Source organism: Ochotona curzoniae, unplaced genomic scaffold (genome assembly GCF_017591425.1).
Source record: "Ochotona curzoniae isolate NIBS_2020 unplaced genomic scaffold, NIBS_Ocur_1.0 contig_1274, whole genome shotgun sequence".
Taxonomy (NCBI): Eukaryota; Metazoa; Chordata; class Mammalia; order Lagomorpha; family Ochotonidae; genus Ochotona; species Ochotona curzoniae.
Genome location: NW_024465023.1, coordinates 35,682,792 through 35,753,859, shown reverse-complemented (window position 1 = coordinate 35,753,859; position 71,068 = coordinate 35,682,792). Strand labels below are relative to the sequence as shown.

Below are 71,068 nucleotides of genomic sequence, written 5' to 3'. Positions count from 1 at the left end.
CAGACACAGCTGTGTGGTGTTCCAGTGACTGATACTCCAGCGGCATTCAGCTAACAGCAATCTGAACTCCACCAGCAACCAGGTGGGAAGGGACTTTCACTGGGAGCTTGGGAGGTGAACCCAGACAAAGAACTGTCCGTCCTGCTGGACAGGAGGATTTGATTTGACCAGGAGCAGAGACAGAACAGCAAATCTCAGATGGGCAGTGGGAGAACAGGGTCGATTTCATAGCCCAGTCAGCCCCCTAGAGCTGAATTGGACGCCATTTTACGTAAGGAGAAAAGGGCAAAGGAAAGGACTGAGCATGTGCTGAGCTGGGAGTGAGCTCATTTCTGACTCAGTGAACTGCAACAACATGGCATTCTACAGGTTCCACCTGGGGCAGGTCTGTGTAGCCCTAGGACCTGAAGGTCAGCAGATCAAAAACTGTAGTGGTGGTATGTCAGGCGCCGTTTGGTACATTGTGGCAATAGCTTTGGTACTGCAGGGACAATAGTAAACTGCACGTGTGCTGAGCTCGTGAGAACTCACTGAGTTCACTGGATTGCACTGGTCCCGCAGGAAAATAATGCCAAATGTGGCATCATACGGGTCAAAATAGGTCCCTGTGGCACTCAGACCTAACGTCCAACAGGTTCCGTCAAGATCAGCGCCACTAACAACCTAATTATATAGGACTCCCGGTGTCTCTCTAATCCTGGGACCTGCTCCAACTGGAAGGGGGAGAAAGGTTGCAGAGACAACGGTGCAGCATCAGCACAGTAACACAGGAGGAGTAGAGTAGTGAGCCAAGAGCTGGGGCTGTGGAGACCACGGTGGAAATCTAAAATAAGAACCCAGACCTGGAACTCTCTGGAGGGGGTGGACAAGTGGCTGCAAGCAAAAAGTTGTGTACCAACTGCAGTAAGTAAAATCGCATTGTAGACCTGTGGGTGACACAGCTTAAAAACCTGCACCAAGGAGAAGACTTTGCTAACCAGAAGTACAATGATCAAGAGCAAAAGAAGAGACAAAGCCACAATGAGTATTACTGAAAACTCCCCTGCAAAGGAGCAAAACCCTATGCCAACCTGATAACTGAGGAAGACATCAAGAAAATCAGGGACACAGAATCCATAAGACTCATTTTAAAGATTCTGATAAAAAATGAGAAGCTCATGCAAGTGTTCAAAGAATTTAATGAAACAATGAAGCAAATCAAGACTGATATATCAGAAATTAAGAACACAGTAGAGCAAATTAAAAGTACAGTGGAGAGTCTCCAAAACAGAATGAAGCAAGCAGAAGAAAGAATCTCAGAATTAGAAGATATCTCCTGTCACCAGGGGGAAGCAAACAAAAATCTGGGAGCAGAGCTGGATCAGGCAAAAAAAGTATTCAAGAATTGAAAGACATTATTAAGAGGCCAAATATAAGAGTTATGGGAGTCCCAGAAGGTGCAGAAAGAGAACCTGAGTTTAAAAATGTATGTAATGAAATAATCAAGGAAAATTTCCCTAATCTAGAGAAAGAATTGGGAAACACTATCCAGGAGGGGCACAGAACTCCCAACAGGCTTGATCAAAAGCGATCTTCGCCACAACACACGATCATCAAGCTCTCTTCAATCGAACATAAGGAAAAGATCCTTAAATGTGCACGGGAAAAAAATCAATTGACATATAAAGACATGCCAATTAAACTCACAGGAGATCTCTCACAGGAAACTCTACAGTCAAGAAGAGAATGGAGTGACATATTCCAGATTCTAAAAGGAAAAAATTGTCGGCCTAGGATAACATACCCAGCAAAGCTTTCTTTCATCTTTGAAAATGAAATAAAATTCTTCCAGAGTAAAGAAAAGCTAAAAGAATTTGCCTCTTTCAAACCTGCCCTACCAATGATACTTAAAGATGTTCTCTTGACAGAGAAGAGGAATAGCGCCCACCAAAACCAAACGCAAATGGGAAGAACACCCCAGTAAAATGACAACAGAAGACTAAACCCATTCCTAAAATGACAGGACCAAAGTACCACCCATACATATTAAACTCTGAATGTAAATGGCTTAAATTCAATCAAACGTCATAGATTAGTAGACTGGATTAAAAAATAAAATCCATCTGTTTATTGTCTGGAGGAGACACACTTCAACAAAGATCAGCAGAAACTAGATCACATGGGTTTTATTGTTTTCTGTTGATTTCATCTCTTCAAAACACTTTCTTCTGATTGAATCATTCAATGACTCATAGATCATGCAGTGGCATCATTTTCTGCAAGAAGGTTCTTGATTTTCATTTCTTCAGCTACATGTTAGTCATTTAATAGCATGTTATTTAACTTCTTGGTGTCGTTAATTTCTTTTTTCTCCCGGATGTTGAGTTCTTTTGTGACTTTTCGTTTAAGGGGATGTAATGTAGACTGTCATATCTAGTAACATGTTGTTTAACTTCATGGCATTGTAAATTTCTATTTTTCTTCCTATTGTTGATTTTGTATCATAACTTTTCATTTAAGGCAATGTATAGTAGCTGTGAAATGGAGACTACCATCCAGATGTGAGGATGCAGTGTAGCATGCATTTCTGCTTCCAGACAAAGATGGACTTACAATGAAACTATTTACTATATCTTGACAATAGGATGCTGGACTCTGCCATTGTCCGTGCCTGCAATGATGGACATATGACTGTGTATGAAGAACTATACGTTAGTAATGATTAGAGAAACTAGGTGTGGGGAGGTGTAGGAGGACATTGTGACCCTGGGAAGGTCAGTGAGCACAGGATTGCAGTTCATTGGACAGTATTTGCATGAGAACAACCAAATGGCTACCTTTGTATAAACAGCATGTAAATGAGAACACCTGGTGTAATATACAAAACAAAAGGAATTCCAATCAAGAGTAGGAAAACAGTACGAACTCTCAGTGTATAAAGTCTGATGCCCCTAATAAACTTCAGCTTTGACCATCAGTCAGGGTCCACGCATGTTATTATCCGTGCACCAAGTCCATCACTGCGGGAGAGCGACAGGGAGGGAATTAGGGAGAGGATAAAGGAATATGGAACTGTATCAAAATGATAATAATAATAAAATGTTAAAAAATCTTAAAACAAAAAGAGAAAATGAAGAATTAGGAGTTTTGATGCCCAACTCCAGCTCAGCCTTAGATGATGTGGGGGCCTTGTGGGGGCCTCTTTCATTCCAAGGATTGTCCTCTGCTACAAATGTTAGATTGAACATTATGAAATTATGAGTGCAGTTAGCTCTCCATATCTATAGGCTCTATACTCACAGATTCATCCAACTCAGACAGAAACTATTTAAAAAGTTGCATATGTACTGGAAATACACAGACGCATTTCTTGCCAGTCCCCATACAATGCAGTGTAACTATTTCCATAGAATTTACACTGCATTAGGTATTACAAACAATATAGAGATGATTTATACAGGAAAATGTTTATGGGTTGTATTCAAATATTATATTATTTTATGAAGCATATTTTATATGCATCCTAATAATTTAGTGTTTGTAGGAATTTTGGAAACAATATCTTAGGGATACTGAAGGTCGACTATACTAGGCTAGCTTTCACTAGCACAAAAATCAATATCATATGGTTTGATGTAATATTGTGTCTTATTCTTGCTAAGTTACTGCTGATACGTGCAGTGGCCAATGTGACTTTGACCAGGATTGAAGAGGGGATGACTTGTAAATGACAAAGACAAGACAGATGCAAGAGGTAGCTTTTGAAAGAGGGGGCCAGAGGATTCCTTTCCAAAAAGGAAGACTCATTGTCTGTTTTGGCGGTTTTTATTCACTTGAGGAATCATATTTTATTTGACTTGATTCGCCTGTGGGTCTTTTGTTTACAGACTAATCATTATCCCTGCCAGGAAGTCCCCAGGTGGATCACCACACGCCCAAAGGGAGGAAGAAAGAACATTTGGCTGATTCCTTAGAAATGTGTGGTGACTGACCTTGTCAACTGCAAATCTAGTTAATGCAGCTTCCATTCCCAGACACCTGGTTTGGCTCTTTGCTTCTCTGGCTGCTGATGCCTCTCCTTAATGAACTCTGATACCTGAACTCATTATCTTTAGAACAACACCTGCCTCTGATGGCTTCTGCTTTTGGCTGACTTCTGCCTTCCATGCAGAACGCACTAGTGGAATCTGTTCCTAAGACACTCAATTCTTGTCTGTGGCAGTTATATATATGCATCTTGGTGCATGTGTGTGTGTGCGCACACACACACACACACACACACACACACACACACACACCACTGCTAGATTGACAGCTCCGTTGTAGTGACACAAGTATGGGACCCAGAGCGAGAGAGAGAAAAGAGAGAGAGAGGAAGAAAGCAACACCTGATTTATAGTCTATGCTGACTTCTGTGATGTAAGTTACTTTTTCTTTTTTTGATTTTATTTTTGATAATGTTTATATAGTTGGTTACGGTGAGAAGGGTAAGTGGGCGAGACCATTGTTGCCAATTTTTTTTTCTTCTTCCAATATCTGGGGAAAGGGGAGGAGGGATAAGGGGAGAAGCCACACCCAGCCTCCCAATTGCCTCAGTAACCAGGGATGGGGAAAGGTCATCTGATGTCATTCTAGGGTTCCCGATGTGGAAGATGCCCCAAAAATTCTTCTCAAGTGGTTTCGATAGTTCTGAAATGCTGTTGATCTTGCCCATCCAAGGATGAGGAAATCCTCCTAAGGTCCATTGGCTGACATAGTCCACCTTAGAGTCTCCGTTTGCCCAGATATTTGCTGTCAATGCTTGGCTGAGGTAGTTAATTTTGTTCTGCCCTCCTTCCTCTGCTGTGGTACCAGATGACCTCTGCAAGCCCTAATAAGCTGCAGTATTCTTCATGTGCATCTGGGTATGCCATCCACTGCTCCATCTAAGCCACTAAGGAGGCGTAGTTCTGACTCCACTGTCAGACCACAGATCCTGCAATGGTTGGAGTTCTGAGTTCTGAGTTCAACCATTCAGTTGGGGTGATTTTCATAGGAAGTGATCCCAGACGTGACTCTTGTCTGTGAATTCCAATACAGGGCCTGGCTCACTCTGTCACCCACATCAGCCAACACACACATATTAGTTGTTGCAATTACTGGGTTGGTTCTGCCTCAAACCCCATCTCCTACATAAACCAGTGGGTGCTGTGGCTCAGCTCAACAATGCCCACAGTACATTCAACTCTCATGCACATCGGCGGGAGCTTCAGCCTAGTTGGAGCAACCCTCAATAACCCAAGCTAAGCCCACCCCAACTCCTGTTTCCTATGCTTGCCAATGTATGCAGCAGACTGCTCCAGTCAGTCCCATACCCCATTCAACTCTAATAGATGTCAATGGCCATTGAAGCCTATCACAGTTCAACCAACCCCACTATCCAGCCTACGCTCGTACCAGTGGGTACCACTCTCTGTCTAGCCAGGCCTGCCCACAACCCAAACACATTAGGTTCCACTCCCAGACCCAGATCTCACATGCTTGTCTCGCATGCTGTTTAGTGTCATGGCCCAGTCTAATGTGACCCGTACCCTGTTCTGACTCTCACTGGTGGGTACCGTGATCTAGCCCTGACAGGTAGGCCTCCAACCCCAGCTTTAGTGTGCACCGGTGGGTGGTGGTTGGTGGTGGTCAATGCTAACTTGCCCAGCTCTGGTCTCCAACTGGGTCAGGTGCATCAGTCTGACCCAAAATGGTCCTTTGGCTTTCTCCCTTCAAACCACTCAATCTTAGCCCCCTCAATTACCTGCAAGTACGATTGCCTTGTTGGTACAAATCCCTAAGAAGTAATTTCTCACCTGCAGGACCTCAGTGGTCCTGCTTCCCTCACATCCCCATACCCTCCTCCCTGAGCAATCCATGATGTCTGTGCCCAGAAACACCTGGGTTCCCGAGCCCAGTCTTCCCTAGCCCAGTCTTCTGGTGGCCTGGAGCTCACCAGGGACCCAAGATCATAGATGGGTTCCCAGACCCACATGTGCAAGTCTGGCAACTTACCTTTTCACTAGCCTGGGACACAAGTGCATGTGCAAGACCCCAGGCATGTCCCACAGATACACTAACCACACCACCCGGGGGCCTTTCCCTCTCTCCTCACCATCTATTCTTAGGACCAAAACACATGCACAATCTCAGGTCCACTCCAACAACCGCCAGGGAGTCTTCAGATGCCAGAGCTTATGGAAGAGAGTGAAAGGAAGCCATAGGTGGCTCTGGCTCCACAAAGGTGGAAAGAAGGCGATGCAAGTTACTTTCACCATAGCTAGCTTCAGTCTACCAATGTGATTTCACTGAGTGTAGAGCTGAGAAGAGGTGTCCACCGTTGGCTTCTGAGAGTGTGCCCAAACTGGTTCTGGAACACTACTGCTGATCTTTCTGACATCTATGACCTGGGGATCTCAGATTTAACATGTGGATGGTAAAAGTTTGTCACTTTGAAAGTGGACACTTCTCTTTGAGGACTGAAATCACAGATTATGTTGGCAGTAATGAGAAACTTTCTGGTACCTCATTTGCAGTTCTCCAAATTCTATTTATCTTCGTCGCACTGAATATAGACAGCAGAAATCCAGATACTCACATGATGATTGGGGAAGCTGAGGCCTGAAGAAGTAAGGGCAGTGATACTCAGCTGACACAGATGGGCAAGCCAGATCCAGAAAGGGAAATCTGTGATTTAACTCTTCGAAAGAATTAAATCCCCTAGCTGGAAGTTAGACGATTGCAGACCATTTCTACTAGTTACTCACACTTGCCTTGAATGTTGGCTGCCATAAATACAGTCACCCAAGAAGAAGATGACACGAGGCCATCTATAATTTGTATGGTCCTCTAGCCAAACCAAAAACATATTAAGCCTTAGAGGAACAGTAAGGGAGGGAGAAATAGTAAATGACTGAGATATAAAGACAGACAAACTGAGACTGGTGGACTGTGAACATTTAGAAAAGAAGTTCCTGCAAGTATGGCAGTTTCACAAAATCTTAATGAAAATCCACAAGTCAAAATGTAAAACTCTGAACTCACCATGTCCAGTGACTGGGCCATCATACCGTAGCATCTGGCTGCTGCACAAAGGTCATTTTACAGGTCCCCATGCTGAGTTCACACAGGGCAGATGCCTAGTGACAAAGATCTAGAAAGCTAATAATATATCCAGTGTAGTCTTTGCATTGCACTGTGAGAAAAATGGAGATGGTTACCACTGGAACACAGGGTTCATTGGAGGGAAGCTAAGTAGACATTACTTGTCTTATTTTGCAGGTAAGAAATCATGTTCAAAGCTGGGGACAGATCTGTTGGTATGGTTGTTCCTAGCACATGCTGGTCCAAAGCCATTATTTCAATTTGAAATACGCAAAGTTCCTCTTCAGACTGGCATACCACTAAGTCCAGCCACAGAGGTGGAACTGAAGATATCCTACAGATGTTTGCTTTTAGGTCTAGACTACTCTGATAGTACTCCCCCAAGGCGGCACTCTGAAGAAAACTTCCTGGTGAGTCCCCTGTTTAAATCCATGCCTAAATTTTTCATTACACACTTTTCTGTGAACTTCATGAAGACTTCCGATATACATGGTTTCCTTTGTTCACACCAACCTACACTTATATTTTAATTGCATTTCCCATGAACTTTTGGAAGCATTCTCATAGATATGGCCCAGTCACCCACAGCAAAAGCCCAGCCATGGCACCTGACAGCATCAGCCATTGTCATCTCCTTCCCACGCACCTTTTTGTTCCCAGTTTTCTACACTCACCTCCTCCCTTGACAGTAGGCTTCCAATATGTATTTCCTTTCATTTTGAGAAAGAGGCACTTGGCTTCTGATGCCCCCTTTAGGCTCCTTATTTGGATGCTAATTAATAAACCTGACTAATCATGAAGCTCAGAATTTAGCCTATTTTTACAAATATACAAATTCATACATTTTTTTATTTGTAAAATTTGTGTATTGTACAAATATACAAATGTCTCCTTGAGCAAGCAGCTTTCAATTTGTTTGTAAAAACAAACAAACAAAAAAAAACCTTCTGGAGCCAGGGCAATGACTCGAATAGCTACTCCTCTACCTGATAGCATCAGCATCCTATATAGGCACCAGTTTGTGTCTCAGCTGCTCCACTACCCATCCAGCTCTCTGCCTGAGGTTTGGGAAAACAGAAGTGAATGGCCCAAAGCCCTGGCACCCCACACCAATGTGGGGACCAGAAGCTCCTGCCTTCTGGCTTCAGATTGTCTCAGCTCTGGCCACCACAGCTATTTGGGGGAGTAAACCAGCAGATGGAAGACCTTCTCTCTCTATAAATCTGCCTTTCCAATAAGAATAAATAAATCTTTTAAAAAAATTTTCCGGGCCTGGTGGCATGCCTTAGCGGCTAAAGTCCTCGCTTTGAACGCCAGGGATCCCATACGGGCTCCTGTTCTAATCCCGGCAGCTGCACTTCCCATCCAGCTCCCTGCTTGTGGCCTGGGAAAGCAGTAGAGGATGGCCCAAAGCTTTGGGAACCTGCACCCATGTGGGAGACCCAGAAGAAGTTCCTGGCTCCTGGCTTCGGATCGGCACAGCATCGGCCGTTGCGCTCACTTGGGGAGTGAATCATCAGACAGAAGATCTTCCTCTCTCTCTGACTCTCCTCCTCTCTGTATATCTGACTTTCCAATAAATAAATAAATCTTTAAAAAAATTTTTCCACTGACTCTCTTTGAAGTCCCCATTAAAACATCTTTTGGGGTAAGAGCATCAGATTTTAAACCTGAATGCTAACAGCCCTCCCTCTTTTGTTACACTCAGACCAAGACAACAAGAGATATTTACAGTGCTCAGCAGCAGAAGAACAAGGTCCTCATATTCTTACTGCCTTAACTGTTGAGGCCAGCACAGAGGTGGCCAGCTTGGCTACACCTTCTTGCTTGGCAAACTACACCTATAAAAGATCCACTGGGAGCCTCAGTGACAGATAGGATGAGCCACTATTGGACAGAATCTAGTCAAGGAGGCTTTCTATACATAATGGCTAAGGCACACAAATCATTTCTGCCAATTTTGCAGATGCGGACACTGAGGCTTACACGTTAAATTTATCCAAGTCCATGCAGCCATGGAGCCAGGTATAAGAATCCAGATTTGCTTAACTTTCAATCTCAAAATACCACCTAACCTTTTAAGGATTTTCAAAAATAATGAAAAATAGCCTCAGTGAATTTGTCCAGAGTGTTCAAACTCAGCATGTTTGAATGAAGAATACTACATTCTCTGAGTTGGCAACTTTTCAAACACTCTTTTTCCTAAAAGACTGTCAGTTAAAATTGTGTTAAGAGTATCAAAGGAAGTGATGGTTGTGTATCTTTCTATCTAGGCGAGATTGTCTTTCAGATATTATGCCCTGTTCTGGGATCCTACTTGAAAGAGACCACAGCACAATGAAGTGTGTCCAGGAGGGACTAGAAAGCTAAGATCCAGAATGTATTGGGAAGAGCTTGCTATGTTGTCAATATTCATGTACTCCTAAAATCCACATGAGGGAATATCAAAATATTAGTGGGAAATGGTAAGTTTCTTTGATATGAAATGTTTTAAATTCACGTGTATAAGGGGGACTTCAAAAAGTTTATGAAAACGTATGCTATCAAAAAAGTATGCATGGATTTCAAAATGCCTTTGAAATAAACACTTTTTCTTTCCATTTTCATGAACTTTTTGAAGTTCCCTGTTGTATATTAGTTTTTGATACTATAATGAACTACCTGAGACAAGCTGCTTATGAAGGTAGAAATTTTATTTTGGTTCAGAGTTTTGAAGGCTCACAGTTCAAGAATGGGCACCCCATTGGTTAAGCATCTGGTGATTCCTTTTTTCAGAGTTGTGAGACTATGTGGAGCCACCACATGGCAAGAGAGAGCATGTCTTTCTTTCCTTTTTTCTTCTTTCCTTTTTTCTTCTTTCCTTCCTTCCTTCTTTCCTTCCTTCCTTCTTTCCTTCCTTCCTTCCCTTCCTTCCTTCCTTCTTTCCTTCCTTCCTTCCTTTCCTTCCTTCCTTCCTTCCTTTTCTTCCTTTCTTCCTTCCTTCTTTCTATCTAAAACTTTATTTTATCTTTTAAAGATCTATTTATTCCCATCAGAAAGGCAGAATTACAGAGAGGAGGAAGGGCAGAGAGAAAGATCTTACATTCGCTGGTTCACTTCCAAAGAAACCTCAATGGCTGAAGCTGTGCCAATCCAAAGTAAGAAGCCAGGAGCCTCCTCCACGTCTCCCATGTGGATACAGGGTCCCAAGTCCCTGGGTCATGCTCCACTGGATTCCCAGGCCACAAGCAGGGAGCCAGATGGGAAGTGAAGCTGCTCAAACATGAACCAGCACTCATATGGGATACTAGCCTTGCAGTGTGAGGATTTAGCCACTGAGCCATCATGCTGGGCCGGAGTACATGCTTCTATGTGCTTCTTTATAAAGTCATGATGGGTGTTCCACTCTAAAGACCTAATGCAATCCAATCATTTCCCTAAAGGTCCACTTCTTTTTTTTTTAATGATTTATTTAATTTTATTGGAAAGTCAAATATACAGGGAGGAAGAGAAACAGAGAGGAAGATCCTCTGTCTGATGATTCACTCCCAAGTGACCGCAACAGCTGGAGCTGAGCCGATCCAAAGTCAGGAGCCAGGAACTTCCTCCAGATCTCCCATGCAGGTGCAGGGTCCCAAAGCTTTGGGCCATTATCAACTGCCTTCCCAGGCCACAAGCAAGGAACTGGATGGGAATCAGGGCAGCCGGGATCAGAACCAGTGCCGACATGGGATCCCAGTGTGTGCAAGGTGAGGGCTTTAGCTGCTAGGCCACTGTGCCAAGTCTAAAGGCCCACTTCTAAACACTAAAACTGAAGTTAGTTTCCACCCTCTAAGTGTATTGACATAAGACATTAGGGACCCAGAGTAGAGCAGGTGGAAAGGAGGAGGCCTGTATCCCAACCCTGAAGACTCAAGGATCCTCACCAAGGACTATCAGTACGGGCACCAAGGACTACATCCCAACTTCCAAGGATACCACAGGGAGTTGGAGTGCCTTCGGAGGCCAAGAACTCTGAGGTCATCCACCCCCATTTGGATTTACCATATGGGATGGAAGAAGCCCAAATCCTTCCTCACAGGATTCAAGGCCATCGGAACAACAGCCAGGAGCCCTGAGTGGTCTGCAGAAACAGAAGAATAGTAAACTTCCTTTGGGACTAGGGAGAGGAGCTTTCTCTGGTCCTTACTTAGTTCCAACTTTGGATCCCCACCCTCTCTTACATTGACCATCAGGGTCGCTCCGGAGTTTCCCCACCCCCCAAAAAACCAAAAAATTAGAATAGATAGAGAACAAGGAAAGCTTAGAACCAGACAGGAAACAGCGTGGATTCACACATACCTTACTAGGCAGGACACAAAGATTAGTTACTCCTCACTAAGGTATTGATGATTTCTCTGCACACCCCTCCTAAAACTGTTCTGCACCTCAACTGTTGACATATACCTTGTTAGAGTTATAAGCCAGTTTAGACTATCCTAAAATCTGCCAAGTTCAGCAAAATTATGCTTCAAAACTATAAACTGCTAAATACAAAAATGAAAATAGACACGAGACAGCTGAATAGTAGCCTATAGCCATTTTAAAGTGTATAGCAGCTGGTTGTGTATAAACTAAAATTGAAATGTCAATGAAGTAGTCACAGGATGTGGTTTAAGAACTTGCATTTTTTAACATATTGGTTACTCAATATCATGTCAATTAATTCCATAATGTCGTAAATTGTTGTTGATGTTATGTTGGGGCTTTTAATTGGTCGGGATGATATTCTGCCAGCTCTACCTTCAGACCAGAGATGGTCTCCCCAAGAAATCACTGAATTTATCTGGACAATAAGATCCTGGACTCTATACTTGGTATATGCTTGTAATGAAAGAATCTTGACTGAATTTGAATTGTAATACTGCACCAAGGTGGAGGAATCCACCATGGGGGAGGATTCAGGGAGGGGTTGGGGGAATCCCAGAGCCTATGAAACTGTGTCACATAATGCAATGTAATTAATAATAAAAAAGAGATTAGGGACCAAATCTTTACACATGGAACCTTGGGAGAAATCCAAACTCACATTCAAACCATAGTGCCTGTGTTTTAAAACCTAATCCACAATACAATAGTATTAAGAGGTGGTGCCTTTAAGAGGTGATTTGGTCAACAAGGGCTTCACTCTCAGTATTGAGACTCCGTCAATTAAGGCTTCACTCTCATGAATGGAATTTGTGCCCTTATAAAAATGCCCAAGGGAGCTTGATTACACCTTTACTGCATAAGATGAAGCAAGAAGGTGCCACCTATGAGAAGGTTGCTTTTACCAAACACTGAATGAGCTGACACTTTGGTTTTGGGCTACCTAGAGTCCAGAACTGTGAGAAATCAATCTGTTATTTATAAGCTGCTCACACTAAATGGACTAAACAATTCCAACCAATAGCAGCTTTAAGGGACTTTAGTTAGCCTGGGAAAGAGGCAATTGCAGGAAACCCAAGTCAGTTCACTGCTCCCACCTAACTTAGGACAAGAGCCAATATTTTCATAATGGTCTACAAGGCCTTCTTTCATCTCACCTCCGGCATCATCTCTACGGCTTCGTCTCACATCAAGCCCTACTCACATCTGCTTTAGACACACTGTCCTTCTGGTTGTTTGTGAAATCCATTATCTGCTCTCACATCAAAACTTTTTTTTTTACCCCTCTCAAATGCAACCTCAGTGAATCATCTCTGACGACTCTATTTTAAATGAAATATTCACCTTTCTTCCCCTACTTGATTTTTCTCCATTGCACCTATTTCCATCTAGGTACTATATCTGCTATTTGTTGCCTACTTTTCCTCCACTTCCCTTCAAATTGTAACACAAAACTGACCCATGGAAATAAGCCCTATTCCCTCCTCCATCCAGGTTAATGGTATGATAGGTTTTAACTAAAAGTCGAGTACTGAAAATGAGGGAGGTAGTAGAGAACCTCTTTAACACACCACCTGCTTAGCTGAATGATTGTATTATTAAACAAAACCCAATTCCAAAAAAAGGTTTTTTTCTCTCTCTAGTTCAGTGCTGCAGCTTCCATACTCAGAACAGGGCCTAGCACATAGTACCTACTAAAAAACAATATTTGTTGACGCAACGAATACCATCTTTGCCTCCAACTCTGGAAGGGCTGTCACAGAGCAAAGGGAATAGAAGACAGGAAGTGTGTGGCTGCCAAAGACTAAACTATCTCAGTATAAGGGAGGACATCTGAGGCAGGCATCTTTCTGGAACTGTATGTCAATGGAGATAAGCTGGCAAAAGATAGAAAGGGGGTGTGTGTAGGGGGTGTGAGGGAGGGAATGTGTGTGAAATATTAAAAGAAGCAGAATAAGGAAAGGGTTGTGGCTTCAGATGCGATATTCTACACATTCATGTACTGATGAGGAAGCCGGGACTAACATCTCGAAGGGAAATCAAATTTTTTCTCTTTGTGACAATGCACATTTTGGACATATTCATGTGCATTTATGTTTTTTGTCTCTCTGCATCCCTGCTCTCCATGCAGGTAACCGGACCCGTGTAAGAGGGATGTTTACAAATAGCAGGAGCTGGACAAAATCATTGACTCTATTATTATTTTGTAAAAGCACAGAAACCTTATTAAGAACATATATTCTCTTCTTCCTTTTTTTTTTTTTGGAGATTTTCATTTTATTTGAAAGAGAGATAAAAAAAAAAAAAAGTGACAGAGCAGTATCATTCACTCACTGGTTGACTCTCAAATGCCTGAAACATCCTGAACTGGGCCAGGCCAAAGCCAGGAACCTAGAACTCAATCTAGGTCTTCTTTGCAGGTGGAAGTATTTAACCCATCATTGCTGCCTTCAAGAATGTGAAGCAGCAGGAAGATGGAATCAGAAGTGGTGCTGGGACTTGAATCCAGATACTACAAAATGGGATATGGGCATCCCAAAGTAACATATGCTGTGCCAAATGCTCACCCTAATTACTTTCCGGGGATGTGTCTAGGTTTCAAGGCTTTTGCTCCTGAAAACACATATTCTTAAAGGCAGAATGAAGAGGCAGAGACAAGGGGCTTTGGAAAGCCCAGAGAGAAAAAAAAATGAAAAGTTCCTACCACTCTGAGCCCCAGCTGGGAAGAGAGTCTTGAGTCTGGGGCCATGGCAACGCTTAGCAGTGCCGCAAGAAGGGTGAGAAGATTGACCTAAAGCACTCAGAGGCAGAACCTAAGTCCCCAGGCCCTTCAGCTTCCCCTACCTCATTGCTGGTGTGGGAAATGGCAGTATCAGTGGAGACTGCAATCAGCTAGAGATTAGTTGCCCTTGCTCTAATCTGAGGGCACCACAAGTGCCTCCCGGGTTCCAATATCACCCTTGAGCGGGGGTGGGAGTAGGGATGGGCATTCCTGACTGACATGGAATTTCCCTCTTCTGTTAGGACAGGGTGCTTGGAGACAGAATTAAGTTACTTTAAGGAAAACAGAAAAACGAACTCTCTCCCTACACCTGGGTTTGTGGATGGAACCAGAAGCCTGTTGGGTCTTTTGACATACCGAAGGACACAATTGGATTTGAATCACAGTGCATGAGGCCAGGCAGCACAGCTATTCGCGTTTGCAATGGGTGCTCCACAGAAACCCTTGGGAAGCTGCATGAGACAACGTTCAGCCTGGGAGGACCACCAAAAAAAAAAAAATGTGCTCTGGCATCTGAAGGCGGGAAGTGGGAATACAGGAGAAAAATGAAGGGAGAAGAGGAGAGCAACCTTCAAGAACCCATCCGACAGCAATTATTCTCCAAGAGAAGGAGACTCTTGCCCGCTGTGGCTATTAAATGATTTACAATTAAGTAATTCTTCATGAGGAGATGTTCCAATTGATGGTGCAGATCTGAGTGGCAGGAGGCCTGTTCTCTAGGCATCTAAGTGCTCCTGTCTATTGACTCACTCTGCTATTCATCCTCTTTCCCAGGCCACTTATTAGCAGGTTTAAGTGGGAGGAGGGTTGGGCCCACCTGACTGGGAACAATTCCCAGAGACCCAAGGCTAAGAGTGGGAGGGGGGAAGGGCAGCTCACACTGGGTTCATAAGGGCCTCAGCCCCTAGTATGCTAGCTCAGGCTGAGATCTGAGAGGCTGGGCTGGGGCCAGTGGGATAAAGAGGCAGCCAGAGGTTCCTTTTAACTTCCAATGCGGACACGAGGCCAGCTGTTGGCAGAACTGCTGGAATTCACCCCTAATGAGCAGCAACCTCACTGCAAGTGCAACAGGAAAAGCACAAGAGTTCAGTCTCGCAGTGTGAGTTTTGGCAAACATCTGAACCTCTCTGAGCCTGTTTCCTTCTCTGGAAATAGGGATAACATCAATGTCAATCTTGGGTGGTTGAGGTAAGGCTTATATAAGCTAAGGTAGTTTGTGTCAAGTGCCTGGCTTGTATCAATGACAGTATTCCCTCTGCGCTTGCAGAATTATTAGTGATACATTTTCTTTGTACATTCTAACCTATCCTACCCTCTTTCCACTTCGACTTGCAGTCTGTGTTCTGTGTCTCCATGGCTGTATCCACTTCAATGCTCCATGCCTCATCTGTAAAGTAACAATGAAACCGCCTACACTGTCTACCTGTTTCGTAGGACCTTCTAGCAGGTAACAGAGACAGGGGGAGTATCGGGTGGCTTGCTCTCGCTGCTTAGGTCTGGCTCCCAGAAGCCATGCAGCCCAGTTAAGCCTAGGAATTATTCAGAGATAACACTACCGTCTGTAAGGGTCATATCCCAGTCAGCCTCTTTGAATGTGTGGTGTTGGGGAGCTAGCAGATTGCTCACAGTGGTCTTCAAAGGGGTTGTGCAAAACTACCTTATCTATTGGGCTTGTATCTGTTTTCAAACGTAGGAAGGTAGTTCACTCACTAGATCCAAATTCAGCCTTCAGTAGGGCCAGAGAACAGTGTTGAAACTGACCAAAGTACTTTTGTGTACAATTTATTTATCCGGAAAGCAAAGAGAGATCCTCCATCTCCTGCTTCACTCCCCAAGTAGATACAATAGCCAAGACTGAGCCAGGCTGAAGCCAGGAGGCCTGAGTCCATCTGGATCGCCAACATTTGTGGCTGTGGCCCAAGCACCTGGACAATCTTATGCTGTCTTCTCAGACACATTAATAGAGAGATCAGAAACAGAGCAACTGGGACTCAAAGGTAGGATGTTGGTGTCTCAGGCATACACAAGTGCTGGAACCCAAAATTCATTTATTTAAAAAAAAAACGGATTTATGTATTTGAAAGTCGGTGTCATGGACAGAAAGAGAGAGATCTTCCATTGTTTCTCTCCTTACATGGGTGAACAGACAAGTGCTGGGCCAGGCCAAAAATAGAAGCCAGGTGCTTCCTCTAAGTCTTCCACTTGAATGGCAGGGATTATCTTCCACTGCCTTTTCCAGGCCATTAGTAGATGGTTGGATCAGAAATGGAGCAGCCACGATTTGAAGCAACACACATATAGAATGCCAGTATCCTGGGCAGCAGCTTTATCAGCTATGCCATGATACTAGTCCTGAAGTACATTTCTCAATGGTTTAAAAAAAAAAAAAAGTTTTCAGAGGTTCTCTCTAGGGTTCTCTCTAGCAATTTTCCGTTCCAACACTCAAAATGCTCACCTGGGGGTCACAGCAAGGGAAACCATCTGTCACACATGTTGTCCAGATCCGATGTACCGGAGTCATGTGAGTTTTACATAAATGCTGATAGAACTTCACCACAGGCCAACTGAATCAGGATCAGGAAGGGGAGGGGAGGGCAAGACTTAGGGGGTTGGAAAAGTCCTATGGGTGACTCTTAAGAAACCCAGTTTACTGACTTTCGTATAGGAAACAGCTGATCAAATATATGCTCACAGAGGAGGAATTGGTAAAACCCAGCTGATAAATGCAGAGCAAAAATTAGGGCAGAGACCCAGGCCTCCATGACTTCCTGACAAATGGGTTAATAGATGTAAGGAGGCTTGGGAGATCTTCTCAGAAGTACGTGTTCCCCAAGTTTCCTCAGGAACCACACTTACCTCTTTCCTCTCTGGACAATCCAGGACACAGAGTTCAGCAAGTATGAAACATCAACCCCTTTCCCATCAGTTCTTTCTCTTTTTTTTTTTTTTTTTTTGCCAAATTTGCTTTTAATTGGCTATACTTTATTCATTAGGTCCGGGAGCCCACAGGTTTGTTTATCCATCAGGCAGGGGTCCCAAGGATCTTTCCAGTTGCTACCAGTAGCAGCACTGTCCACAGCACTTTCAGGCCACTGTTCTTCCATGCCTCTGACTTGCTTGGAAACTGCAGCAGATGCCACATCCATTGGCTTGCCAAAAGCCAAGAGCAAGAGTCTGAATTAGACAAACCAAATCTATGAGCATAATCACCTTCTCCTGCTTGGTGGCCCAAGTAGGCACTTAAATGGGTAATGGAAAAGGGTAAGCAATTCCTTACAAGGCTAGGACAAGCCTGGAAATCAGTACATGACCCCAAGGTGACTGAGTTGCTACTATGGTGTAGTGCTTTGGTGCCAAATAGGTGAGATCCCTTGTAAGAGTGGCAGAAGCCATACCCACAACTCAAACCCACAGCCAGATATGTGGAGCCAGCACTTCTGTTCCAAGCCCCAGGTGAAGGAAGCTATTTCTGTACCTTGGCCTGGTAGTGCCACATCATTTGATAGAAGCATCAGCAAAAGTTTGTCCCTCTGTCCTTTGGCTGGTGAGAAGGCCAGCACACTTGCACGAACTGAGGCCTATGTCAGAAGTGCTTATTAACACTGGCAGGCAACAGGGACTCAAGGGTGTGCAAGCTGTGATAGCATTTACTGACTCAGTATCCAATTGAGATGCAAGGCGTGAAGGACAACTTGGTGATGAACTTCAGTTTCCTCTACTTTGAGTGTCAGCTCTTGCTTCTGCTTCCCCTGCTGAGTACCCTCGCTTCCTGCAGCTCTCCTTGACCTGGAGAAAAACTGGTTTCTCAGTTTTCCTTCCGGGGCAAACCTAACACCAATGGATCACAGGGCATGTTGTTAGGGAACAAACCACAGTAATGCACTTTAGTGACTGGGGGGTCCCTCTTGAACCCAGAAGTTTATTTAGCATTCAGCAAGAAACAGATGCTGTAACAAACAGGAAGTGCATCAAGATATCCAGACATTTAGTGAGAGCCAGAGTGGAGATATCACAACCCAGGTGATTCTGTGGTGCCTCGTGGATAGGGAAGGGGAAGCTGAGGCCCAGCCAAGGGGCCGTGCTCCTCTTCCTGCACTGGAAGAGAAAGCTACACCTGCAGTGACGATGCCCTATGGTTCCTCTTTTCTTCTTTCCTTCCCCCAGCCATTTCATTTAACATGACCTAAATATACATTCCTGTTTTCTTTCCCCCCACCCCCACTCCATATACAGCAAGGAAATAAGCACCAATAGTAACAAGAATTGAAGCCCCGCCTCTCAAAAGACCCAACCCTACAGATATACATGCCCGTGTGGATTTTCTTTTTCGAAGTGACTAACCATAGAATGGAAAAGTGGTGGATGAGGCCAGCGAGCCATCACCCTGACAGTCATGGCTCCCCAAAGTATCATCCACGTGTGAGCTGGAGCAGGGTTGGGGAGGGGTAATGGTTGCAGGGCAGAGATTCTCCCAAAGCAGCAAGAAGGGTCAAGAAGTTCCCCAAAGTCTCTTCTGGGAAAATGTCACAATCAATTGCGCTCCTAAAAAGTCTCACGTAAGGATTTCCTCAACGGAATGGTCGATTTCTGATATTTTGAGCATCATCACCATACGTTTCCTCCAGCTTCTTGAGAAAAAGGGGCATGGTTGAAACCCCCTGCCTTCCCAACTGGGTGGAGAATATCCCCAAAATGCTTCTTTGGAGAAACTCAACACAACAAATAGCACAACATGGGCACTCTGCTTTCAAAACAAAAAGCGTAAGATGTGAGGAAGGGTAAAGAAAAAAGCAAGAGACAAGTATTCTCAGAAGGTCTACACACAGGGAAGGTGGGGTCCAAAAGAAAAACACCAAATAAAGCCATTATATGACACGCTGGCTACCAGGTTCCACACGCCTGCTTCACCCGGCATTTGTCTTCAGTACCTGGGCCTCTTCTGCTGTCTCTATCTTGGGGCAGGGTTGGGGGCGGGGAGAGCGGACAGAGAAATACAGCAGAGGTAGGGAGAGGGAAAGAGGGAGGGCCCTAGGCAGTTGAGATGCCAGCCCTCTGCGCAAGCAGCAGCGTATTTTGTGTCATCTTTGTTTTGTTTTAAAACTGTAAACAGCACCGCTTAAAAATAAAATATATCAGAAAAGAACAATTGATAAACATTGTTTTCCATGAATATAAAATGCAAATAATACAAAAATAGATAATTGACTTTTGATATATATATATTAAAAACAACTTGGATGCAACATACACATGGGTAAACTTGAAGTCTCCCTGCTAAGTCGTCGTCCCCCCCCACCCCCCCCGCCAAGCTTCCCTCTAGCAACTGGGCCTGGGAGCTGAGGGCAGATAGGGTGGTGGCACTGGCACAGGTGGGAAAGCCACTGGCAGCAGGACAAGGGGTATACGCCCAGCCTCCTGGGTGTGAGAAGTTATCCCCTTCTAAGTACGGCACTGAGGAGGGAGGGAGACTGGAGTTTATTGAAGCCTTTATCCCAGGAGGCTTATAGCCTGGTACCCAAGCTGAGGCCAGTTGGCAGGACTGGCTCTAACTGGGCCCCAAAGCAGGGCTTCTTTTGAGACTCTAAAGCACCAAGAAACTGGCATCCTGGCCCTGGGAGAGGCCTGCTAGGTTGCCTTCTCTATCCACATTCACTGGTCCCCCAAGGACTGGTCTCATCTGGGAATTTTCAGGATCAGAGATGTCTGGCACTAAATAGGGCTACTGGGTATTCACATACAAAAGCATTACCCCAGAACTTTGCCATGGAGACATAATATTCAGTTGGTCACAGCCCAGGAGAGGTGCACACGGCATCAACAGCTTTGGTCATCTGGGGCATATTTGGTGTCAACCAAGCAAACACTGGCCCATGTTGGGGTCAGTCTGGAGCTTGGCTGATTCTCCCAGTGTCACCTTGTGCTGCCGCCACCACATGTCTCCAGCCAGGTCTTCCTTCCTTCTTTAGGTTACAGCTGGGGTTCAACCATGAACTTCTTGGCTCTGTACACTCAAAGCAGCCTGTTTCTGTAGAGTATCCCGACTCCTCCCTTCTTATGGCAAAAATTCTGTCAGGGCAGCAAAGGGACATGCAGGCAGCAACGCTGTCCAAACTTTGAACTCCCACTCAGCCCCAAGCATTCCTCTGCAGCGTGTGACCTTCCATGGCTCAGTATGCCGGGGCATTAAAAGCTCTCCTCACAAGCAGAGCCTCTGACTGCCCTCCTAACCGCAAGGGCAGCTCTCAGTCCTTGGTCAAACACTGACCACCTCATTTTCCTCTTCCCAGGTAGGCTGGTTGCCCTTCTCCAATGGGCTCTGGAGGCTGGTGATGGCTCTACTGCCTGCTGCAGCTGGTACAGTTCACACGCAGGTAGGAGCTTGAGCTGCCCTGAAGGAAGAGGCCAGAGGTGGGTTTTCCCCTGTGGTAAAGGCATTTGGTGAATATTTACTTCCTGCCAAACAGCCAGGCCAATTACAGCCCCATTTTTCCAAAACAACTTTGGTAAGTGGCCAGATGGTTGGGATTTGGGCACTTCTCTCCTGGAATTGTGTGCTCAGAGCGAGAGGGTCTTCCACACCCTCTTTGATTTTTCAGCTCTGTGACAGATGCATTTCTCCATGATGCAGCCACCAAAGTCAGCTTACAGGACCGGGGTTGGTACTTGAAGGGGTCACGTTGATACCGTGTGAACTCATGTGGTGCCTTCAGGAGTGCAGATTCTATTTTCCAGGTCTACTCTTTGTACAGGGTCAGCTCCAAACTGATAGATGGCGCCAAAGACAGGCATGGAACAGTTTTCCCACAATATCATCTTGACCCAGAGGGCTAACAGCATCTGTTCCCAAACTAAATTGCTGTGTCTCAGGAATGGCAAAAGCCCTGTTGACTTCTATTAACAGGCAGGAAGAGGGGTGTAGCCCAGGAGTAGGGCAGGGGACAAGAATCATAATTTGTGTCAACATATCCAGGCCAAAAAAAAAAAAAAAGTTTTATGTGCCATTTCCGAGAAACAAATTGAAAAGGAACCCTCTTGTGTGGGTGATTAACAAGTGGTCACGCCTGGTAAGATCAGACTGTCTGTGATGTTTCCGGACAGCAAATTCTTGTCCTCCAGTATTCCCAGCATGAAATTTGCATGGATGCTTCTAGAAGGGAGGATGCCATTCATTCCACAAAGGGCTGTTGACTTCCATGCCAATCACAGTCCTGGAGCTTGGCAGAGTGAGGACAGGTCTTTCCTCTCAAGAAGCCCAGTCCTTTGATTAGCCAAGCTAAGGGCTTGGCTAATCAGAATATGAAAGCTCTTTCCAGAGCCCAGAAAAGCAGCGGAGACACCTTTGGTATCCTTTTTCAGGACTGCAAGGCTGGAGCCTCTTTACAGGGTTCAAATGAAGGGCTGGTCAAGGCTTAAGGAACTTCCTCTGTTGGGTTGCAGAGATGGGGAGTAGTTTTCCCCTGCAAAAAAAGGCTGCCTTGAACACCACAAGGGCTGAAAGCCCCTCTTTCACTGGCTGGAATAAACTGGCCTTGTTTCTCTATGCTTCCCCAGCATCCTAGAAACAAAACAAAACAAAACAACAACAACAACAACAAAACCCCTCCCAACCCCTACAGTCAAGCCTAATTGAGGTTGCTAATCTTTCCTTATCTCAATTCAAAGACCTGGCTTCTTGTGATGAGATTATGAGAACTCCCTTCAGAGGAAAAAAGAACAAAAATGATGCAAACGCATCTGCAACTCAGGCAGTTACAGGCTTAAGACGGGAAGAAGGGGAAAAAAAAAATCTATTCTTCCAGAGCTCAAGACTCTATGGCAGGTCCTAGACAGACACAAGTTTATTTTGTCTTCTCTTTGCAACAGGACAAAGTCAATGACTCCATTAAGGGGATTAGTGTTTTTGTCTTCAACGCAAGCTATGGCAGGCCAGGTTAAAAGGCCCCCAGCTGGTTATGATACCAAAGTCCACAGCAGTAGGCAGTGAGCCACAAGCTACTTGATCCTCTCTAAGGACAGCTAGCTGGGACATATAGCTTCTAGTCACCAGGTGTAATGATGGCAGCTCTGCCAAGGCTAAAAGGAACGGGAGTGGGTTGGATCTGTACCATTCATTTCACATTGCTAATAGCAAACAAGTCCCCTACCCCAAAAGTGAGGCAGTACAGACCTGGCTGCCTGTCAGTGGTTAATCATTCACTAGGGAGAAGGGGAAGGGTGCTAAGGATTCAGCCTGTGTCAAGGATGCATGCTATATATGTGTATGTATATATACTCACGTGTATACATATATATACATATATAATCACTGATGCAGCAACTGGAATAGGCACAAAATTACAGCATCCTAAACCCTGCAAGGGTCACGAGAAGAAACCCCAAAAGCAAAAACTGGGGCACAGCAGCAGCAGCCTCCTTGGGCAGATGTACTTGAGCTGGAGGTGGCCATAGATAGCAGGAGAGGGAAGTGGGAAAACAAAGGTGAAAACTCACAGTTTTCCTTGGCCAAAAGGATTTTCAAGTTAAACAGCACCCCCCAACCACCCCCCCTGCCCAATCCCTGATCCCCATTCACATGCTCAGGCCCCATGCCCCCCCCACTCCGCACTGAGGGTGACTACTTGGCTAGGCTTCCATTCACGGCAGTGGAGGAGTAGCTGGTGGGGAGAGAGGCACCTTGCTCGGCTTTTTCCTTTGACAGATCAAGGCCAGAAACCCCATAGTGACTGGGCCGAGGCTGGGGAAGCTCAGGCCGGACCCTGGGCAGCTGAGGGATGCCATGGGTGATGCCCACAGGCTTGGCCTGGGGCAGAGGGCTGGGGCTAAAGCTTCCAGAACTGGAGGAGCAACTGGGCTCATTGATAGGCAGCAGCACATCTCGAGGCCTGGCCCTCATACTCTGGGAAACCTGGGGCTGAAGGTTGTAGCATGGACCCATTGGAAGGGGTAGGTGTGATGGTCGAGCTAACTGAGGCCTGGATTCTTCAGATGCCCTTGGCTCTGGCACTGGTACAGAGAGTGGCACTGACTTGGCCACAGGAGGCACACAACAGGTTGCTTGCCCATATGCAGACTGGCTCGAAGGCCCATCCAACTGGCCAGGCCTTATCCAAGCAGGACCTGGCCCAATGGGAAGAGGACAGGGAGCCCAGGCAGGCCAGTCATAGGCTCCAGGCGGTTCAGTATAGAGGGACAGGGGGCTGTCTCGGCCCCATTCTCCTTCTTCCTCCTCTTCCTCCTCTTCATCGGAATCTTCCTGCTGAGCCTGGAACTCATCAGACTCCACATAGCCCTGGGCGAGGTGAGAATTAGAGAACTCCTGCTCCAAGGTCTCTGCAGTATCAAGGGAGCGACTCCTCCTATTGAGGGCCATGGCAGCAGGTGGAGGTCTATGACGCATCCCAGGTAGTCCCAGGTGCCGAGGGAGGCTGCTTACACCCCAGGGCAGGCCTTGATAAAATCGGCTGTGGAAGTTATTGAAGGCATGCTTGTGGTAGTAGCCCAGCTCAAATGCTTCCAAGGAGGCTGCCAGATCTTCGTCATTGTGGAACTCAGGGTTCTCTTCACACTTGCCTTCTCCTTCGCGTTCCACATCAGCAATGTCAAAGGTCACCATGGGGGGCAGCTCAGGAAGATTCTGAGTGAAGGATGAGTCAGAGTCAGAGCTGCAGGACATGCTGGAGAAGAGGTTTCCGTTGCTGGTGAACTCCACCAGGGCCTGCGAGAAGCTCACGGTGGCATTCCCTTCCTTCTCGGTCTCCTCTTCCTCTGGCTCTTCTGGGGGTGAGTAGGTAGGGTAGGCCCTCCTGGGTGATCCTCCGAAGTTTGCTTCCTGCACGTCCGGTTCGAACATGGCCTCACTCTGGAAGAGCTGCATCAAGCAGGTACTTTGATCTTTTTTGGAGCAGGTTCCCTCGAATCGCTTCTCCAGAGGACGGAAGTCCCTCCAGTCCGGCTCATTGCCCGAAGTGGCAGGGAAAGCTGAGGTAGTTCCCCGACAGGATGTCTGAGAGGACCCCGACGGCCCTGCCACCAGGCCCATCACCGAAGGACCTAAGGGCCTCATCTGATACTCCAAGATGGGCTTCTCTGGCCGGGCTTGGGCCTCTCGAGCACGGGACTCGCGGGCACGGGACTCCCCAGCACGAGGGTCCCGGCTGTGGGGCTGTCGCACGTAGGTCTCCCTGGCATGAGCTTCTCGGGTGTAGGCCTCCCTGTTCTCCCTGTTCTGGGCCTCCCGGGCTTGAGCCTCTCGGGCACGGGCCTCCCGGGCCTCAAGCTGCTCCCGCCGAAGTTCCCAGTACAACAGCTGTTTCTGAATGGTCACCAGGCGTTCTTCCTCTGTCTCCATTGCCCCAGGTGGCCGGGAGGAAGAAAAGGGCTCAAAGTTCATGAAGGGCTCAAACATCTCAGAGCTGTGACCATGGAGGTCATAAAGGCAGCCATCCTCGGGTGGGGAGTTCTCCAAACTGTCATCTGGCTCATAGAACTCATAGAGGGCATCTCCACTGTAACTGTCGCGGGGCAAGCAGTCCCTGTGCACCAGCCCAAGGGCCTCCCCTGAATCGTCCTCAAATCCAGGTGTGGTAGAGTCATAATAACCTTCGTCACTATTAGGGGCAGATTCTTGCTGGTCACTCTGAGGTGTCAGAAGCTCCCCAGGTGCCAGGCCAGGATAAGACCGAACGGGGTCAAGGAGCATGTAGCCATGGTGGCCTGGGGATGTGGTGGGAGGGTAGCCCAGGTTCATACTGGGTCTTGGGTACATCTGGGCACCTGACCACAGATATTCTAAGTCATTATCTTCCTCCTCTTCTTTGACCTCCTCTTCTTCCTCCTCTAACTCGACCTCCTCTTCTTCCTCCTCTACCTCCTCGTCCTCTTCTTCCTCCTCCTCCTCCTCTTCCTCCTCCTCCTCATCATCATCATCTGGCAAGGCCATCTCTTCCCCACCTCCTTGATAGGTCACCAGGCAAGAACTTCGCTTGGTCCCATCTCGGTTGGCTCTCTGTCCCCCGGAGGCCATGCTGTCTGTCATACTGTCCATGTCCTGTTCAGCTATGATGTCTCCACAACCTGTCAGAGAGTCGAAGCTTTTCAAGGATGTGACATCCCCGAACAGGAGGCTCAGCTGGTCTCCCACAGGACCACCTGGTGGGTTGACCTCTCCTGCCACGACCTTCTCACCTGTTTCAGGGCTGTGGGGCTCCTCTGGGCTCCCGGCCTCGGGGCCAGGCTGGGGCTGCACCAGTGCCGAAGCACAAGCCGCTGCAGGGTTTTCGGGATCTCTACAGACTACCTTCTCCATAGCTGGTGGTGAAGGTTCAGATGCTGGAAAAGCTTGGGGCCCCGGGCCAAGTGGGGACTTGGCGTTTTCCTTTCTCAGGGCTTGCAAAGACTCCTCAGAGGGGGCCAGAGGCATGGAGCTCATGTGCTCGTGAGGCTTGCCTCGAGCACCCTCGGATTCCTTCGGCCCTGACTCACTGCGCTCAGCCCCAGTGACCTTGGTCTTCCGGTGACGACGAATACTGCTGAAAAAGCCTTTTAGGCCTTTCTTTGGCTTGGGCGCAGAGGGAACCTTCTCGGCTGCAGCTTTCTCTGAGGCTCCAGCTGCTGATGTCTTGCACCTGGAGCCTGTCTCCAAAGCCCCGTGGGCACTCTGGGAGCTGGGAACCCGGCAGGGTGACTCAGGCAAGGGTAGGGACAAGGCAGCGCCTTCGCTGACCATCTCTTCAGGGCCCTGAGCGGCTTCATTCAGGCCATCGTGGGTCTTGCTTTTACTCAGGCCCTTCCTGGTGCTGCCTTTTCTGGAACCTTTGCTTCGTCCCCCTCCAAAGAAACTAGGCAGGGTACAGATCCCCTTCTTGCCACCAAATAGTTTCATGGCAGTTTTCTTCAGCCTACCTGGCCCAGACGAGGGTGGCTCTGATGCCGGCCCTTCTGTCGGCTCAGCTGCCTTGTTCCTCTTGGTTCCTTTTTCTGCCCCTTGGTCCTGGGTATCCCCAGAAGCTGTCGCTCCCCTGGCCTGGGCAGCTTCATCCTTTTGAGTTTCCATGGCAAAGGGGACAACTCCAGTATGTTTAGAGCTGGAGACGCAGCCTCGGCCTTGCAGGCACTGTTAGAACTTCATCAGTCCGGAAGCATCACAGTAGGGTCTGCAGGACACGAGAGGGGCAAAGACAGAGACACAGACACTGGTGAGCAAGCATTCAGGCTGGGTTTGTTTGCACAGGTGTCAGTGGCCTCAGGCTTGCCAGGAATCAGAGAGAAAGAAAAGGGAAATGTGGAGGAAATGTTAATCTATTCCATATGTTCCACTGCCTTGGCCAGCCCCCTTCCGGGCCCCAAGGCAGCAAAATCGCACACAGAGCCACAGGCGGCCATCACCTGTTACGGTCTCACTGGGTCCACTCCCGTCAGGTCAGCCTAACCTCAGGGAAGTACTGTGCAGGGAAAAGCTGCAGACAGCTAAAACGTCAGGTGGTGTAATCAGCTGTGGGGAAGGGAAAGAGGTAGTGATCATCAGTTTTCAAAGGGGAAGGGATAGGGAGATGTGTGTTAAGGCAGGAGGGAGGTTGGCTCTAGAGCCACAGGATTTTTTCAAAGCATCTGGCCACAACCCATGAAGTCCTCACGGGGTTCTCCAGGCTTCAGTTTCACATTATATTGAGTTCTCACTGACCTTTTGCCTTGGGGAGGGCTTGGGGCTCCAAGAATTACTTGTCTGACCATGTTCCATCCCACAGCACCACAGAAAGCAAGGCTCCCGACCCGAAGACCAGGGTTGCTCTCCAGGACCTGCTAATGTAATGTGATGTGGCAGCCTCAGTAAAGGTACTTTATGGGCTTCGGTGCCCTCCATCCCAGAGGCTACCACCCCTTCCTCCTCTTTGAGGCTCTGTGATGGATCATTACTGATGGGTCTTACTGCCCTCTGATTGGAACCCATGAGGTTTAGAACTTTCCCTTTAGAAACACGAAGCAAGTGTTCCCTCTCCAGTCCCCTCCCTGGTTCTGTTGGCCCCTATCTAGCTCCTTCTCTAGGAAGGGAGTCCTTTGAAACAATGATCCTACAGGGCTCTACACCTTGCTTGTGACACAAGCTTTCAACAGCAAATCAAATAAATCTTATATAACCCACAGCCTTCTGGTCTAGGTTCCCAATCCTACAAATACCTGAATGCCAAAAGAGATGGAATAAAAAGAAGGCCTAACCACAACCTACCAAACATACCTCCTCCTCCCCCCCCCACCCCACCTGATGTATTCTATTGACTGTAGTTGGTCAATAGCTGGAACAATAAGCAGGCTGCTAAAACTCCACATGCCTCTCACCAGTGTGCCCCCCCCCCTCCAGGGCAACCTTCAGCAGGGTGGGGGAACCTAAGGTGGTAGCAGAGGCAGAACAACTGTTGGGATGAGGGATGTAGAGGGAAGGAGAGAAGGAAAGAAAGAGAGAGAGAGAGAGAGAGAGAGAGAGAGAGAGAGAGAATCAGTGCTGTCTAGGAGCAGTTGATCTGCAAGCTTGCCCTGTGATTGGTGACAATGGTAATAATATTCAACCATTCAACACACAGTGGGAGACCATGGACCAGCATGGGGTGAAGAGAAGCTGGTAACTGTACTTTAGCTTCATTAGAAGACCCCCTCCTGGAGCCCCTAGTCCTCTCTTGCAAACATTAATTTGTGCTTGTTGCCTTGCTTGGCTTAACACTTCAATCATCAGCATGATGCAAGCTTTCATCAAGAACACTCTGCAGAACTAAACACCAAAATTGGAGAGAGATAATGGCTGGTTATCCAGAAGAGGGGAAAAAAAAAAAAACAAAGAAAAACAACTCATCTCATCCCTTCTCTGCAGAGACCAGTTTCACCAGTTAGGGGTTTTTCTGGGTGGCACATTTTGACACCACACTCTCCCATCGCAGCCTAGTAATAGACAATGCTTTTGGTCCCCTCTCTCTCCACGTACACACACTCTCCCCCAAGAGCTCTCTGCCCCAGGGTCTGATGGGCATAGGTGCCTTGTCATCTCCCAGGAGTTTCCCATTTTCCACAGCACAGATGTTTTCACATTAGCCCTGAAGTTACTGACAGGGTCACCATTATGGTGTTGTGGCTGGTAGAGTTGGGGTGAAACAGTATTCCCCTTTGTGGGATTCACGAAGAAGGGATTTCCTGCGCAATTTCTATGTGAGAGGCAGTTGGTCTGAAGAACAGACCAAGAAGAGGTGCCTCCAGCCCAAGCGTGTAGGGAGTTCCTACACGTACAAGGGGCTGGTCCTGTATGTTAATAGTATGAAAGCACAATACCACACAAGTCCTAAAGAACAGAGCTCATTCTTTTGCAAGCTGGGTAGTGGCACATCATTCTTTGTAACTTGTTATCATACCTCTTGAGTCAGTTTGGCAGGCAGACAGCCATCATCTGGGCTCAGAGAAGCTGCCCTGAGGAAAAAGGCATTTGGTGTGGGCTTTGTCAGGCAGGAGGGAGTAGAAATGGCAGTGGTTCAAGGGGAAGGGATAGGTGGGACTTGTAACTGTGATTCAGCCTCGAGGAAAACTCAAGGGTCAACTGAAAAACTTGAGGGACCCTTGTGACTCAAAGCTTAACCCATCCTGCCAGGGGCTGGAGGTCTGAGAAACAGTGAGAATTAGAAAAAGTGAATTACCTACAGGGCTGCTTTTCAGGCAGTCATTTCTCAGGCTTCCTCCTGCCTTTGCTTCTTCTCTGTGTGAGCAGAGGTCAGCCTACCAGTACCTCCTGTATTGTCCCCTTCCTTGCCACAGGCAGCTGCGGTGTATGCAGGAAGAAGCCTGGGCCACCAGATTGTGGTCCAGGCTGTACCGGCATCCCATCTGCCAAGGGACCTGGAGTAGGCCAAGGTAGCCTACTGAGCCTCAGACACTTGTGAACTACTGTGAGAGAAATAGCTTATCTACCTTTTCCCACTCATCTCCAATCCCAGTACAGAGGGTGTGAGGATGAGATGTTGATCACAGGCATCAGAAAGCCCTTGGAAAACTGCAAAGTACAGTTCAAATGAGAAACATTGGAATGACTCTCATTATTACTGCCTTCCAGATCAGATCCCAGTTTCTTGGGAAGCAGCAGATCTTGCATGCAAAAGCGATTTTTTGTGGGGGCCCTGGGAGATCTGCGGCCTTGGTCATGTGGGTAGGAAGCCAGGTGTGAAGAGGTTTTTGTTTTTGTTTTTGGTTTTGGTTTTGGTTTCGTAGTATATATTTATCTGAAAAAAAAGATATCGTTTTTTTTTTATGCTGCATGGTTGAAAATTTCTAGTACAAAAGCTATATGCTCAGAAATAAACATTACAAATAGCAGAACTATCAATATAAATTACAGTGGAAAATAGAGAAATTTGATAAAAATTTTCTGGAATCACCATTCAGAACACAGCTGAATGTATGGTTCATTTTATTAGCGTTGTGTCTTTTCCGTTAACAAATGTTTGAGGAATCGGGGGAGGGTTGGGGGATGGGTGGGGGGAATCCTAGTACCTACAACTGTGTCACATAATGCAAGGTAATAAAAACAAAACAAAACAAAAAAGGAGAGGAGCAATGGGGCAGATGGTCAAAGACAGAAACAGGAAAAGGAGAGCTGGGAAGAGGTTTTCAAAACATGTGAACATCATCGTCTTCCTCTTCCTTTTCCTGGGTGTCCTGCGCCCTTCCCCAGCCGGCCATTCCCTAGTACTCCTTCATCTTGCCCCTTTACCCTTCCTTGCAACCCCTTCCTGACACCATGGTAGGAGATATTTCCCTTTTTTTCCTACCACTCTTCACCACCCTGCCCCTCTCCTTTATTCCCACCTGGCTGGAATTTTAAAAAAAAAAAAAAAAAAAAAAACTCCTAGCTTGCTGCATCTGGTATTTTGGCATATGGTGGCAAGCTTATCCTGAAAAAAAAAAAAAAAAAAAAAAAGAGGCACCTTGGGCACTGTGTGGTAGCCTAGTGGCTAAAGTCCTCACCTTGTATGTGTCGGGATCCCATATGGGCTCCCGTTCTAAATCTGGTGGCCCCACTTCCCATCCAGCTCCCTGCTTGTGGCCTGAGAAAGAAGTAGAAAACAGCCCAAAGCCTTGGGACCCTGCACCCATGTGGGAGACTCAGAGGAAGCTCCTTTCTCCTGGCTTCAGATCAGCTCAGCTCTAGCCATGACAGCCGTTTGAGGAGTGAATTAGCAGACGGAAGATCTTCCTCTCTGTCTCTCCTCTTCCGTATATCTGACTTCCAATAAAAATAAATAATAAAAAGAGGCCTTAAAAATGTGTAGATCTGCCTGGCAGTGTGGCCTAGCAGCTAAAGTCCTCACCTTGAACACCCCGGGATCCCATATGGGTGCCGGTTGTAATCCCGGCAGCTCCACTTCCCATCCAGCTCCCTGCGTGTGGCCTGGGAAAGCAGTAGAGGACGGCCCAAAGCCTTGGGACCCTGCACCCGTGTGGGATACCTGGAAGAAGTTCCTGGATCCTGGCTTCAGATCGGCATAGCATCGGCCGTTGCGCTCACTTGGGGAGTGAATCATCGGACGGAGGATCTTCCTCTCTGTCTCTCCTTCTCTCTGTATATCTGACTTTGCAACAATAAATAAAATAAATATTGTTTTAAAAAGTGTAGATCTATACACAATTCTCTGCCAGGGGCAGCATGAGAAGACCTGTTCCTAAGAGGTGGGGGTGGACGAAACATGCAAGACCATGTCTCTGGGACAGAGATTCTCTCCTTACCCACACACCCAACTCCCAGCTCAGGCCCTCCTCCTAATCTTGCTAGCAAGAATCAGTCTGGAAATCGCTCTCTCTCTCTCTCATATCTTCGTACCTTCTCCCGCTCAGAGCCATGTCTCCCATCTGCTCCTATGTCAGCCTGAGTGGCCAAAGACACTGGGAAGGAGGCTGGCAGGGTCTCCCACAGCAGCAGTCACCCACCTTACCCCACCTAGTCAACCTAACTCAAACTTCTCTGCATTCCTTGCTACTCTACAAGCTCCCCAAACTCTCCTTCCTCAATAAGCAATGCTGCCTTTGCTGAGCACCATCAGGAAAGTGAGGTGGGCAGAAAACCGCAGAGACAGACTCTAGCTCCTCCGGGCTAGGGTGGGCTTCCCCCAAGGTTCCTGCCAAGAAAGTGTCCCAGGAAGCCTCAGGCTTCCTGATCAGTGTTGCAGTCTACTTTACAAAAGGCCTTCTGGATATACTCTGGCATCCCTGGCATGGACCCCTGGCAGCAGCTACTGCTTTCATGGCATGAAGCAGGCTGAGATAGAAAGCAACAGGGCCATCCCTACTGCCAGAGCCATCCTCGGACCAACGTGGGACCAGTGGAAGGCTGGACATCTGGGAAGAGTTTCTGTCTGCTCCTTTCTGCTTCAAACACAGGCAGGAGACCAGCCTCAGACCCACCCCAGAGACACTTCTGGAAGAGGAAAGAACATCTGCAGACCGAGCTTTACATACTGTGTTCCCAGCCCAGTCTTCAGGGGGCCAGAGTGGCCAACTTAGAGAAGGCTGACTTTAGGGAAGAAAGAGAAGTATGCGGATATACGCATCAGCTCCAGAGACACGGCCTCGGCCAGTTCCGGTTTCCCAGGCCTGTTCCAAGCAGGCTTCCAGGAGGGTAGCCTGTTCAAAACCCATCTTGTCCTTCTGGATGTGGGAGAGTGAGGCAATTAAACAAGCAGCAGTGAAGATGAGAACTTAACTCCCACCCCTATCCGGAGCCAGCCATTTCTGCACGGGAATCACCTCTTCCAGCTGGGAAAAGTCGAGCAAACTATTTCATATGCTTGTACCTCCATTTCCTCAACTGTACAAGGAGGCCAAAGAATGCATACCTCCTCAGGCTATTATAAGCAGTAAATAAAAATGTCTATAAAGTACCACATGAGTCAGTACAAAGCAAAAACTCAACATACTATAGCAATCCACATTGCTTACTTTATTGAAATTAGGACTGAGCAATTTCTAGCCATAAAACCACCTCAGTCGGTACTGAATAGGGGTCCTTTAAGTAGATTAACAAACCTCTCTGGGCCTCAGTTTCTCCAAATGGTAAATGAGGGTGACAGTGTTGTTATCCAACAGGAGGCTGCACTTGCTCATTTAGCCAACTTCTTTTCAAGTGGCCACAAAGGCCGGAGCTAAGCTGATCCGAATCCAGGAGCTTCTTCCAAGCCCCCCACATGGGTACAGGGTCCCAAGTCTTCAGGCCGTCCTTGACTTCTTTCCCAGGGCACAAGCAGGGAGCTGGCAGGGAAGTGGAACAGCCGGGATACGATCCCATATGAGATAGTAGTGCATGCAAGATGAGTATTTAGCCACTAGGCTACCACACCGGGCCCTTAACCAACTTTTGATATTTAAGGACCCAAAAGATTGGGCTACAGGCTAAGAGTTCTCGAATCTCTGAGTACTTCAGCCAGGCCAGAAGGGTCAAAACTCAAACTCAGCCAAAGTGTCAACACCAGAGGAAATGCTAATCAACAGACATCCTTCAACCACTTGGGGTACATACCTACCACTTTACAAAACATTCCCCATCCCCACTCCTGTTTTTCTCTTCCCAGCATGCATGAGTCAGGTCTGGTGGGGGACAATAACTCCCGGTCACAGAGAAGCAAAGTGTGCCTGGGCTTAGGGAGAGACTCCCACAGCAGGAGGTAACAGAGCCACACTAATCCCCAGATGTCTTGGAGTCTTAATTTCTCGTGCCATTTCATTGCACTGGCCAGGCAAGAAAGACTGAACATGAAAGATTGCAAAGGTTTCCTTCATACCTGTAAGAGCCATCATCTGTCCCTCCCAGCCCACTCCTGGCCCAGCCATGCTGAGCTTTCTCTGCAACATTTCCAGTCCTCACTGGCTGCTGCTGCTGCTTTGGCCCCGCCCAGCACATTCCAGAAAGCCTGAAGACCTCACACTCCAGGGCCCCCGCCAACCCAGCTTGCGGCTGCTCTCCTCATCAGCAAACTCCCGCTGCACTCCTCCCCCGCAAAACCGTGGAACGCGTCCCTCTCCTCCCATTCTCCGCAGGAGATAAATCCAAGGGGCCCAAAAGAGGCTTAACCAGAAACTTGCCAATGCAGACCTAGACGCAGAATGCGAAACTCTTTCAAGAGAATGAAGCCTGAGATGATGTGGAACTCAAAAGAACGACCTAGCGCACGGCCTGCTCCCCAAAAACTGTGCTTTCAGGGCCTGGGTACCCTAGAGTGAAACTACAGAGACTGCTGCCTTATCCTCCCCCCCCCCACCCCCACGAGCTGCCCCTATCACCACCACTCTTCTAATTGGAAGCCTTCCTGTTCAGGGCTACTTCTCCTGGAGGCATCTGGCAGCCGAGATCCCGTCTTTGCCATCATTCCCCTAGAAGCCCTTTGGTTGACTTATTCACATACTCAAGCCTTCCTCACTGACTCTAGCAGGATACCGTTGGGTCATCTGTCTCTCATAAATGGGCCATCCTTCATCTTACAGTTGCTGCAACTAACACCGCCGAGCAGCGTACATTTGGCTGGGGCTTGCCAACCTGTAACTGGAAAGCCGGTTCACCTCATCTCCCATCCCCCCCCACCCCCCACGAGGCTGTGCGCTTTCCCAAAGTGGCCTGCTGATCACTGAGACCCAGGGGTCTTGTTCAGAAAATGAAGGAAACGCTAACTTACCATGCAGGGCTGTGGTGTGGTGAGGATTAGAGATGATCAATGTCAAGCAAACTGATCGCTGGGCGTGGAACAGATGGTCAATAAACGGTCCTTGCCTTGCAGTGGCTTGCAGTCTCTTTCTGCTTTCCAGCTCCTGAGAAGATGGACACAACCCTCTTAACCGGGCTCCCTGCTGCAATGCCGAAACCCCGCCCCCTGTCCTCCCCGCTTTCCCCGCGCAGGCATTCTGCACACCCTTGCCAGACTCATTTTCTTACAACCCTGATTTCAGCGCATCCTTCATCTACTTATCAAATTATTCCGCATTGCCTACAGGATCGGGGCCAAGCCGCTTTTGCCTGACCTTCAAGACTTGCTCTGCCTACATGTGTCTTGCAGGTTTCCAGGCTTCTCTTCTCAGCCTCTTGGCCCGGCCCCAAACACACAGTTAACTTCCTTCGAGTCTGGAAGACAAAGTCACCCGGACACTGCCTCTCCCTACAAATGGACTTTTCCTGATGCCTCAGCTTTCTCCTCAGACCACTGAGCTCCCACTCATCACCTGGGGTTTTGGGAGCCACTCCCCGCTCAGGTTCCCAAGCAAAGGATCCAACGTGGTGTTTGCAGGTGTTTGTAGGCTTTCGCTGTGTCGGCAGGAGCCCAGCAAGGGTGAGGTAAGAAATGGGACCTCTTTCTGCTACCACTGGTGCAGATAAGAGAAGAGCTCCCCTTGGCGACACAGATAATGATAGGGCAGCCAAGGAAAGCCTGCAGCTCCACAGCTGGGCCAACTGGACCATTAAGACTTGAGATTTTCTTAGGTAGCCACCCCTCTTCCCATACCTTATATGGGAAACTGTGGAATGAAAGGGAGGTTTGGAAGCTTGCAGGAAGAAGCTTGGTATGGGGGCCAGGAGCTTGGGACTTAGGCGTGTCCTGGGGCAAATCTCTTCCTTGTTCTGCCTCAGTTTCCCCATCAAGAAATGGAATCTTAGACCAGAGGATCTGCGTGACCCAGGTTGCCCTGCTTGGCCAGAGGAGGGCTTGTAATTGTGCCAGCTGTTCGACTCGGTCCACCACTGCAGAAGAAGTGCATTAGGAAACAGCTGTACTCCTCTTCCCCACCCCCGTCCCAAATATTTTACACTTCGAAAATATACTAGGGCTTTGGAATATTCTTAATACATGCAGAGGGCCCGGAACACTCTAGATCCAAGGCCTCTTTTCCTTGAAAAAAAAAGCTGCAACTCCCAGCAGGGATGCTGATAAGAGGAGGGAGGGCTGAAGAAAGCTGGTTGGAGCCTGCTAGGGTTAGTATCCGCTAGGAGGCTCAGCAGGTGAGGGGAAACCTGTAGGAGATGAAAGCCAAGAGGGCTCTGGGACAAGAAATGCACATCAAACGTTTGCAAAGGCCCCCGCAGCACAAGTATGCCTGATTCAGACCCCGCCAGGCTCCCTCGGGCCATTTCATCCACCGTCCACTTATTCTCCTAATCTCAACAGGGGAGGGAGAGCAACGCACTCTCCTGCTGCTGGTACCCGCAAGCACATGCAAATAGGTGCTGGTTTCCCAACCTGCCCTGCCAGATACATACTCACGGGTTTCAAAAATAAGACGAAGCAGAGGAGATGAAAGACTGCGATTGTTTAATTCAGAGAACTGCAGCCAGGGGTGGAAAGATGCTTTAATGCCTGTGAAAGCTCCAGTGGAGTGTTAAGCAGAAGAGCAATCTTGGCCAGCTGCTCTCTCCTCACACCCTTCCCCAACACAAACAAACAACTCTTGGAAGGTTTAACTGCAGCAGGAGAGGCTCGGATTAGCTCTGAAAAAGAACTTCCTGGTAACCCAGGAATGAGTGACGCAGTGAGGGTATGAAATACCTTCTCCAGGGGCTCAGTCTTTGTCACCTAGTTTATCTGTCTGGGCAGAATTTGAGGCAGGGTAATTGATGGAAAAATGTTGGACATCCCTGCTTCTAGCCGCAGGTGCCTATCCGTCAAGTGAAGATGCTAGAAATTCCTTGTTCCTCTTCAATCATACAAGAAAGCTCAGCTATTAGGCCAGGGGTGTTGCTATTTCTCTCATTCCCTAATCATCCTGATCAGCAGGGCAGTGCTGTCCCCTCTCCCCACCACGCACACCCCCACAGTCCCTCCAACCACGTACACTTTCCAAGAGCAAAAATATAACAGTTCTTGAGGAGTTAAAAAAAAAAAAAGATTTATTTTTTATTAGAAAGTCAGATATATAGAGAGGATTTTAACACCTCCACAATCCCAGGAAGAAATCATTAGACTGGCAGCTTCTCCCAAGCACTCTTCTCTTTTTGAAACTTTCAACCCTCAACAGATTACAGACCCAAGAGGCAGACAAAAAAAAAAAAAAAAAAAAAAAAAGGCACGGGAAAAGAGAGGCTCCCCAGAAGGAGCCTCCAAGTTAACTGAGCCTCTAAAGGGGGAGGAGAGAGGAGGAGCCGATTAATGAGATCTGCCTTGGAGAGGAGGCTGTCAGAGCCTGGGGCATTGGGGAGAGATTTGCCGCACACACAGGCGGTCACAGCCTCTTGCTAAATAGCTATGTGACCTTCAGCAGGCCTCAATCCTGACTGGTGCTCCCCCAATGGCTGTGGTAGTTGAGGGGAAGGGGTAAGCAGAGCCCCAGGGGGACATTTCTCAGCTACACCGCAATGGCATTTAGGATCCAGATTCCATTCTGTTCCCCTTTGTCCCAAAAAGGCAGAGGAAAGCTGACCTGGTAAAACTTCCTTGTGGAGATAACCTGAACCAAACCTGAACCAGCTTCATTTTCAACTCCTCCTAGCTGCCCTACCAGTGCCCTTCCAAGCCCTCCTAAGACCCCATTCTAAAAACCCTCCCCAAACCCTATTTTTTATTATGATATATATATATAGAGAGAGAGAGACAGAGAGCGAGAGAGAGAGAGAGAAATGTCAACATCTCTCATTTCCCTCTTTTCTTAAAGATTTATTTATTTTTATTCCAAAAGCAGATCTATGGAGACAAGAAGAGACAGAGAAAGGTCATTCATCTGCTGGTTCACTCCCTAAGTGGCCGCAATAGCTGGAGCTGAGCCAATCTGAAACCGGGAGCCAGGAGCTTCTTCTGGGTCTCCCAAGTGGATGCAGGGTCCCACGGCTTTTGGTCATCCTCTACTGCTTTTCCAGGACACATGCAGGGAGCTGGATGGGAAATGGGGCATCCAGGACATGAACAGGAGCCCCTTACCGGGTCCTAGTGCTTGAAGGGGGGGGGGGATTAGCCATTTAAGCCCATTGTGCCAGGCCCTCAATTCCCTATTTTCACTGTCCCCTTTCCCAGAAAGCAGAAAATTCTCACTCCACAGTCAGGTGCTTGGGCACTCCTAGTACTCAACATCAACTTCTTCTCTCCCTCTGAGCAAGCAGAATTCGGTCTGTTGGCCACCTCACCCTGCCTGCCACCCATTCCTTTCCACTCTGACTTTTGCTAACTCTTTGCCTACCAAATCCTTGGATTTTCTGACAACTTCCCTGGATGGTCATCCAGCATATCCTGGTCTTTCCTCCCTCTGCACAGTAGTGTCCCCATAGACTCATGAGTTAGCCATCAAAGCTATGCAAAACCTGGGGTCTGAGCAGTGCACATTCAAAGCTTCCTGAAGGGGGAAATGGAACCCACCACTATTTTTTGCTCTTGTAGTTGGAAAAAAAAAAAAAAACACCCCTTCTCCACTCTCATTAAGCATGTTCATAAACATCTGAGCCTTCAGTACCATTTTTCTAGTCACTTGTGCCTGCACATAAGCACAAGCTGGAAAGGTGGAAGGTCTTCTCAGACGCCCTGCCAAGTAAAACGGCGAGTCCCTGGGAGCGGTCTTTAACTGCCCTGCCACTGCTAGGTTCGGAAAGCTGTGGCAGAGGCCCAAGTTTGAGTTGCTTCTCTGAGGGGTTCTGAAAGAACCCAGACTTCAATGCTATCAGGGAGACAAAACAGAGGTAGGAAAACTTAATTATAGTCTGCCTTCTATGGTAATTGAAGCCCAAATGCCCAGGAGATGAAGGCGGCCTTGAAGGAGCTATGGGGGTAAAAAGAAGTCATCATGGGTGGCAGAGGGGAGGCAGGAAGGGTGCCAAGAAGCCAGACCTGGCACTGGGGCCTGCCCGGGGAAGAGGTTCTGACCAGGTGGAGGCTAGGTGGAGCAAACGTCTCATGTGACTGTTGGTCTCAACAAGGCAGGGAGCTGGGTCCACTCGGGACTGGACAGATCTGGCTGCAACTGGAGGTTTATGTTGAGGCCATGTCACAGTGGGAGGCAACTATGTTGTTTGCAGTCCTGATTGGTGTCAAAAAGGTCTCCACTTGCCTTTGCCTAAGTCAGGGGTTTACTGGGTCTTACCGCCCCCTCTCCGCGAAGGCGGCCAGGGCCCTGCAGCCCACGGGGCTCTCCACCCTTACAGGTTGATCAAAGGTCCAAGAAGAGCCTGCCAGGTTCCTGTTCCTCGCGAGCAGGCCTACAGAGTTCACTGCCAGAGGTGCACCATGGTGCAGGGGCTGTGCAGTGGGTGGGGCTGAATGAGGGGAGCTGCGGGGGGGGGGGGGGGGCGGGGCTGGAATCCTCATGGGTGGGGCAGGGAGTCCAGCAGCGCAGTGCCCTCCGCCCTTCCGTGCCCACGCTCCTGCGGCAAGCAGGCAGAGCCGCAAAGGGAGGTGTTTGTGTGTGCGGGACAAGGCTCGCCTTGACCCTGCGACCCACGCTGGTGAACATGACCAAAGGGAGGCTGGCTCTGCCGGACCAGGCAAGCTGCCGCCTGGGTGACTGCGTTGTGGCATGTGTAGCAGGCACAGCCCCTCACTGCTGGAAGAGCCCAGGCAAAGTCCGGCGTTTGGGCGGTCACCAGTGTCAGAGGTGCCTGCAGCAGACAATGACAGCGGCCTGGAGGGTTGGGTATTTTAAGTAACTGCGAAGTTGTCGGGCTTGCCTCCCTAGCCAGTCCTTGCACACACAGAGATGGTGCAGTCCCTACTACAATGACTGCCTCCTCAGCCGCTGGCACGGAAATTCCCACAACACTGCCTATGGATATTTTTAAACTGGAGGGCCAAAAGAAAAGCGCGCCAGTGCCCCTCCAAGGGGCGGGGTGGGGGGGAGGAGAGGCGAGATGAAGGGAGAGACAAAGCGGTCCTGCAGATCTAACCCAAGCAGTAGCTTGCACTGCAGCTCGGACCCAGGGCAAGAACCCACCAGTAGCCCGCCTGCCCGGGAAGTCGGGCGCCAGCTGCGCCTGGAGGCCCAGAAAGAGGGGCGCGGGTGCTTGGGGCCACCAGGCCGAGGTTCCAAAAGCAAGTGGGCAGCCCACAGGCCCAAAGGAGCTCCCTTCAGGCCCAGTGGAGTTCCTCTAGAGAGCGGACGGCCAGTGTGCATAGAATAATCCACTCCGACGCCAGTCCCCGTGGGGCTGGAGGCAAAGCGCGGGTTTCGTCCGCAGAGAGGAGGGAGAGGCAAGAGATGCGCAGCGGAGGGGAGGGGCCGCAGCAGGGCCATCGGGGTGAGCCGTACCCGCGTAACACAGCTGTTCCAGCAAATGTGCTACAACAAAGCTGCGGAGCTCCCGGCCTACAGATGCACGGCCTGGGATACGGGCTGGCGGCGCCCCTCCTGGGACTGCGAGGCAGCACGTGCGGGCCCATCTCCGCCTCCCCCAGAGCCCGGAGGCATGGCCCAAGCTAGCCCGCCCTCCCCACCCTCCATAACCGCCCCACCCCCAGCCTTGGTCGCCCGCGCCCGAGGGACTGGCGACCCGCTCGGCCCTTCACCGAACAAAATCTGCAAAAGCGGACTGTGAAGGAGAGAGGCCGGCGGCCCGAACTCCTACGAACCCAGTCCTTAGCGCCCTCCACCAGGCGACCCGAGCGGAGCACGCGGGAATGCACCCGATCGCCCGGAGGCGGAGGGGCTCCTGGTTGCGCGCAACACTTACCCGGCCGGGTCCGGCTCCCAGCCCAGTTATTGTCTGCTGCGCAGCCCTGGCCGCGGCTGTATCTTCCGCTGCCACGGCCGAGAGCGCCGCCACCGCTGCTCCTGGCGCCGCCGCCGCGGCTCCAGTCACCTTCTGCACTGACTCCCCTTCCCCAGGCTTTGGGCAGCTCCCCCCTCCCCCCTCCCCCCTCCGGACTCCAGGGCCACAGGGTGGGGCGTCCGTGCTTTGATTGGCAGGCTGATGACTCAATAGCTATGGTGGGAAGGCGTGCCCCGGCCTGCCCACTGTTTTCCTAGGTGCGTTTCTCTTTAAATGCAAATAAGCGCGGGCGTGGTGTTGGCAAGAGGAGGAGAGGGTGCGGAACCTCTTTCTGGGGCTCCCCACACCCGCCCCCACGCCAGGCGGGTGGCGGCGTGGCTACACTGCCGGTTGTATGGGCTGGGCCCGCCCGAATGAGGTTCGCGGAATCCTTGGAGTTCGGTTTCGGTTTTGCACGCGCTCGCGTTTCCGCGGCCGCCTGCTTTCGTCCTCCAGCTCCCTAGCTGCCACCCGGCAGTTCGTCCCAGGGCCGGAGGCTAGCGGGGAGAGAGTCTGGGGTTGGGGTGGGGAAGAATCTGAGGAGACATCAGAGCCCCCTTGGCATCTTGCCTTGCCCATCCATTGGCATAGGGAGTCCCTTGACCCGCACTCCCAGGGCACCCAGAGGAGGCACTCTCACTGATATTTCCACACCCCAGTTTAATTCGTCTCTGTGGCACCCCAGGGCCTTTAGGGACACCGAGGTGAACTGGCATCCATTACTGAAAGGCCCGCTACTGCCATGAGGAAGGAAGACTTGCCCCGAGCTTTCCCCAGCCAGGCAAATTTGGAATCCAGAGCCCCTAGGCTCCCTACCCAGGGCTGCTTTCACTTTTCATCTGTTAAGAAGCTGTTTTCCACCCTGCAGAGAACTTTCTGGGGATATCCCAAGATCTCCAGAGACACTTCCCCCCACCCCACCCCCATCCATTTAATTATGAGTGTGGCTTTCTGCAGATCCCTGTCTCTGAAAAGTGCAGCTACCGAGAGAAAAGTCTTGTCGCAGCCCAGACAGGATGGCGTGCCCGGCACGGAGTGTGCCAGCCTTGCCCTCTGGTGTCTGAGATGTGGCAGGGGGCCAGGCGAACTTGGGTCTCTAACTAGCCTGAGGACATTAAGTGGCATTAGTGGCTGCCAGGCCCAGGTGAGCTGAGGCAACAAAGAATCCAGTTCTACCACTAGCTCAAGAATATCTAGAAGGCCCTGCCCTAAAACTGTGAAAGTCTCAAAAGGCAGTGTGGGGGGGGGGAGGTGGCGGGAGGGTGGATTAAGGCTGAGGAGTGTGGGGGGAGGATTAGAGAACAATGCATGCCAGTTTTGTATTACAGGAGTGTTCTCTGCTGCTCCACGGGGTCCTGTCTGCCTCTGAAAAGATCCAGCTGCTGAACTGGTAAGAGTTACCCTGCTGCCTCTATTTGTGTAGGGAACAGGAAGGGACAGGGCTGCTGGGGCTGAAATCCGGCTTCAGACGTGTGGGGTTTGGGCCAATCCAGTTTTCTTTCTCAGTCACTCCATCAGTACATCTCCTGAAGTAGGAGGTAAGGCCCATCTGGCACCCTTGAGCTCGCTCTGAGCTTTCACAGTTCAACTGTTTGTATATTATCTGCTGATCTTCCACGACTGTTTAGGACATTCTCTACCTCTTCAATGAAAATCAGCATTGAACATCAGGAACCACCCCCAGAGCCCAGCCCAAGTTTCAGATCTAAGTAAATTGTGGGAATGGGAAATCGCTGCTGGCTCATTAGATGACTTTGCTAAGTTAAGTCCCTTCTGCCTATCCTGTTTCTCCATCTGTTTGCCTGGACTGTCGTGTTCCCCTAAAGCTGTGCTGCTGTGCTTTGCAAAAAAATACTGAATCTCGCATGTTGGGCTGGATCTGGAAGTATCCTTTCTGTGGCAAAGCCTCTCTCGTAGGATTCCCCAATGCCTCAGCACCTGGCTCACATTTGACTCAGAAGTCTGATTCTCTGAAGTAGGCCAAGATTATAATTTGAAGAAAATAGTTTCCAAATCTGGAGCCCAGGGGGAACGAAGAGCCAGGGCAAGTCTCAGTTGTGGCAACAGGAAAAGGGGCAGTGTGCAAAGCAATCAGGTGAGAGCCGCAAAATCACCCGAGGCACTGCTGTGCTGCTCTGGGCACAGAACTTGGTCCTCCATGCCCTCTGCCCAGCCAGCAAACATTCTGCACTGTCAGTCAGCCTCGGGAGTGACAGACGTTGGGCTCTACTCCAAAGGAGTAGAGCTTCGGGGAAAATAAAAGCAGTGTTGGAAATGCTAAGAAGGCGCCCTAGCTGGGCCTTTTGCTGTGGGCCTGATCGTCCTGAGCCTTGGGGAAAAGAATGTGTGTGTGCACAGGGGCGAGGAAAGCGTAAGATCTACTCTTCCCCAGGGATGCTTACAGAAGGACCAACTGTGCTCAGAAACTTACACCCGCAAAGGCTTCCTCTCAAAGGAACTCCACTGGAGGCCCCGATCCTTCATGCTCACTGCCATGAGATCAACTTGTTTGGTTAACACAGGAGCTGGTGGCGGGTAGAAGGAATTCTTTCTTAAGCTTCTTTATCTGCCAAAGGGATATAAAACCCCCATCTGCCCAACATCTTGTGGCTACAGTTTTGAAAAGCTTGTGAGGACAGATGTGCGGATACTTTCGTAAGCCAGAGGTCACGTGTCCCTTTCCGTCTTGGAGAAATGTTCCACAGGCACCTTCTTTATGCCAGGCCAGCTAATAGGAATTAGGAAGAAGGGGCACAGCGGTAGTCTTCTTGGGGGGGACCTGGGAATGGGCTGTGAAAAGAGCTGGAAGTGAGACCATTGGTCTGGCAGTGGTGCTCTAGAGCACAGTGGGAAGGAGCATCTGAGAAAAGTTATAGACAGGATAGCCTTGATGATTCAGTTAAGGCAGAAAAGTAAGGAACAGTTTTCCGCTCAGGCCAAAGTCCATTGTTGTGAAAGGGTAGGGTGGGTTGAGCAAGAGGTAGGATTCCTGATACTTACAGCTGAATATTTGTGTTGGGCAGAAAGACAGACCTGGAAATTAGACTAGAAAAATAGGGCCAAAGTGCAAAAGACCATGACTTCTGCAGTAAATCGAGGCTCAACTAGTTAACGCGCACTCTTCCCAAAGCAGCTTCACAGTACAAGTGGCTATGTCACTAGACTGCCTGGGCTGAGATGCCACTTCGGTGGAATGTGGCAGGGGCAGGTCAATTTACCTCTCTGAGTTTTAACATCCTATTCTACATAATGAGAATAATGATAAGACCAAGATCACAGCATTGTGATAAGAACAGTATTTTGTGCAGAGTCGTGCAGAGCTTGGTGCATACGAAGTTCTCAGTAAGTGTTACTTGCCATGGTTACTGCCATTACTACTATTACTACTACTACTATTACTACTGCTGCTGCTCCAATGTACAGATCCTCACAATTATAGAATTCATGATATGACTTGGAAACCACTTTTTCATATAAACTCACTTGAGCTCATGATTCCGCAGGTGACGGACACAGGTGAGTTTCCCAGGGCAGAATCTCTTCTTCCTCTTTGCATCCCCAGTACCCAACACACACTATAGCATATGTACCAAGCATATGTAACACAGCATTAAGCATATGCTGGCTGAACTTGACCAGGCAAGGCAGTTTCAGGCCTGGTATCAAGTGGAAGTGGCAATATCCGTCAGTGAAGTGTGACTTTGCTGTGTACCAAGCACCGATCCTGTGTCATGCCCCATGTTAACTGCTGCATCCTTCACCTAGAATGGTGGACTAGATACAAGTTCTGGTCTGATGGGCAACCGGTCTAGCAGAGGAGGCATATGACTAGTGAAACGAATGCCCCTCTATTCCTGACTCAGAGTGAGGACTGCTGGATAATACTGCTATCCACTGAACCTGGTAATCTAGAAACAGGATTCAGCTGTCAGATGTCACAAATCCTGTGTCAGGGCCTTTGCATTTGCTGTTCCCCGTACCCATTGTTTGCGCTTGGGAATATTGGCACTGGTTTCACCACACTTCCTTCAGATGTCTACTCAATTGTCGCTAATGGTGAGCTCTTCCCTTAATATATGAAGTACTTCCAAAAAATTCATACACAAATGGAATTAAACATATTAGTTTATTTTGGTGCATTCTTTTCATGATAAAAGGAAATGCAAATTATGAAAAAAAAAAACCTTGCAGGATTTCCAATATTTTTACACCAAAATAAACTCATCCTTTTAAATTTAATTTTCCTGGAACTTTTTGAAAAAATCATTTATAATAACAATTCTCCTTTCTACACCCTTCACTATTGAGTCCTTAATTAGCTTCTTTTTCTTATCCGTCATGTTTATCACCTCCTGGCATATTCGTTCTTATTGTTATCGATCTGTTTTTCTCCTCATGTGTTATTGTTTCTTGCTATGACAATGGATGCCCAATGAAGTCTGACAGATAATGAACAAAATGTATGTCGAAATCATATCATATGTCAGCAACAAATGTGAAGGAGAAAGAGCAGGGAAGGAGGTCAGGGAGAACTGATGGGGAGCTGCTGTTTTGAACAGGAGGTTGAGATAGGCTTCACTGAGAACGTGTCATTCAAACAAAGACCTAAAGGAACTGGAGGAACAAGACCATGAACGTGTTTGGAAGAAGACAGTTCCAGGAAGAGGGAACAGTAAGTGCAAAGGCCTTGGGTGGAACACGCTGGATGTTCGTGGAATAGCAAGAAGACATACAGTGCAGGAGAAAGGGAGAGCTAGAAGGTCAGAGAGGACATGGTAGGGGTTGAGGGCAAGGCAGATGTTGTTTGGCTTTACGAATCATTTTATTCTAAAAAAAAAAAGATTTATTTTATTTTATTGGAAAGATTTACAGAGAGAAGGAGAGACAAACAGAAAGATCTTCCATCTGTTGGTTCTTTCTGCAAATGGCTGCAATATCCAGAGCTGAGGTGGTCTGAAGCTAGGAGCCAGGAGCTTCCTTTGGGTTTCCCACATGGGGGGCAGGGTCCCAAGGACTTGGGCCATCTTCCACTGCTTTCCCAGGCCAATGGGATGCTGAAGACATACAGTGCAAGAGAAATTAGGCAGCTGAGACATTTGAGTCATTTTACAGAGTTTAGACCTTATAGGATTTTGAGCTTAGGAACTGCATGATTTTAGTGAACCATCTCAAGAGTTGTAGCAGAAAGGGAAGAAAGAGAGTGGCTCTGGATGAGAGGAACCAGTACCCCACGATCAGGGGGCAGGCTGTGGAGGTGGTGAGAAATGGTTGGGTTCTGGATGTCTGTGCAGGACGGCCCTGCTGGCATTGCAGCTGAAGGGTGAGAGCAAAAGAAAGCAGTAAGGAGCAGAAGTCCACAAATGTCTGACAGGCAGAACTGGAAATGTGAGAGCAGAGCCGGGAGGGTCAGGCTTTCTAGAAGGCAAGGGAAGCACTGGGCTTGTTATGAACGACAGCGCAACCAAGAGTGTATGCGTTGGATGGTGCACAGAGATCCCACAAGATAAAGGGAGAACAGATATCGTTGGAAGTGGATCTGGCAATTCATTGATGATGTGAGCAAGGTAAGTTCCCAGCAGGAGTGGGAACTATATGCCAGACTGCAGTGAGGTGGTAATGTGGTAAATAGAGGGAGCCCTGGGTTTCAGTTGGTTTTTTTGTTTTTTTGTTTTGTTTTGTTTTGTTTTGTTTTGTTTTGTTTTGTTTTTTTTGTACCAGATGGAAGGATATGAGGTTGTTTATGTACTGAAAGGAAAAAATCAATCAAGTAGAAGATACAAGACACAGGATAGCTGATGGGAGGGGTAGTGTGAGAGGACATGAACTGGGAGGTGGAGGAGGGGGGATAGAATCCTACTAATGTGTTAGCCTTGACTGGGAGGAAGACCAGAGGCCAGAGGGAAGGGTGGGTGGTATCAGCAGAATGTGTTGAAATGGAAGCTTGAAGTTCTCTTGTCCAATGACCTCTAATTTCTTTGGGAGGTAGGAGGCAAAGTCCCCAGTTGGTAGAGCAAAAGCAATAGAGGAGGGAGGCTCAAGGAATTTTGTTAATGTTGGACAAGGCTTGTTAATATTAGACAGGAAAGAAGGGATTAGTTAATAACGGCCCAGCTGAGAAGGCGCAGGAATGCAGAGCCTATAGTTTAACAAGATCCTGCTTGCTGGTTATGTGGCTATGGGCAGGTTACTAGACTTTACACTGTACCTCAACTTTCTTATCCATAGGATGGGCATAAGTGAAGGCTGAGGGATTAAAAATGAAGTCAGATCATGAAATGTCCTAACTGAAAATACGGCCTGACATGCAGTAAATGCTCAATGGAAATGAATAATTTAGATTTTTCCTAAATAAATTAATAATTTTGATTGATAAGCTGTAATTATATGTATTTACGAGACACAATGTAAGGTTTTGATCCTTGTATACAATGGGGTAGAATATTAACATATTCATCACTTTGCTTACCTATCATTTTTCATAGTAAGATATTTGATGTTGATTCTAGTTTTTATCAAATACATAGTGCGTTCTTCAAGACTTCTATTCTCCCTACTATGCATATATCAACAGATCGAAAAGCTTTTTCCTTGGGCCAGCATGCAGGTGAAACTGCTGCCTTTAATGTCAGCATCATATCTAGATTCCAGTTTGAGTCCTGGCTGCTGTACTTCTGATCCCATTCCCTACTAATGCATTGGAGAGGGGCTCAGATCCTTGGGACACTACACACACAGAATTCTGGCTCCTGGCTCAACCCTGACCCTAACCCACCCTAACCCTGATTCTAACCCAACCATAACCCCAACCCTGGCCCTGGCCACTGTGGGCATGTGGGGTGTACATTATTATATAGATGACCTCTCTCTCTCCCCATACATATTGTGTGTGTGTGTGCACACGCGTGCGCGCGCACGCATGCACCACTTTCTCTTTTTAACCGACTTTTAAGTCTTGTTAAAAAAAAAGCTAATTTTCTCCCAGTGGCAGTCCTCACGCACAGCACTTTGTCCACCTCCTGTCCTGACAAGAACAGCGGCCTTGTTCAACTGGCCACACCCATTCTGGTTCTTGTTGGGTGTTGCAGTCCAGCGGTACCTGGTCTGCACCCAGACACAGCTTTCACATAGTTCAGTGGGAGTCAAGACCTAGCCTGGCCCGTTCTACACCAAACCTGGCTCTCATGAGTACCAATGGGGGCTGGAGTCTAGCCCAATCTGGCATTCCACAGTCCCAGTGCACACCTGTGCCAGTGCAGGTTTTAGCCATGTACAACTACGCCTGCTGCCCTCAATCCTACTCTCATTTTCACCAGTGAGACCCCCAACCCAGCTGGGATGCCCCCTTAGCTCCTCAGCAAGGCCTGACCCCATCTACCATAATTGGGTGAGCCAGCAAAGATTGTAGTCCCACAGGGATGAGCCCACATTGCCCCCCAGATTCTATCAGACCTACTTCTGTCTCTCTTGTTCTCCCTTCCAAACCAATTTGATGTCAGTCCCCTACTTACATACACACTTTGTGGACTTACCTATGGATGTCCCTCAGCTGTAATTCCTAGCCTGGGCATTTCCTACTACCACCTGTGCGATCCCATCATCCCCCGCCCCCCCCTCCCGTAAATCAATACCCTTTAACCATGAGGGTGCGCTGCCAGGTGGCCCGAGGGGCTTCGCCTTTCTGAGGGGAGCCATGTGGCCCAGCTACAAGCACCTATGTGGGTCAAAACCTGGAGGCTCACTAAGTTTCCTTCCCTGCCCCACCCCAAGGAGTCCCCAAGGAGCCGGTGTGTACATATCTGCACCTGGTTCGAAAAGCCTCTAGGCAAGGGGTGTTGAAGGCCCTTTGCGAGCGCCCCTCCCCCAAGGCAGCCACACAGCCCAGCTACAAGCACCCATGTGGGTCAAACTCCTTCATTGGGATGCAGTCCCTGCAGGTGAGCACAAGAAGCAAGGCAAGGAGCAGACCAGACCATGCCAGGTTACAGTACCTGCCAGCACACATGTGGGTCAGGTCTGGAGACAGACCAGTCTGGGTCAGCAGATAACACCCATTGGCAGATCTGAGAACCAGGGCAGGGGGTAGGAGGAGCCAGATCAGGCTGCAACACCAGCTAGTTCACATTAGGACCAGAACAGCAATCAGGCTGCAGCACCCACCAGCAGGAGCTGGAACAACAGGGGGACAGACTGGACTAAGCCAGGCTGTGTAGTAAGATTGCGGATGCTGTAATAAGATTGCTAGTCATGCTAGCCTGGGTGCTGCGGGTCCAAGCTACTTGTGTGGTAGGGGCTGAGTGAGCCCCAGGGATGGGGAACTGGTGTGGTTTGGGTCTCTTGACCCAGATCCTGGGGTGTGCCTTCTAGGTGGGTGTTTGTTTCGTGAATCCCACAGGTGAGGGATGTGGTGGGGCTTGGGTCTCCTGGCCCAGGGCCTGGGGCCTGCCTACTAGGTGGGTATCGGGTTCATGAGCCCCAGGATGGGGGATCCCGGTGGGATTTGGGTCTCCTGTCCCAGGTCCTGGGGTCCACCTAGTAGGTGAACATCAGGTTCGTAAGCCCCAGGAGTGGGGCATCCCGTGGGGCTTGGGTCGCCTGGTGTGGGTACTTGGACTCACCTGTAAGAACATGTCCAAGTTAATGAAAAAGGTGGACATAGGCATTGTTGTAAAAGGAGAATATGGCAGCTCATTTAGTGCTGTAGCAGAAGGAGAATAAACTGGACAACTACCCCAAACAAACAATGACAGCAAAAGAACTTGATGAATGGAGTCAATGGACGTTGGGAGGGTGACATCATCCTCGGATCAATGAAAACGGCAGCATTTCAGAACTGTCCTGGCCACTTGGACAGAACCCTCAGAATATGTACACAATGAGACCCTGGGGTTGATATAAGGTGGTGGTTCCTCATCCCTGGGTACTGAACGTGGGGGAAGTCATGAGTGGTTTCCCTCTTTTGTTTCTCCCTTTCCCCCAGGAACAACAAGAAGAAATAGCAAATTTCGAAGCAATGAGTTCACCCAATTTTCCCTAAACCTCAATCCTTCCCATCCTGATCAATCATGTAATCATTATTAAAAAAAAATACAATTTTTAAAAATTCAGTTTGTCTGTCTTTACTATTTGATCAGCATCTCTCCATTCCCCCAGTCTATGGTACCCATTGTTCTACATTCTATTTCAGATTTCCAAGATGATTCATTATTTCAATTTATTTTAGTGTGCTCATCAACTGAGGCTTAGAAAAGAACAGTAGCTGGATCGAAATGTAACATGTTGCTGGATGAGAGGTTCAAGCAGCTGAACAAGGAATCAGAACAGGTAGAAGACGGCTCAGGGTGCCTCCCATGAAGCCTTTTGTCTGTGCGTGTAGCTCAGGCCTTCAACCCTCATGCTCCAAGGAGATTAAGGCTGGTATGCTTTCCCAGTACCTGCAAACACAAGCCTAGAAGGAGGACTGAGCATGGCAGGAGCATGGAGGTAAATGTGATTTTCTCACCTTTCCCCACAGTCAAGCACTAGTAGCTGGGGAGAGTAAGAGACATGAGAGAGGTCAAGTCAGTTTAAGGTTCTGTGCCCTGCTCCCCTCCCCAGAATAGGATGTCATACGAATATCTAGGCAGCTCCCTGGAGGACCTCTAAACATCTAAAGTGTTTCCTGGAGGCAGATTGTCTGGGCTTTCCATCGTGACACACCTTGCGTTCTTTCACTGCTCACCACATCCCCAGCCACAGTGGAGGAAACACCAGAAGGTTCTGTGAAAGGATGGAGGTGTAGCAAAATGAAGGTACCTGAATTTGGTGGACGTCAGAGCGTCTGACCCCTTTCTGGTTGTATTTCTCAGGCTCCTGAATCAACTCTGTCTGGCTAGGTTCAACCAATGAGGCACATATTCTGCCTTAGCCTTCTCCTTCTTGGATGCTGGTTTAGTAGTATCTCTTCCATGGCTCCTGCTGGCAACTCCACCGTGTGACTGCAGCTCCTAGCTTACACCAACCCCTCCCACTGCACCTTAATTCTTTACCTCTCCATGATAGGTCCTGTATGATAAGAGAACTCTCCCCTGTAGACTTTCCTACGCCTTCATATTTGTTGACTTCTGGTTTCCCCAATGACAGACACGTTGGAGATCAGAAATAAAGGAAAGGAGATGCCATATGTTTCTTCTGATTTGGGCAGCAGTTCTCTAGCTCGCACAGACAGGCTTGTGGTTCCATTTTCCTTGAGATTATTCTTATCTCTGAATTCTAGGAATACCTGCTTTGTCACCCCTCCAGCTAGAGGATGACAATGGCTTCCTGCTGCTAATATCTGGGTTCCCTGATTGTTTTGGTTCAGTTATCAGCCTACCAAATATGTAGTTAATTTCTTTTCTGCACAAAATTCCTTGCCATAACTATTTGGGGATTTGTTTTCCCCGTTGTATCTTGACTATAAAATGAACTGGTGAAAAATGAAACCTGTGATTCAAGATGAGTTGATAGGAAGCTCCTTAGATCATTGATTCCAAGTAATGAGGGACACAGGTATAGTCTCTGAAAAGTGCTTTGCAGTAGCCAGGGCAGCTAAAGGAGGCCTAGAGGCCCAGTGTGGTGGCCTAGCAGCTAAAGTCCTCACCTTGTACTCGCCGGGATCCCACAGGGGCGCCGGTTCTAATCCCGGCAGCTCCACTCCCAATCCAGCTCCCTGCTTGTGGTCTGGGAAAGCAGTCGAGGATGGCCCAAAGCCTTGGGACCCTGCACCTGTGTGGGAGACCCGGAAGACGCACCTGGCTCCTGGCATCGGATTGGCGCAGCACCGGCCCATAGGGGTCACTTGGGGAGTGAATCATTGGACGGAAGATCTTCCTCTCTGTCTCTCCTCCTTTCTGTGTATCTGACTTTGTAATAAAAATAAACAAATCTTTAAAAAAAACATAAAGGAGGCCCAGGGTTAGGTGAGTTGATTCTACCTTTTCATCTACTTGGAATTTTTCAGGTCCTTTGTTCCAGGACAACAGAGCTCCAAACTCTAGAGGATCTTGGTGGGGGAGGTTAGAGACCCTAGACCATTGGATTAGTTTTCTCTTTTGCTCTTTCAGTGGTCAAGACTCCTGTGCCTGTCAGACGCCAGGCTGTTACCATGTTTTCCCATGGCCAGTCAGGCCCCTTCTTTCATGCCTCACCATCCCACACGTGACAGACACAGTAAGCAGCAGAGCTTATTTTGCTGAGGACTTTATTGTGGAGGATAATTCAGGAGGGCATGACAAGGTGAGTAGGAGGAGTCGTGGTGCTCTCCAGCTACCTGGGCCCCCAGGTGGTTTTTGGAGTCGTCTTCGATTTCGGGGCATAATGCAAGATTACAGTTGATGTTTGAGGTAGCTAATCAACGTGGGGGGAATATCCAGCTGGTCGATGGCTTGTGGCTGGCCAGCCTGGCGCAGGGCTCTGCGGATAACTAAACGCGCCTGGGATAGCAGCGACTGTGGACTGGCTATGGCAAGGAGAGACATGAAGAACAATTCTCAGCATAATTCATTCATTCAAGCCTACCCCACCCTGCCCCTCCATGCAGAGCAACAATAGGTTCACACCGAGGACCAGGGAGGGCATCCTCTGAGCCATGAAACAGTGAATGACAGAACCAAGACCAAAAATTGGTCTAAGGCTACCCTTCATCTCATCTTGGTGATCATTTCCCTAACATAGAATCTGTAACCACTTTTCCACTATGGCCCTATGAGAGGGAGGACGGTGGGAGTTTTCTCAGGCTCAACTCAGAGGACTGATTTGGATCGTGATTTTGGGCCTTAGCATCTCCAAGCCAAAAGGCCCACAGGGTTGGGTTACTCGGCACTCACCTCGAGCCTGTAGCAGCAATGCAACACCTTTATCATTTTGTGAGGCTGTATCCAGGGGTAGAGATGGAAGGTAGATGTTAGCACCAAAATCAATTAACAGCTGGATGTACTCTGGCTCACAGTTATGGTGGAGACAGATTTCAAGGAGACTGCGGGGCCGTGGAACACGCGCCAATAGACCCCGATCAGTGCAGTTGTAGTCAGGGTCTGCCCCATAGAGCAAAAGCAGGCGGAAACAGTCAAGGTGTCCATAGACTGCGGCCAAATAGAGGGGGCCGGAACACGAAGCAATGTTTGATGCCCAGACTGGTAGTTTAGCCTTGACGTTTACCTCAGCACCATGACCTAGGAGCTCCTGCAGGATAGCAACAGCACCGTCACGGGCGGCAGTGAGCACAGGAGAACAATTGTTGTAGATGCTTCCACCAGGACAGGCCCCAGCTTCCAAAAGCACCCGCACACAGTCCAGATGGCCATGACTGACAGCAGTGAAAAGTGGGGTCTGTGCCTTGACGTCCAAACTGTCCACATCAGCACCATGTGCCAGGAGGACCCGCAAGCAGCTCAAGTGGCCATAAGAAGCGGCCAGGCGCAGAGGTGTTCCAGGAACGCCCCAGCCACTCCTGCTGTTAATAAAACGTTTGTAACGCTCCTGGCGCAAAAGCTGGTCCAAGGTGTGAGAGTCGTTGTCATACACTGCTTGATTGAGAGCCTGCTTCTCCCCCGTGTTGGTGTCCTCCTCCTCCTTATCGGGCTGCAGGAGGGAGAAAATCTTGGTGATGTCCATGAGGTTCATTTTGGCTGATTGGAAGAGGACTATTCTCATTATGAGCAGGGAAAAAAAATGCCAAATCTGTGGGTGACAAAAAGGGAAAGAGACTGGGGGTCCTTATCTAAAGCCTGCTAGCGTCAGCCCTCACTTGAATTCTTTGCTTCGTGCCCTTTCCAATAGTGCCACTCACCCGGAAGTCTTCTTTTCTCTTCCACTTGTACTGTCTTATTTTAGACCCCCACTGACAATTCCAAAGAAGGTCAAGCCATTTTACAGCTTGATTCAGACTCTTCCCATTGTGCCTAGCCCTCAAATTTACACTACCAGGGAAACTTCTTCTCCACCTCTCCCTGTCCCAGGGTTCCAAAGGGTCAAAACTAGACTTGAGCTATGAAATTTCACACCCCAGTGTTGACTTATGTGTACCCCACTGGCATATAAATTCCAGAGCCAAGACTCTATACCATTTTGTATTCCCCCATTCCCAGGAGGGCCTACACCATGGCTGAGGATGAATTCAGAATGTGGATATTATTAATGAGGTGACCTGTCCAGCAGTTGCTAGGCCAACAGAATGGTGCTTTGTGCTGTGAAGTTATCATTCCGCACCTCTTGACATCAGTTGCTTGACTGCACCTTTCAATCTACTAGTTACATTTAATGTGCAGATCTGACAAAATCTGTGCCTCCTCAAACTTTCTGGAAGGACTTGTCAGATCCCATGTTTCAGGAACAGAGCTGCTCAAGAGATGGGTGATTAAATACAAAATGTACTGATTAAATACAGAAGGGATACTACAAAGAACTCACATTCAGGAAAATGTAGGCAAACGTAATGGTAACAATTGTTTCCAGGGTAGGATATACTCTCTAGTTTACTGATCAGTTTTCCCCTTAGGTCCATTTCCCTCCAGGAGTCCCTTTGATGGCCAGCACCTCCTCAGAACTCACTACTTTCCCATCCTCCTGGCTCAAGAATTTTCTCCTCTTCTCTGCTCAGTGCAGCCTGAAGCCTTAACCCTCAGTTCTTCTCCCTCCACACTCCTCTGACCTCATAAAATCATCTATGGCCCAATGACTGATTCATCCTAACCCTGACCTTAAAAGTCCTGCTTCTAGTGTGCCAAAATCAAGGTGACCCACCTGTTTTAAACGTCCTCAAGCAAGCTGGTAGGATTTTCAGAGCTCATCTTCCTGTTCTCCCATACCCTGCAGCCAAGATGTCAGGTCCTCACATCTCCTTTTATTTGCTGCCCAACTCCACCCCTCTTTATTATTAACCTGGGACTTTAGGTACCCACCTCACAGAAGAAAATATGAAGTGGATGGGTGGGGTCACCCTCAACTTTAGGCCTCTGCCACCTGCCAGTGCCAGCTCCATATATGGTCTTACTATTTACGCATTCAAAGGGTTAGCGCCAGAAGACTAGAACTTTGGAATTAAAGCTGATTTCGAGTAGCAACTCAGCGCTTCCAGCTCCTCTTTCTTTCTTTGGGAATCGATTCCTATATCTCTAACACAAAAATGAGGCATTTTTTCCCCCTTGTGAGGCTGTTACAAGAAAGAAAGCTACTGTGTATTAGATTTTCAAAGATCTGCAACTTTTCTCTGCACCTTCAACCTGCTCAATTGGAATGTTTGTTTCTTCTCCTCTTTGGAAACAAAATATATTTCCTCACTGCTTCATCCCACTCTAGGGGTTGACCTCTTTCTCCATTCCTCTCTACCGTACTTATCCAAAAGAGTTGTCTACTGTGTACTTCCCTATCTCCCACTCACACCCCCACCGGTTACAGTCTGGCTCTACCCTCCTCTATCAAACACTTCGCAAGCTCTTAAAGAGTTTGACCGTGTGGGTCAACCCAGTGGATGTTGCTCATATTCTTCCGTCCATGATTTTCTGGTACATCTGTCCCTACTGAACTTTCCTTGCTACAAACTCATGCCTCTGCTTCCTGGCCAGCACACTCCTGATTTTTCATGTTTATTCTCCTCTGAAATAGTTCTATTTTCTTTTTGTCTCTCCTCCACCCTCTTCTCTCCAATCCCATAGACTTAGCTTTCTCCTTTACTTTGATGATTACAAACCTACTCCTCCAACCCCCTGGCAGTCTGTTCAACTCCAAACACGTGCGCATGGATTTTCTCCAGGTGTTTCAAAGTGAACAGTATCACAACTACAACTTGCACAACCACCAAGCTTGCTCCTTATTATATACCTAGTCAACCAAACGAGAAGTTCAAGACTCATCTCAGGCCTCTTATCTCTTTGTGCTAACTAACATTCAATCACGTAAAGCACTATCGATCTTACTCCCTAGCGATCTCTTCAGGCCATCTGTCCTAAGGAGGCATAGTCGTTGCCTGTCTACATTACACCTCAATGGTTACTGTAGTTTTCCAAGTACGTTCCATTTGCAATATTTTCTCTACATTATTACTAAAGTGATCATTTAAAATTATAAATTTGTTCGTCATCAATCTTTCAGGCTTTTTAAAAGAAAGATCTACTTCTTTATTTGAAAGGCTGAGTGTCAGGGAGAGAGAGAGAGAGAGAGAGAAGCAATAGGAACTTGAACCAGCACTGAGAATGGAATGCCAGCATTGGAAGTGACAGCTTAATCCATGTTTCAGAATGCTGGTTTCCAGTCCTCTGTTTTGAGACCCTTAAAGGCTCCCCTCTTTCAGCATACAACCCAAGGCCTTAGCCCAGCACACAGGTCCTCCAAGCAGATCTTGGCCCACATCTCCAGCCTCTCTTTCTACTTTCTTCTGTGCTTTTACCCTGAGATTCAGTGATAAGGAATGAAAATGATGACTCTCCATAAATGTCACAATTATTTCTGCCGCATTCAGTTGCTTCTGCTGAGTTGGTTTCTCCAGTCTGTGCTGTCACAGTACTCAGTAGTCATCACAGTATGTTGTAGTAGCTCCTTCTAGATAAGTCTTTTTGGCTCCCACGGCAGATGAAGCGACCATATGGGATAGTGGCAAAACATGAGTCTGGAGTTCTGATCAATCCCAGCTCTACCACTTAGTAGCTATGTGATCCAGAGCAGCTCATTTAACCATTCTGTGCCCATTTCTTTGAGAAAAAAAAAAAAGGAAGGTAACAGAACCTAACTTGCAGGATTGTTGTTATGATTAAATAAATTAGTACATAGTGCACAAAGTATCTTTTTAAAAAAAGATTTATTTAGTTGAAAGGCAGACTGACAGAGATAGGAAGAAACACAGAGAGAAAGATCTACCATCTGTTGGTTCACTCCCCAAATGGCTATAAAGTCTGAGGCTTGGCCAGGCCAAAGCAAGGAGCCTGGAGCTCCACCTGGGACTCTTACGTGGGTGGCAGGGACCCAAGGACATAGTCCATCCTCCACTTCTTTCTAAGGTACATTAACAGAGAACTGGATCAGAAGTGGAAGAGCTAGGACTCAAACCAGCACTTCCACATGAGAAGCCAATGTCACAAACAGCAGACTAACGTGCTGTGCCACAAAGCCAGCCTCACGTGGTGAGTTCTTAGAATACTGCCTGAATAGTTTTGTTTTGTTTTTGCTATGATCATTAAGTTCACTTAGATCTCCAATTTCTGTGACTATTGTTTCCTATTTCATGGTCTAGAAATTCAGAAATGGAGTGGACCTTGTAAGAACATTTGATTTCATTTCTTTGGAAGATTGTGGAACAGTGAGACATCCATATCTCTTACTGGGCTTGGGTTTGAGCCCTTCCATCCCAGCTCCATGTATTGGTCACCTTGGGAAGCAATAGGTGGTGGCTTAAATAACTGGCTCCTTACAATTATGTGGGAGACCCTGATGAAGTTCCTGGCTCCTGGCTTTGGCTTGACCCAGTCCCAGCTGTCATGGGCATTTGGATCGTGAACACAGGTCTCTCACTCTGTCTTCCAATTGATAGTTTTCTCAATTTACAGACAGGGGAAAGAAGGTTCAGAACTTTCTTAAGGTCACACGGCTGCTATAAATTATTTCATTAACAAGAGCACACTTATAAATCTTGTGCTTTTGAAAGATATTTCATATAGTGGGATAGGTAAGATTATCTCCATTTTTTGAATGGCGAAAACTAAGGCTGGAGAAAGTAAAGGGTTTATGAGGCACCTTACATCGAGGCAAAAGCAGAGCCAGGAATGGAATTCAGGCTTCCTTGCTCTCCATCCTGTTCTTTTTATTGCAATACGAACCACAGACACACACCCTTCCCCCTTGCCTCAAGCAGAGTCACATTGCAGCTCTCAGGATCCTCAGGTTTTAAACATCATGCTGAATTCCAGGGACTTTTGTTAATGGAAGGTTTCTTTACAAATTATTTATTTGGAGAGCCTATGGAGATTACCCACTTACTGTTTTACCGGAGAAGTGGGGGAGAAGTCCGGGGAGAGGAAAAGGACCTGGAATGGCGGCCGGAATGCTGCAACACTCACCAAGGTCATACCGTGAGGTCACACGGAGCCCATATAAAGGGCCTCCAGAGAGAGATGAAGCCCGCAGCTGCACGTTGGCACTTACGTGATTTGTGCCTGCATTAGATAACGACAAGACTATCCAGCTTGCCTGTTGCCTCATTGTAGTTAGAATAACATGCTCTGTGCAAAAAGCCACTTCTCCACATGCAGGAGTTTTGAACTTTCATGTCATATTAGCCCCTGTGACAAACTGGTGAAGTCTGTGGACCCCTTTCAGAATAGTTCTCATTCCATAAAATACACAGGATTGAAGGAAACCAATTATCTGAACATATTACTGTCAAAATATTTTTGAAACTGCATGATACAGTAATTGCTCTTGTTGTCGGCTATCACATTCAATAACGGGCTCTACTAATTATTTGTGAGTGGCCATGAATCTAAATGAGACTTCAAGATCGCTGCCCCAGCCGTAATACGGCATGAAATGCCTGTGATTTCTTCTGGGGACCAAGCCATAGAAACTGGTACCAGCATGCCATTTGCTGCCTGCTTTCATCCTTAAAAGAAATGGTCAATTTCAGTTAGAGGTTGGGATGGAAACAGCAGAGCTGTTTTTGTTCATGCAAGTCTCTTCGTTTCTAGCCCAGGTCCTCTCGGGGAGCTGGGGGGGTGGGGGGGAAGGGGCGATTGGTCTGTGAGTCCAGGTTAAGAGCTCCTACAAGACAGTGTCTGGTTTCCACGGGGAGCTAGAACACTCCTTCAGGCATTAACAGACGATTTTTCAAGCTTCACTTGCCTTCGGCCACACGGAGAACCCTTATCCTTAAGCCCACCGGTCTGGCTGACCCCCACACAGATTCACAAACACCACACTGGGGACACAATCCGTTAACCTTCACTCTCCCTGCAGTGTATAATTGCAATTGCCTTCAAGAGGTAAGGCATAGTAGTAGGCCGGGACACAACTTCTTGGGACTGCAGGAAGCTGACACCCCATCCCACCCTGGATTCTACCCACAGGTTTTACAAGGACCTCCCAAATGCCCCCCCAGGGTCCCAGATTTCATTAGTAACAGCCTAGAAAGGATCTGACCAAAGATCTTGGGTTTGTCAGGTCTCACACCTCTCCCCCAAACAGCTCAGAGGCCCAGGCTCCAGGTACTCACAGAGCTTCAGCCTGAGGCCATGCTGAACCAGCGATCACTGCCCAGCCCCCTGTGAGAAGCCCTGGGGCCCTGGTGGCTCCCCTGTAAGGAGCTCCTGCTGTTCCTGGCTGGAGCAGGCGCTTTGTTTGCACTGTTCACTCTACAGGGAGAGGCAAAATGTCAGCCCCTAGACTTACTTGGTCCAGGGGGCTAATTTTAGGCTACCCTCCACCACCTCCCCCCCTTCCCTGAGCCGTGTTATCTTACCAATGCCATTCTGGGAGCAATCCCAGAGAGAAGGGGGGGGGGCGCCTGCAGGGAAGTCCTGGAAGGACTGACTGACAGACAGACAGGTGCCTGGCAAGGCTTGGGCTACCGCTCCCCCAGTGTCCTCGCATAGCCCTGTCACCACTCAGATGGGCACCCAGGTGAGGCCCTGAACTATGAGTCCCCCCCCCCCCCTACCTACTACACCTTCTTCTTAGCTGAGGCCTCTTGTCCCTCTTCCCCACCTCGTCTCTCTGGATTTCCTCTCTCTTTTCTGGAGAGCCCAGCAATCTGTTTTCTTCCCAGAGGACAGAGAAGGAAATGGGAAGGAGAAGCCTGCATGCCGGTAGGCGCTGTTGCTCAGCTTCTCTAAGGCTTCAGAAGGCCCTGAGCTTTTTTTTGAAAGTCTCCCCAACCCTAGAGCCCATCAGGCTGAGGTTCAAGAAGCTAGCCAGAGCCTCCCACTCCGCTCCCTGCCAAGGCATCCCCATCAGATTAATGTGTGTAGCACCGGGAACTCTGTCAAGGACTCTCTGCTCTCCAGGGTATCATTTGATATCCCTGGATGCCTTTAAATGAGAGAAGTGGTAGGGAAATATCTTTAGAGATACATTATCTGTTTGAGGAGTCACACAAAAATAAACTGGGAGGCAGGAACCTACTTTCTTCTGGAAGGAGAAGCATGCCCACCAGGTGAGTATGCAGAACACCCAGCAAAACAGTTGGATTCATTCTGAGAAACTCTTTCCAGAGGAACAAACTGTCACATAGCCACTCTGCTGAAGGTTTGGAATGCAGGAAGAACACGGAGAAAGGACACGATGGCTCTCTAAGGGCTCACAGATCACTGACTCCAAGTGGTGCCGCTGCTCATGGTTCCTCTTCCTACGGCCGGGAAATAGATTGCAGTCAGAACAAAATCAAAACGCAGTGTGAGGAGATACAGATGTGGAATGAAGCACTGTTTGCGCCTCCCTTTCATATGATTGCTCTGGTGTTAGGCTTTGCCCGCTGAAAAGGAATTCCCGCATTTGGGAAGCCTTTAACCCCAGTGCTGTCGCTAATGGGGCACTGTCAGGCCAGCTCCTTTTTTTTTTTTTTTATTGTTAAGCCCCCCGTCTGCAGCTCTAACGTGCCTCTGAGGCCCTACCCTGGCTTCCCTCACTCTTAGGACCCCAGACAAGGTAGTCACTTCTCTGCCAAAACAGCCCTCGGGAGGCGAAATCTTGGTAACCTATACCAGATGTCACATGTCTAGGGGAAAATAAGCCCAGATGCTTCAAGTATTTCTGTCAATCTGGTACCTCGTTAGTCTTGGTCACCATACATATGAAATGCTTACGCAACCCATTTGTACACTGACAGTGCCAGGCAACTCAGTGGCGGCCAGATGACTCCTTTGGAAAATGTCTCAGCATGATCACTGACCCTGAAGCTTAGAAACATCAAAAAGCACATAAGATTCCGCTTAGAGCCTCAGCCCGTAGCTTTTCATTGTTGGAGGTCTCATGCGCGAGGCAGATCCCAATTAAAAACAACAGGGGAAAAAAAAAAGACCAGTAGGCTTTTTAATGTACATTTTTATTGAGACAATTATAAATTCACATTCAATTGTAAAATGGAAAGAAATCCCATATTTTTTCCAGCACTAACCTCTTACTAAGATCTTGACATTGATTCGATCCATCTACTAGATTTCCCAAGGTTTACTTGCACTCATGTGTGCATGTGTGCGTGTGTTTATTTCTTACAGTTTCATACAGAAAGATTCCTTTTTTAAAAACTACTTTACGGGCCCGGCGCGGTGGCGCAAGTGGTTAAAGGTCCTCACCTTGCACGCCCGGGATCCCATATGGGCGCCGGTTCTAATCCCGGCAGCCCCGCTTCCCTTCCAGCTCCCTGCCTGTGGCCTGGGAAAGCAGTCGAGGACGGCCCAAAGCTTTGGAAACCTGCACCCACGTGGGAGACCCGGAAGAGGTTCCTGGCTTCAGATCGGCATAGCATCGGCCGTTGTGCTCACTTGGGGAGTGAATCATCGGACGGAAGATCTTCCTCTCTGTCTCTCCTCTCTGTATATCCGCCTTTCCAATAAAAAATGAATAAAAATAAATCTTAAAAAAAAGAAAAAAATAAAAAAAAACTACTTTATTTTTTATGTTTGTACAGTTGCCAAGGATGCATGCCCATGAAAACCACTGATGAAGGTAGGGAGGGTTGAGGCATGGGGGACAAATGCTTCCAATTTTCCTTTCCTTTCCTTTTCTCCTGTATCTGGGAGGTGGGAGGGTGGGTAAGGGGGTAATTCCCAGCTGCCAAATTACATTAGTATACGGGGATGGGGGCTGGTCACTTGATGTCACCTTAGAAACCCCAACGTGGAGAAGAATTTAGAAGGATAGTGGTTGAGTGACTGATAGTTTTTTAAAAACAGGTGCATATTCTTACATTTTTAAAAAGATTTGTTTTATTATTTATTGGCAAGTCAGATATACAGAGAGGAGGAGAGACAGAGAGGAAGATCTTCCATCCAATGATTCACTCCCCAAGTGACCACAACGGTCAGTGCTGCGCCAATCCGAAGCCAGGAGCCAGGAACTTCCTCCAGGTCTCCCACATGGGTGCAGGGTCGCAAGGCTTTGAGCCATCCTCGACTGCCTGCCCAAGCCACAAGCTGAGAGATGGGAAGCAGGGCCGCCAGGATTAGAACTGGCACCCATATGGGATCCTGGCGTATTCAAGGCGAGGACTTTAGCTGCTAGGCCACCGTGCTGGGCCTTAGTGACTGATAGTTTTGAGATGTGGTTTGTTTTCATTATTCCAAGGTTGAGAAAATCCTTCCAAAGTCTGTTGGCTGACAGAGTACATCCCAGTGCATCCATTCACGCAGACACTTGCTGCTGAAGCTCAGTCAGTTGAATTGTCCCACCCAATCTGTGCTCCATCTTCTGATATGCCATTGACTTAGTGCCATCCTCTGCAGCTCTCTCATGGTTTTTTCCTGGCCTAGGGTCTTGTGTGAGCCAGTGGGTGCTGCAACCCAATCTGTCATGGCCTGTGTCACTTTGGCATCCACCAGCGGGTGCTACAGGCTGGCTCCACCTGCCCTGCCCCCAGAGTTGTTTCAGCCTAGTCTAGCCCAGACAGCCCCCAACACTGGCCCTAATGTGAACTGGGGGGGGTGTTGTGCCCCCAACCAGGACTCGCCTGTACCCTGTCCTGACTCTCACACTTGCCAGTGCAGAGTGGCCCAGCCTGGCCCATCCGCAGACCTGATCACATGTATGCCAACAGGTACTGCAGCCTGACCCAGCCTCAGTTCTTGTGCTCACCAGCTGGGGCCACATCTGAACAGGGGAGTTCTCCAAGCTACTCTCTTAGACTAGCCCCCAGTCATGAATCTTACACACATTGATGAATATTGGGCTCAGCATGACTTGACCCATCTTCACTCCTGACATTCACCGGCAGGTACTGCAGCCTTGCCTGACGAGCCCACACCCGTTTTGCCTCTCTCCAGTGGGTGCCACAGCCTAGCTCTATATGTCCCACTCCTAGACCCAGCTCTCATGTGGTTCAGTGGGTGCTACAATTTAGCCGAGCCTGCCTCATACCCTTTCTGACTCTTGTGAGTGCCAGTGGGTGCTGGAGTCTAGCCTGGTCTGATATACCCTCAGACCCAGCACACACATGCTGAGTGATACTGCAGCTATGTTCAGCCCAGTCTGTCTCCATTCCCAGCTCTCACACTCACCAGTGGGAACCACAGCCCACCAGGGATATCCCCATGGCTCCCCTACTAGGTCCACTCCCAGCCATAGATCTTGTGTGTAATGGTAGTTGCTCTGATTCAGCCTGGCATGGCTTATTCCCTTTCCTGGCCATTGCCATCATATGCTGCAGCCTGGCCTGGCCCATCCCTAGTCTCAACTCTTGCTGGTGGGTGCTATAACCTAGCGCTGCCCAGCCTGCCTCCCTTCCCTGGCTTTCATGCAAATCTGTAGGTGTGGTAGTCTAAACTGGCATGGCCTGTACCCCATCCTGGCTCTTGAACATGCCAGTGTACTATGGTTTGGTCCGGTCCTGCCTGGTCTGTCCCCCACCTAGCCAACTCATTACCTGCCAACAAGTGAAGCAGCCTTATCTGATCTAACCAACACCTAGCCCAGTCTTATGTGTTCACCAGTGGGAGCTACAGCCCACTAGGGGGTTCCCCAAGTTCCTCCATCACACCTGCTCTCAGATCCAGATCTTACGCATGCCAGTGGGTACTAGGTGCTAGGTTCCTACCTGGTATAGACTACCCCTCCAGTCTTAGCCTTTGTGTGTGTGCTGGTGAATGTTGTGGTCTGGCCCACCCTATACTCATGTTTTGAGTGTGCTTGCAGGTGCTGTATCCTGGACCAGTCCTCACGAATGTTGGTGAGTTTCATGGTCATGCCTAGCTCAGTCCGTCACCACTACCAGCTTTCAAACAAACCAGTGGGTACTGCAGTTGTACTGGGATGAGCCCACAAATCCACCACAGAATCTGCCCACAGACCCAGTTCTCTCACAGGATGGTTAGTGTCACTTAATGCCTGTCCGGTTTCTGGATGTAAAATTCTACTCAGCCTAACATGGTCCGCCCCATGTCCTGACATACACTGGTGGAACTATGGACTAGCTCTGCCAGGTAGGCCTGCCAGCCCTAGCTTTTGTGTGCATTAGTGGGTGTCAGTGACTGATGTTAACTAGCCCAGCTCAGGTCTCCCAGCTGGGCAGGTGCATTGGTCTGATCCAGAAAGGCCCTCTGGTTTCTCTCCTCCAAACCACCCAGTCTCAAGCTCCTCGTTTACCTGCAAGTGCAGTGGCCTGGTTGGCCACTTAAAAAAAAATTAAAGAATAAGCAAGTATACTGGCACACTGGTATAGTTAAATGTGGCATTAACCAGGCCCAGAATGCCTGCCAGCTATTGGCTACTTTTCTCCAATCAGTGTATCACTTGCTTAGGCATAAGGCAACTTGGGCAGCTGCTTTCAGCTAGAGGGAGTCTTTTTTTATTCTTAAAGATTTATGTATTTATTTGAAAGGTAGAGTTATACACACACACACACACACACACACACACACACACACACACAGAAAGAGAGAGAAAGAGAGTTCTATCCTCTAGTTCATTCCCCAGATGGCTGACGCAGGTAGAGCTGAGCTAATCTGAAGCCATGGGCCAAGAGTTTCTTGTGGGTCTCCCTCATGGGTGCAGGGGCCCAAGGATTTGGACCATCATCTGCTCACTTCCCAGGCACATTAGCAGAGAACTGGATCAAAAATGGAGTAACCTGAATTTGAATTGGTGCTCATATGGGATGCCAGGATCTCAGGCAGCAACTCTGGCCCCTAGGTAGATTTTTATGCCTACAGCATAGGATCACATATCAGAGAGTTAATGCTGCTTTCTAAAATAGATATATCCAGTTTCTTCTCACTGCTAACTTTTGGAAACCTCTGATATTGTCTCCATTTCTAACATTGCAAAATTATGGAAATGCAACTATGTACTATGTATAACCTTTTAGAATGAAGTTTTTCATTTAGCAGGCCCTTGAAATTCATCCAAATTGTTGTATGTATCAGCTGTTTCTCTTTATTGCAATTTGGGACTCACGCAAAGTACACAGCATGATTTATTTAATAATTCATCTGTGAAGGACATCTGAGTAATATCTAGTATTTGGTTATTACAGGTAAAACTTCTATGAAGAGTTATGTACAGATCTTTATCACAATAGTTACATAGTAGAACTTAATATTGGATAGTGATCCCAAATTTTTGGACAAGTTTTTCTATGTGGTTGTTTTTAAATATTTATTTTATTTCTTTAAAATGCAAAGTGACGAGGGAGAAGTTGAGACAGAAAGATATCTTCCATCTGCTGGTTTACTCCCCAAATGGCCCAAATGACCAGGACTATGTCAGGCTGAAGACAGGAGCCTAGAACTCCATCTGAATTTCCCTCATCAATGAATGATTGGGGACCAAGAGCAGTCAGGACTCCAACCACTGCTCTAGTATGAAATGCTGGCATTACAGGCTGTGGTTTAACATGTGCCCTGCCTACAAATTTTTTTTGAGGAACTTAATTATCACTTAATATTAACGAGACTTTGATGTATTACAATAAAACAGGGAACTGTTAAAAACAAAGCAAACAAACAAAAAATTGTTAGTACCCTACAATGAGCACACCATTTTACATTCTCTCCAGTAACATGGAAATTTCAATTTGTCCACTTCCTAGCCATCACTTGTTGATGTGATGTATCACATTTACTGTTTTTGCAGATGTTGAACCATCCCTGCATGCCTGGGATGAATCCCACCTGGTCTGGGTGAATGATCTGCCTGATGTGTTGTTGGATCCTGTTGGCTAGTAATTTGTTGAGGATCTTTGCATCTATGTTCATCAAGGATATCAGTCTGTAGTTCTCTTTTTCTGTTTCTCTCTCTGGCTATGGTATTAAGGTGATGTTAGCTTCACAGAAAGAGCTTGGGAGGATTGCCTCTCTTTCTGTTGTTTGAAAAAGCTTGTGTAGGATTGGGGCAAGTTCCTCTTGAAACGTTTGGTAGCATTCATCAGTGAAACCATCTGGTCCAGGACTTATCTTGGTTGGGAGGGCTTTAATTACTGATTCAATCTCAGTGCATGATATTGGGCTATTCAGATTATTAATTGCTTATTGATTCAGTTTTGATGGATTATATGTGTCCAAAAATCCATCCACCTCCTCTAGGTCTTCTGATTTGTTCGCATATACTTGCATGTAATAGTTCCTGATGATTCTTTGTATTTCCGAGGTATCTGCTGTTATATCTCCTTTCTCGTCTCTGATACTATTGATGTGTATTTTCTCCCTCCTTTTTTTGATTACTTGGGCTAGTGAAGAGTCTATTTTGTTGATTTTCTCAAAGAACCAGCTCTTTGATTGACTGATCTTATGTATGGTTCTCTTGGTATCTATTTGGTTTATTTCCTCCTTTATTTTGATGATTTCTTTTTTCCTACTAATCTTGGGATTGCTTTGTTGTTACTGTTCTAGTTCCTTCAGCGCTAAGGTTAGCTGACTTACTTGGTGCTTTTCTAGTTTCTTGACATAAGCACTGATTGAGATGAACTTTCCTCTTAGCACTGCCTTGGTTGTGTTTACCACTCCTCCTCTTGTAGTTTGTTAGTGTTCGGAGCACTTGCTTCAGTGTCCAAGATGGCATCCATAGGGGCACCAACAAAGATCAGGGGACTGTCAGCCATCAGCTCCAGGGACCATACAGACTCTGCAGGCTGCAAGGCTGGTGCTGTGGGCTCAGCTCAGTGCAATTATCTAGTAACAAGCCCACTTTGGACCTTCACTTGGGGTCCACACTTGCTGCCCTACTACCTGAGATGGCGCCAGGTGGGACACTGCTGGAGAATTGCGGCTGCTGGCTTTCAGCTCCAGGGACCACACTGACCCTGCAGGGAATGAAGCTGGTGCTACCCTCCCCATTTGGATCAGTTCCCTATGATCAGCCAGAAATGAGTTTCCTCTGTGCCACTCTGTCAACTCCGCGTTTCGCCTCTCCACATAGATGGCGCCCCGAGTCTCCTACTCTCTTCACCTGTTGCTGGTCCCAGTCACCCAGCTCAATTGTCCGGTCCCAGACTGCACTCATTTTCCTAGCTCCCCACGAGGACCCAGGTTCCCACCTGGCAGTCACAAGAGCTGTGTGGAGCCCACTGCTAGATGTCTGGCTGGTGCTGGAAACGGATCGCCAGAGCCTGGATCGCTGGGGTCTTTGTTGCCACTTGCTGACTGCTGGTGGGTTTTTCGGTCCACTGCAACACTGCTGTCCCATCGCTGCAGCTTCCCTGTGTCCAGGGGGTCTCTAGGTACCCCCTGCTTACTGCTTGAACCCTCTTTTTCCCTGTAAACTGCTTATTGTAATTCACCCTGTCTAAAGATTCTCCATCTCATCAAACATGTGTGTACCCTATGCCACCATCTTGCCAATTCCTGCTGGTATTGCTGGTGGCCTTGCTGGTAAAGCATGACTGGGGATGTGTAAGGCATCTATGTCTTCCACTTCTTTTAGTGCTTGTGGCCTAAACATATTGGAGTACAAAGTTTTGTTATGCTCCATTTATTGTAGATCTGTTTGTTTACCAATATTGGTAACTCATGCTTGCTTATACTGTTGTTCGAAACCTGGTGACTGTTTAGTTAACTAGTAACTTTCACCTGCCTGCTTGCCCTGCAAAAATTGTAGAAGAAAAATACCCAGAAAAACTCAATAAAGTATGCATTGTTTCATCTTGCCTTTACATTCCCTGTGTGCCAATTCTTCTCAGTGCAATGGTCACACCTCGAGTCCCAGTCCCAATCCCCACTAGAGGAACTCCCAAGAGGGGAGTTTCCCAAGTTTCCCTACCAGGCCTACTCCCAGTCCTGGGTCTAATGCATGCCACTGGGGGCAGTGACCTTGCTTGGCATGCTCTGCCCTCAGTCCTGGCCTCTGCATGTGCTGGTGAGTGCTGCATCCTGGCCCCAATCAGCCTTCTCCCAGCTCGAGCTCCCACGAATGTCAAGTGGGTTCCTGTCAGGTGAGTCTGTGGTCCATGCTGGCTTGTCCCATCACCATCCCAGCTATCTGCATAAATCAGTGGTGATGCAGTCCTACAGAGGGAGGCCCACAAGTCCCCTACAGAATCTGCCCCCCAGATCCAGTTCTCATTTTCTGGTGATTGCTGTGGCCCAGCCTGACATGGTCCACCCCTGCTCCAATACTCGTGGGTAGGTACTGCCACCTAGCCCAGGCTGACATGCCCCCAGCTCTAGCTTTTGTGCATACCAGTGGGTGGCAAGACATGCCAGTTAGCCCAGTTCAGGTCTTTCATGTAGAAAGGTACCTTGGCCTGACACAGACATGCCCTCTGGTTTACCGCCTTTAAACCACTCCATCTCAGCTGCCCCATGTACCTGTGAGTGCAGCATCCCAGTCCTCGGAAGACTCCAAAAGTCATCCCTCCCCCTGTCAAACATACCCTTAGTCATTTCCACCCCAAAATGTCCCCAGACCTCCTCCCCTGGGCAATCTGCAACCCACCCACCCCAGAAGGCTGGGGTAGTGTGTCCCAGCCTGGAATTCTTCACTTTAATGACTTATCTTAAAAAAAAAAAAAAAAAAAGCAACTGTATTGGGACACTGGTATAGTTAGCTCAAATTTGGTACTAACCAGGCCCAGAATGCCTGCCAGCTATTTGGGTACTTTTCTCCCAGCAGTGCAACAATTGCCTAGGTACAAGGCAACCTAGGCAGTCACCTACAGTTGAGGTTGGATATTTTCAAATTCCTGTGATTTATTCTTTGATCCACTGAGTAAGACTGTTAATTTCTGCACATTTGTGGGTTTTCTAGCTTTTCTTGTTATTGATTAGCTAATTTTATTAAAATATAATTAGAAAAATAAATGGCATGATTTCACTGTTTTAAATTTTAAAAAGGGCTAGTAGCATTATGGCCCAGTGGATTAATCTGCTGTCTGCAATGCCAGCTCCCATATCAGAGCTCTAGATCCTGTCTCAGCTGCTGTTTCCAACCCAGCAACTGGGAAAGCAGCAGAAGACGATTATTGCAACCAGGAAAGCAGCAGAAGATGGCTAAAGTATTTGGACTTGGTATCTATACGGTAGACCAGGTTGAGTTCTAGGCTCCTGACTTTGGACTGGTTCAGCCCTGACCTTCATGACTACTTAGGGGATGAATCAACAAGTGAAAGATATTGCCTTATTTCCAATAAATTTTACAGGAAATCTGCAGATTTTTCTATATTAGAAAGGCAGATTTACAGAAGAGCAAGATCTTCCACCTGCTAGTTCATTCCCGAAATGGCCACAACAGCAGGAGCTAAGCTGATCCAAAGCCAGAAGCATCTTTCAGTGCAGGATCTCAAGAACATGTGCCATCCTTTGCTGCTATCCCAGGCCAGAAGCAGAAAGCTGCATGGGAAATGGAACAGCTAGGAAAAGAAAAAGCACCTGAATATGATTCTGGTACTTGGAGATTAGCCAATTAAGCCATTGCATTGGACCCAATAAAACCTTTAAAATATAAATAAAACTTGGGGCCTAGCACGGTAGCCTAGTAGCTAAAGTCCTCGCCTTGCATGTGTCAGGATTCCATATAGGCACCAGTTTTAATCCTGGTGGCCCCCCTTTCCATCCAGCTCCCTGCTTGTGGCCTAAGAAGTAGCAAACAGCCCAAAGCCTTGGGACCCTGCACCCATGTGGGAGACCCAGAAGAAGCTCCTGGCTCCTGGCTCCTGGTTTTGAATCGGCTCAGCTTCAACTGTTGCGGTCACTCGGGGAGTGAATCTTCGGAGGCAAGATCTTCCTGTCTCTCCTCCTCCCTGTATATCAGACTTTGCAATAAAAATATATAAAGCATTAAAAAAAATTTACCAGGACTTGTTTTGTGGCTAACATTTATCTTAGAGAATGATTCGTGAAAATGTGTATATTGCTGTTGTAATGTAAAGTACTTTACAAAAGTCTGTTAGGTCCAATTATTATACAATTTTGTTGAAATATTCTATTTTGAAAGATTTATTTCGTTTTATTACAAAGTCGGATATACAGAGAGGAGGAGAGACAGAAAGGAAGATCTTCCATGAAGCTGGATCAGGAGCAGAGCATCTATGACTCGAATTTTCCATTGCTGGGTGTATCTGAGTGACTAGTGAACAGAAGATGGAATTAAAAGTTTGGTGCAAAAAGAAATTGAAACACACGCAGTTCTTTGATAATGCATTTTTATGAAATTTTGAAAACCCTGCATATTTGTATATGAGGTCCTGTTGTTTGATTATAATTTCAGTTCAACACCCTTGCTGATCTTATGTCTAGTAACATATGATATAGGTCATCTTTCCCATATTTTTATTTTATTTGTTTCTTAGTTTGTTGAACTTGAAATTTTAGGTGGACAGTATGACAGTACTCCAAAAAGTTACTAGAAAATGGAATTAAGAATTTATTTTGGCAGAAGAATCAAGATGATGGAATAGGGTAAGGACACGTTTAAACAGATGGAGAAACATTAGCCAGTGTGAAGCAGAGAGGGCACATTCCAGGAAATAGGAGGGGACAGAACAACAGCAACAGGGCACCTGGAGATTGGAGGACAAAGGAAAGCAGGGGACACAACAGTGTGGTGTTGTAGTGACTGACACCCTAGCAGCATTCAGCCAGCAGCAAAGGAAGTGAACCCAGACAAAGAAATGCCAATCCTGCTGGTCTGCTTGATTTGACCAGGAGCAGAGACACAGCAGCAGATCCCAGACGAGCAGTGTGGGAACAGGCTAGATTTCACAGCCCAGTCCACCCTCTAGAGCTAAATCAGGTGCCATTTTGTGTAGGGAGGCAAAGGCCATGGGCAGGACTGCACATGCACTGAGCTGGGAGTGAACTCATTTCTGGCTCAGTGAACTGCAACAACGCGGCATCCTAAGGTACTACCCATGATAGGTCTGGGTAGCTCCCTGACCTGATGGCCAGCAGATCAAGAACTCTAGTAGTGGCACATCAGATGCTATTTTGTACAGCATGGAATGCACTGTGCATGAGCTGAGCTGAGCTGAGCCTTGCACTGGTCCCACAGGGAAAATAATACCGACTTTGCAATTGTATAGGTCAAAATAGGTCCGTGTGGTCCTCAGACCTAACAGTCAACAGCCTTCAGCAAGATTAGAACTACCAACAACCTAGTTATATAGGACTCCTGGTGTCTCCCTAATCCTGGGAACTGCCTGAACCAATAGTGGGAGAAAGGTCGTACAGACAAGAGTGCAGCCTCAGCAGGGTATCACAGGAGTTGGAGAGTGGTGAGCCAGGAGCTTGGGCTTCAGAGACCATGATGGAAGTCTGACATAAGAATCAAGACCTGGAACTTGCTGGAAGAAGTGGCACAATTGACTGCAAGCAAAGAACCATGGACCAACCATAGTAAGTAAAATCAAATTGTAGAGCTGTGAGTGACACAGCTTAGAAACCTGCGCATGGAGAAGAATCTGCTAACCAGAAATACAACGACCAAGAGAAAAAGAAGAGACAATGGCACAATGAATATTACTGAAGACTCCCCTGCAAAGGAGCAAAAGCCTTTGCCAATCTAAGTTAACTGAGGAAGACATCAAGAAAATGGGGGATACAGAATTCAAAACACTTGATATAAAGCTTCTTATCAACAATGATAAGCACAATATAGGAGTTCAAGGAATGTAAGCAATATGTCACACAGGAAAGGAATCAAATGAAATATGATATATCAGAAATTAAGAATACAGGGGAGCAAATTAAAAGTACAGTGGAGAGTCTCTAAAATAGAATGAAGGAAGCAGTATAAAGATCTCAGAATTGGAAGATATTTCCTGTCACCAGGGGAAAGCAAATAAAAAGCTGGAAGCAGAGCTAGATCAAGCTAAAAAAAAAAAAAAAAAAAAAAAAAAAAAAAAGTACTCAAGAACAGAAAGACACTATTAAAAGGCCAAATATAAGAGTGCAGAAAGAGAAACTTAGTTTAAAACTGTATTTAATGAAATA

At 47.8% G+C, this 71,068-nt stretch overlaps 2 protein-coding genes across 4 annotated transcripts; both read right to left on the bottom strand.

Annotated features, from left to right (window-relative positions):
• Positions 1-22,886: 22,886 nt before the first annotated feature.
• On the bottom strand, positions 22,887-40,067 carry AMER1 (APC membrane recruitment protein 1). Of its 3 annotated transcripts, XM_041001040.1 has the most exons (3): positions 39,918-40,067; positions 33,961-34,093; positions 22,887-26,424 (listed from the first exon to the last, which is right to left on the bottom strand). In XM_041001040.1, the coding sequence occupies exon 3, from the start codon at positions 26,322-26,324 to the stop codon at positions 22,887-22,889; it is 3,438 nt and encodes a 1,145-aa protein (XP_040856974.1). In that variant the 5' UTR covers positions 26,325-26,424; positions 33,961-34,093; positions 39,918-40,067. The 3 variants fall into 3 exon arrangements, with proteins under 3 accessions (XP_040856974.1, XP_040856994.1, XP_040856985.1); XM_041001060.1 differs by lacking the exons at positions 33,961-34,093; positions 39,918-40,067 and adding an exon at positions 28,663-28,771; XM_041001051.1 differs by lacking the exons at positions 33,961-34,093; positions 39,918-40,067 and adding an exon at positions 26,952-27,503.
• Positions 40,068-51,207: 11,140 nt separating this feature from the next.
• On the bottom strand, positions 51,208-52,695 carry ASB12 (ankyrin repeat and SOCS box containing 12). Its single transcript, XM_041002419.1, has 2 exons — positions 51,839-52,695; positions 51,208-51,471 (listed from the first exon to the last, which is right to left on the bottom strand). The coding sequence occupies exons 1-2, from the start codon at positions 52,662-52,664 to the stop codon at positions 51,338-51,340; spliced, it is 960 nt and encodes a 319-aa protein (XP_040858353.1). The 5' UTR covers positions 52,665-52,695; the 3' UTR covers positions 51,208-51,337.
• Positions 52,696-71,068: the final 18,373 nt, after the last annotated feature.

Excerpts from the sequence above, each read along its gene's own strand:
- AMER1 (XM_041001040.1), bottom strand. The coding sequence starts at position 26,324 with ATGGAAACTCAAAAGGATGAAGCTGCCCAGGCCAGGGGAGCGACAGCT.
- ASB12 (XM_041002419.1), bottom strand. The coding sequence starts at position 52,664 with ATGAGAATAGTCCTCTTCCAATCAGCCAAAATGAACCTCATGGACATC. Across the intron at positions 51,472-51,838 it reads ATTGCTGCTACAGGCTCGAG|CCAGTCCACAGTCGCTGCTA; the intron begins GTGAGTGCCGAG and ends TCCTTGCCATAG.